Raw genomic sequence first — 65668 nt, forward strand, 5'->3', positions numbered from 1 at the left:
TATCAGAATAATACACCATTCTTTTCGATTTCCCACTTGTCCTTCCGAACAAGTGTGCATACAGTGTATAGCCTATATCCTATGTCGCTTAATGTCTCTTCGTGAACTATAAGGTAAGATTCATCGTCACCTTATTACGTTCAGAAGTGTTTCTCGATCTCCGAGTTCGACTGTCAATAAGCAGATGATTTCTAAAATCCATCTGAGCACGACCATGCATTTTCACAGTCTCGCTCTTTGAGCGGCCTTGTAAACAACAAAGACATGTTCCCTATTGTTAATAGGGGGACATTCCCAGTCTTGTACTGTAAGTTTTTCTTACTAAGAGGACCTAATCTCCCGAGTGTTCCCGTTATGATCCCTAGTTACGGCAGACGTTAGGCAACATCAAAGAGACTAGTACTCAAACAAGAAAACTTCACAATACTCAAGGTCGAGGAAATAAGTTCCGATAGCTATAATGAGAAATGTACTTATGACAATTTTGAATCTCTTAAAGTACTCTCATAGGTCTATCCGGTGCAGTTCCAAACTGGCATCTATGCAAATGATTTTTGACCATCATGTCCTTGCAGCACAAGAAACGGTGTTGTAAATGATACTACACATTAATATCTAGTGGTCATTAATCGTCCATCAGTTAAATGACCTCGATTAGGGATAATTTTCGATTTAAATATTCAATGTTCACTTAACAGGTGTTTCTTTATCCAAGACATGGTCTTGATATCCTGTTTTGAATATATCCATAAATCGAATGGACTCATTATTTGATTCTAAACCACAATTAAATAGCAATGGAGTGAATATAAAATATAAAATTCATTACTCCATAAATGAGTGGTTTTAATACAATGTCTTACATTGAAACGACCAGTTTAATTAAAACACATGTACAGGGAATTACAAAGCCAATCTCCAACGTGCTTGATTCCCATTGCCTCAACGTGCTTGTTGTGTTTCACTTGAGGCAGAGGTTTAGTAAAAGGATCGGCCACATTATCATCCGTTCCGATCTTACAAATTCTGATTTCACCTTCAGATATCCATTCCCTTATCATGTGAAATCGCCTTTGGACATGTTTGACCTTCTAGTGCTCTCTTGGCTCTCTAGCCCGAGCGATAGCTCCATTGTTGTCACAGTAGAGATCTATTGGACCCTTGATGGAGGGTACAACACCAAGTTCACTGATGAACTTGCGAATCCAAACGGCCTCCTTAGCAGCTTCTGAAGCAGCCAACTATTCGGCATTAGTTGTAGAATCTGCAGTAGTGCTTTGCTTGACACTCTTCCAACTAAACGCTCCTCCATTTAGGCAAAATATGTACCCTGACTGTAACTTGAAGTCGTCTCTGTCAGTCTGGAAGCTAGCGTCGGTGTAACCTTCAACAACCAGGTCTTTGTGGCCACCATAAACCAGGAATTTGTTGGATTCCGTAGTGACCCACACTACGCGGAATGAAACCCGCCAAGACCCACCCCCATAATAAAAGCAATTAACAAGCAAAACATAATTTAAAGTATAAGAAAGGATAAAAGATTATACCTTTGATGCGTGCTTCGCTCGCAAATCGAGCTCTTACTTCGAAAGCTCGAGCGTCACAAGTGTGAATGCCTCCAATGGCTCGTACCCACTAACCCGACCCGAACGGTCCAAGTCCCGAAGGTTAGTCGGGACCCGACCAATAAAAACTTGGAGTTTTACGAACTTAGAGGTTTTCTCACCTAATGGGAGATGCCTTATTGAGTTCCACTCAAGTGGATTCCCATATGCCCAACACTTAGGTATTTATAAGGGAATGCTACTTGATTTCCTATTCTCCCACCAATGTGGGAGAATTTGCATTTTCCTACTAATTTAATTTAATCAAAAATAAATTAATAAACAATGCAATAAATGAATTACAAGTGGCAAATGGAGGAAGAGTGATTAGGTGAGGACCATTCCAAGAAGAGGGGGACCATTGCCTTGATGCCCAAGGCAATTCCCACAACTCTTGGTCCCCTCATTCAAACCGAATCCACCATGTGGCTGGGACAGCTGGCTGCCAAGGCAACCTTGCTGGCGCCTGGTGCCTAGGCTGTGCTAGCAAGCCAGCCAGCACAAGCATGCGCACAGCCAGCAAGCTACGCACAGCATGCGAGCTGCTGCTGTGGCATGGCGTGTGCTGGGCGCTGTCTAGCAAGGCTGCTAGCCCACGCCACCACTATCCTCGCAATGAGCCTGGCCCAACTCTCGCATGCATAGCACGTATTGCTAGCAAGGCACAGCCCTGCGATGCTGCGTGCTTGCGAGAGGCTGGCTACTAGGGCGTGCCATAGCCTAGCACCACGCACAGCCTTGCACGCTGAGCACGCTGCTCTACGATGGCTAGGCGCTGCTATTGCCTAGCATGCTAGCAGGGATGCTAGCGCACAGCACCACGCATATCATACATGAGCCTAGCACGCCTAGCATGCTAGGCTTGCGATGGGGTTTGCCTAGCCTAGCACTCACATGGCTAAGCCAATGCAAGGCTACGGCTAGGCACGTACTTGTAACTCAATTGATTTTACGTCTTGTCGAATTCTAAATTTGACTCGACTTGCGACGCTCGATCTCGACGCTCTAAGCTCGATATCCGACGTCTTTGTTCGTAAAACTCCAACGACTCATCAAAATCCTCCGGATTGATTCGTCATCTCGGATCGGTTGTTCGATTGGGTTCGACCCGAAGGGTTCAGTCAAGATTAAGCTGTAATATTAATTGTACATTAATATTACTGATCGGAAGTGGCCTCCACCTAGACATTCTGATCACTTGACCTTACTGAAGAATTAGCTTTCCGATAATTCTGAACCCTCTATCGGAATAATAAACTTGTTGGAAGGACACCATTCCTTTCAATCTCCCACTTGTCCTTCCGGACAAGTGTGCATATAGTGTATAGCCCATTTCCTATGTCGCTTAATGTCTCTTTGTGAACTATAAGGTAAGATTCGTTGTCATCCTTATTACGTTCAGAAGTGTTTCTCGATCTCCGAGTTCCACTGTGAATAAGCAGATGATTTCTAAAATCCATCTGAGCACGGCTATGCATTTTCACAGTCTCGCTCTTCGAGCGGCCTTGTAAACAACAAAGATATATTCCCTATCGTTAATAGGAGGACATTCCCAGTCTTGCATTGTAAGTTTCTCTTACTAAGAGGATCTAATCTCCTTAGTGTTCCCATTATGATCCCCAGTTACGGCAGACGTTAGGCAACATCAAAGAGACTAGTACTCAAACAAGAAAACTTCACAATACTCTTGGTCGAGGAAACGAGTTCCGATAGCTATAGTGAGAAATGTACTTATGACAATTTTGAATCTCTTAAAGTACTCTCATAGGTCGATCCAGTGCAATTCCAAACTGGCACCTGTGCAAATGATCCGTGACCATCATGTCCTTGAAGCACAAGAAACGGTGTTGTAAATCATACTAAGAGGATCTAATCTCCTTAGTGTTCCCGTTATGATCCCCAGTTACGGCAGACGTTAGGCAACATCAAAGAGACTAGTACTCAAACAAGAAAACTTCACAATACTCATGGTCGAGGAAACGAGTTCCGATAGCTATAATGAGAAATGTACTTATGACAAGTTTGAATCTCTTAAAGTACTCTCATAGGTCGATCCAGTGCAGTTCCAAACTGGCACCTGTGCAAATGATCCGTGACCATCATGTCCTTGCAGCACAAGAAATGGTGTTGTAAATCATACTAAGAGGATCTAATCTCCTTAGTGGTTCCGTTATGATCCCCAGTTACGGTAGACGTTAGGCAACATCAAAGAGACTAGTACTCAAACAAGAAAACTTCACAATACTCATGGTCGAGGAAACGAGTTTTGATAGCTATAATGAGAAATGTACTTATGACAAGTTTGAATCTCTTAAAGTACTCTCATAGGTCGATCCAGTGCAGTTCCAAACTGGCACCTGTGCAAATGATCCGTGACCATCATGTCCTTGCAGCACAAGAAATGGTGTTGTAAATCATACTAAGAGGATCTAATCTCCTTAGTGGTCCCGTTATGATCCCCAGTTACGGCAGACGTTAGGCAACATCAAAGAGACTAGTACTCAAACAAGAAAACTTCACAATACTCATGGTCGAGGAAACGAGTTCCGATAGCTATAATGAGAAATGTACTTATGACAATTTTGAATCTCTTAAAGTACTCTCATAGGTCGATCCAGTGCAGTTCCAAACTGGCACCTGTGCAAATGATCCGTGACCATCATGTCCTTGCAGCACAAGAAACGGTGTTGTAAATCATACTACACACTAATCTTTGGTGGTCATCAATCGTCCATCAGTTAGATGACCTCGATTAGGGACAATTTTCGATTTAAATATTCAATGTTCACTTAACAGGTGTTTCTTTATCCAAGACATGGTCTTGATACCCTGTTTTGAATATTTCCATAAATCGAATGGACTCATTATTTTTAAATAGTTCGTGGAATTTTATTAGAAAAATTTTATTCCACTATGAAACTTCCAAATGTTTCATCTTATGATAAATGGCTTTCTTCAAATGTTTTAAGAGTAAAACTCTTCATTAAACATTTATAGAAATCACACCCATATCTAATATGCTTGATTTCTTTCATGCAATTGCAAATGTTGTCGTTCACTTATTGCATAGGTTTAGCCACTATTACTTTGCAAATCTTAGCATCTTCATTATCAAACAATTTCATAATAAGATAACAAGATTTTGAGAGTGTTATGGATCATATGTGATTTAGGATTTATTGTCCAAGTGATGGCTCCCACTCATTTTCATGACTTGAGATCTTTCAACTTGACAACCTACAATCAGCGTTCGACAACGAACTTTCCATTGAACACTTTCCTTTCATTGCCTTCCAGGCAACAATATTCTCAACGTATATTTCAGTAGACATTCTGACGTTGCTTTGCTCGGATTTTATTCCGAACGACTCACAAAGATTTGGGAGGCCCTAATCACTTGTGATTATGGAAATTTACCTTAAATTTCCGCACATTATACATGGATCTGTGTCCATGTTACCATTCTAAAGCCACAACGCATTCTAGCTCGTGCTTATAAACGGCTTCCTTATTAAGGATCTAATCCTTGCTAAGGATGTTCTTGCAACATCAATTCTCAAATTGCAATTGTTTCTATGCGTCAAGAACTTATCCCCTTTTACTCATCAAAGTACTTTGGATTTTCTTGACCATAATCTAACGATACATTACTTAGATTTAGATCGATTGGTATTTTATACTTCTCATGCTCTAAGCATGTAAATTGAGTGACGACTCCATATCATAGCATACATGATGGTTTCAATCGCAGAATTATTCCCAATATGTTCCATTCATGTGACCTTTTAGCTCATCAAGTTTCACTAAGTCTTGCTAAACTGTTTGCTATGTGATACGGTTGAAAGTCTCTACTAGAGTCTTTCTTGTTCGACTTAGTATTTTCCAATCTTATACTTAGTTCAAGCATTTACTTAGTTTTATACATATGGATCGAAAGCCTTTTCAAGTCCTTCATGTTTAACACGGTAAATTCCTCTACTCGTTTAAACATTTCATTAAGTCTATCCAATAGATCTTAATTCCCATATGTACTAAGTGTTGCCTTTTGCTTGGTCCATTGTCGAAAATCATTTCAAATCTAAGCATTTAAATTAGCATTTGATAGTCATTTCACAATAGAGTTCACAAACTTCTTGTTGGACCATACAAGATTGACTCTTGCTCTCACTAAACTTCTTATTTATAAGAATTTCTATGATTCTCCTTTAGCCAAACCTTTTATTGACTTTATGAGAATACATGTTCCAATTCCTTCATGCAATGCTTCATTTAATCCCACAATGGATTTCCTAATCTTGCTTTCAAATCTAGCATTACTTAGAATTACAAAACCCTTAGACTATTTCTATAGTCTCTTCCAAAATCCAATTTTAGGAAGGCGGTTTCGAATTTTGCTAGAACAATCACGAAAAGACTTTAGCGTTCCGATTGGTGAAATAGGTTTTTATTAAAATCAATGTCGTGAATTAATTGTATCCTTTTCAACCAATATAGCTTTGTATGCTTGTGCATTTCCACATTTGTCAGTTTTCTCCTTGAAAACTTATTTGCGATTGATGGGTCTGCCACCCTTCATGCAAATGAATCAAGTTCCAAACATGATTTGCAAACATGGAGTCTATTTTGGATTTTATGACCTCTAACCATTATTCGGAATTTGGATTTGTCGTAGCTAATTTACAAGACACTATTCCCTCACCATCCAATGGTGAATAATATGCTTGTAAGTCTTAGGTTTATAGGATTCAATCAAAGCCTTTGGTGAATTCTATACCTATACGGGGTAATAGGTTGAGCATTTACATTGTCTGTTTGATTCTAATCAATCTTATCAACTGCTTCTAAAGCATTTTGATTGTCAATTTTATCAGGTTGACACTGTTGCTCGTCCTCTCGAACTTCATCGAGTTTGATTTTCCTCCCACTTGTCATTTTGGAAAGGTGTTACTTTCCAGAAAGACACCATTTAGAGCAACAAATACTATGTTCTCAATTAGGTTGTGGAGGTAATGCACGTAGTCTCACTTAAATACTTACAAAGAGACATGTATATTGTCTTTGGGTAAAAGTTCGTTGTGAAACAAACAGTTAGCTCTTTCTTGAGATATCTTAGCCCTTATTGAGCCACTTAGCTCCCACTGAGTCAATGAACTCCCACTGAGCTAAGAGCCCTAGACATATACTTGAAAAGACGCTAGAAACTATTTCTATCCATAACTGAATATGGTGTCCTTTCTTAGCTTCGACACTTTTGTTTAGTGTAACATTTAGTCATTTGTGCAAATCTTAAGAATTTTATAGGAAGGGATGTGATTCATCATCATTTGAGTCATTTCCAAAATGGCATCGAGGTCTCCGTCAAGACACACTATGTTCTTTGTGGAGCTAATTATGAAATTTCAATTCCATAAGTTTGATGTGATCACACTTGGCTCAAGCAAACATCGCTCGATCTAATCTAGCTAGACGTTGTGATATCTTGCCAAGTCGATTCTATACTTCACTGAACATTTGAGCTACTCAAGGTCCAGTTTGCTCACATTTGATGAATGTAGCCACATTCTTTCAAATTCTTGTGAGAAGTTGAAGTAATGGAATCCTCTTTAGCTTTTGGAGTCAATTGTCTATGCCAAGTACAATAGCTCCTTTGTTTGTCGATTTCAACAAGTAAGACTTGCTTGTCTTAGAACGATTCTGAATCGATCATCTATCAAGAGTCTATCTAATAGAGCCTTGAGAATGTTCTTGTCGGTGTGACATTGCTAAAGATGTTTGGAACACAAATCATGTTCATGACTTGAACCTTGTGAGTTTTCATGTTAGGGAAATGTTTGTTTATAATCAAGCATTCTTGACTCATGGGTTAGACAACCATGCTATTCAAATAAAATCCGCAACTATTGCTCTTTTATTGAATGTAAGTCTTTCCGTGTGTAAACGGATCGTTTGCTGATTATGGAACACAATAACCATTATTTGTTCCAGCCTTAGTTTTAAAAGGACTTTAAACAAAACAAATGACCTTACAACTGATGTAGCACTACTTGCGTCATTCTAAGCTTGTAAGTCAATAACTTAGCTTGTCTTCAACGGTTTGAGGTCACTTTCAAAGTGGAACACTCAAGCAGTATCCAATACTTGTGAAGATAAAGAGTTGCTAAGTTAATCATAATAACATGAGCTCAAGGGTAGAAAAAGAACCTTATTCCTTTCTTTTGTTCCTTGTTTCCTATATTTCTTATCATACGCCATCTCATAACTTTAAGAATCATTTCTTTAAGTGTCTTGACTTTTACACTTTGTTAGGCATGATTAAGCATCTAATGCGCCGTGAAACAAAGTTCCATCTTTTCTTTCAATTCGTACTTGAATTGCTACATCAATGAGTCCTACTCATTTGTGTATGAAGCGAAAAAATATGTTGGTTGTCAATTATTACAATTTTGAGTTTTTCAACTCAATATTTCATGTTTATCAAAACTACCTCGTATTTTGAAAACATGATATCCAACCGTCCTTTTGGACTTTAGTCATAAAATTCAATTATGAGAGGTTGTATTTTGAGATGCCTTTCCATTTTGAGAACCATTCTCAAAATATTTTCTTTAACCAATCAATGGAAACCATATAATTTGATTAAGAATTCTACTAATATATAAGTGCAAAGTTTAACCATTTATCAAGATCATAATAAGTTTGAAATTCAAAGCATACATGTAAACTTTCAATCTTATTATGCGTTTTATCCACGCATTAAAAAAAATGTCCCTTTTAGGCGAGAATTAAACGATTCCAAGATCCCAAAAATCAGAAAGTGATTAAGCATGCTTTGGCTTGTCTTAACACTTAATATCTTAGGGTAAGCAATCCAATTGCTAATAGCTCCAAGCTACTCTTGGTTTGATAAAACGTCACATCTAATGCTTCCGTGACATTTTATCTCCATTGCCACGATATCTAAGGACTCCTTACTGATATCGTTGAGCTTAACCAAGACAACTTGTATACCTAGTATACCTTACGTCCCTAGGGAAGTAGTGATGCCTCGCTTTGGCGTAGCCCATCACATACGTGCATTAGTTCGGTAAGTGTTGTTCTTGGAATGGCATATTTTAGCTCAATATTATTAAGGGACCTAGGGTTTCTATGTTGGTTGATTTAAGTGAACTTAACTAATCGTCGCAACATATGAAAACCTAGACATGCATCTAACATTCATATATAACAATAATATATATAAAAGGCATAAAATGATGCATTCGGCAACTAGCATGACCCCTTGAAATCTTCAAGGGCCTTCATCTTGGCTCGTCTTCATCGAAACGCCGTCTTGAGACATCTTTGCCAAAATAAATTAACTAGCTACTACGACTAAGATTAATCTAAAGTACAAAAACACTTAACGGTTCGCAGACCGTATTTAGATTTACAAGAATACATAACGGAACGCAATCCGTATTTTCTATCCTAGTCGGGCCCTACTAGTTGCCTTTTCAATAACCTATTTTGAAAACAATCTTTCATTCACCCATTCACTATTTGTGAATGGCCCATGCATATTACGAAATACACAATTAAACACGCTAAACTAGTAACTAACTTAGGTGGTTAATCCGATTAACGCGCCTAATTAAAACTTGTCAAAGTTGTTTAATCCATTATTTCTAAAAAACAAATTGCTCACGCGATCAATTAAGCTCCCACTAAATTCCGCATCCATACTTTATTAATCCGATTAATTAATTCGGCATAACCCTTAATTTGTCAAAATCAAAATTTTGCAAAAGCCGAAAAAATCGAGGTCTAACCTCGTTAAAATAATCACATAAATTATTTAAAACGGCAAAATTTCGCGAAATACATAGCCCATGCATCGAAAAACAGCCCACACAAAACGGAGTGCCTAGCATCATGGTTGTATCTGTGTTGTGCTTGGGCGCAGGCAACCTGCCTAGCAAGGCATCGCTGCGCCTGCTAGCACCAGCACGCATCATGCTCGCATGCTAGCATGCGTGCATGTGTGCTGGCAGGTGTGGCTGGCCTACTGTGGCTTGCTGCCTCGCTGCCTAGCAGCACTTGCGAGCAGTGCCCAGTAGCCACACACCACACACAGAAGCACGCTTGGTGCATTATGCTTGCTCCCCACACAGCAGCAACACAGCGAGGTGGGAGCACCACCATGCGCACCAAGGCAGCCACATGTGGGCTGCAAGAGCAGCCCGACTAGCCTTGGTGGTGCTTGGGTGTCTTTTGCCTCGATTTGTGCGCTTTTGACTCGGGATTTTAATCCCAATATTCGTGTGAGATAAAATTAATTATAAATTTATTTTAGAATCAATTTAGAGCAAAGTGAAAATATAACAAGTATAACTTAAATAAATTCAATTTTAATAGTGCACAAGCCTAAATTATTCAAGAACCATTCTTTGAATCAATTTTAGGTCTAACTTGATGCAACAAAATTGAAGGGCTACATCCATAATTAATTTAACCAAAATGCAAATTAATAATGAATTTGACAAATAAGGAGTTGGAAAAAAAAATCATCTAATGATAAAAAAAATTTCCAACTTTCATACTTGTGTAAAATACCAAGATTACATCTTCCAATATGAAGATTAATCAAAGTTTTACTCACAAGTATTTGAACTTCATGGATTTTAATCAACCAAAATGAAAAATCCAAACTTTGTTCAATATGGAATTTAGGGTTAGAGTTCCAATCATTTAAACCTTTAAAGATTAGAACTTTAACATACTTGGGAACTTAAAATTACACATTCACGTCAAACATTCACACATTAATGCAATTTATTTGCATAATTGTGAAAAATCAAGTTGTGTGACAAATAGCATATCAACTTAGCAATAGATTAGGGATGCAATAATGCATTTAATCTAACCTTATATTAAACAAAGTTTGATTAATTTTTCATTTAATTCCTACAATTAGGATTAAAGAAAAATAAAACAAAAAAAATAAATTTGCACAAGAACTACGTAAGACTTGATTTCGTGATACGAATACATAGGCAATCTTTGATTCGGTCAAATAAAATAACAAATTAAATAAAAGAGCTCCTTTTATTCTAAAACATAAAAGTATTCAAAAGTACATCATAGAACTTAGATAGTAATAATAATAATAATAATAATAATAATAATAATAATAATAATAATAATAATAATAATAATAATAATAGTAATAATAATTAAAAAAAACTAGTAGTGATTACACTTTATTCAAACCACTAATAATATTGTGTAACACCCTAAGGTTTTACTATATCCTCAATCGTAATAGTCGAAGGAGGAGTAGCATCCATCGCAGTATTCTCAGCAACCTTAGAACTTTCGCCTTCTCCTTTCATCTTGACCCACACATTATTCTTCAACTTGGGAATAGGAGCCCTTTCTACCTATTTCCCATTCTCTTTGGAGTTTGAAGGAGCCTTTTTTCGAGGATTTGAGGATGGCTCCTTAATTTTCCTTGTTGTGCAGGTTTGGAAGCAACCTTCCTCTTAGGTTCTCTTAGACGAGCCTTAGGAGATGCGGAAAAATCCAATTTTCTCCTCACTCCTTTGTTTTGGCCATTAGTAAGAGTAGCGGTGGCTGATTACACTAAAGGCTTAGGTGGATTGCGAGCCAAAGTGGCTTGATTTTGTTGACGAGTTTTATTCAATTCTCCCTTATCAGCCGCATTCATCCAAACCTTGTAAAAGGAAGATAAAACTATGCTTGTCGTGGGATTTTGCACTACCCACTTAGGAAGGGTAGTCCAATACTCAATCTAACGGGGAATTCTTTTGACCTTAAAGTTCACATCCTTGGGAGCATCACAATCTTGTGGAGGGATAATTTGTTTCATCCCATATTGTCTCATAACCCTGCAAGGAAATATGTAAGTGTTCTAGAAAGGCCTAAAAGGCGAATGTAGGGACAATTAGAACTATTCCCATCCATACTACTTATGTTCCACCAAGGAATCACAAAGCGTATGTTAGGAACCCCATGACAGAGAAAGGTCGTCCATTCTTCTTCATTCTTATGCTTGTAAAGAATACGATGACCAAGGAACAATCTCACTCCATTAGCCTTAAGATTTTAATGCTGATCAACGATTCGCAAGTGCTCCATGAGCCAAATCTAAAACAAAAAAAGTGAGTTAGATTGCGAACATTACATAAGCAAATGGTGCGCGCAAAAGAAAGGGTCATGTGCGCCATCCATGCGCAACTTTGGCGATTGCGCTGGACATACCAGCGCAACTTCCAAGTTGCACGCACTGACGAGTACGTTAAATAAAACTTCCAGAGTTGCGCGCGCTGACGAGTGCGTCAAAAATAAAAATAACAAATAACAAATAAAAAAAACGTACGTGTAAAAGGAGTGGACTTTCAGTGAAGCCGTTCTCGTTTGGATCTCCTCTAAGCCGATTCAAGCAAAGCACAGTTTCCGCCAAGGCCAGTGGAGCGGGTGAATGACACCCCTCTATTTGCTCTACTCTGGACACCATTAAATAATCTCCATATTCTTTGCTTGTCCTAAGTAAACAATTGACAACAAGACAAAAACATAAAGCATGAGTTTTAAACTGTTGTTTAGTCAAATTGTTTCGAGGAGTTACAAAGTGTTCGATGAATTGAATTAAATTCACGCCATGCTCCGTATCAATTTTGGCCATATCATTATCATTCAAGCCAAAAAACCGCTGAAAAGCAGGTTTGGAATCTGACAAGTTAGGGGCATAAGTCACAGAGAGAGTATTTGTAGCGAAGCCTAGTAGAGCCTCAAACTCGTCGGGTATGGGATTATTTCATCCCCTTTGAAAAGGAAAAGATGATGGTTAGAATCCCAATGGTTAACAGCGCCATGAAGAAAATCAAAGTTAATGTTAAGTTGCATATAACTTAATAGGGCATCTAGATGGTATATTTTAAAAGCTAGCTTATCCTCACTAGAAAGGGAGGTGACCCATTGTTTCAATCGCTGCTTAAAAGTTTTCACCATTGTAATAATTTAGAAGAAGAGAGACAACTAAAGATCCTTTTGAGTAATACTAATTCTTGGTGTCGAATGATTGTGAGATGATTAAAATCCTAGACGTAACTGTGTTTAAGTAGACCAAAACGGTCCAATTCGCTCGAAGGAAAGTTCACCAGCAGGTGACTGAGTTGCGCGCGCCAGCCACGAACGACACACGCGCGCAACCCATTGAATTGCACGCGCTTAGTCTATCGCAGCTTATTTTTGGTTATTTATGTGTTTCGCTTAATGAATAATGGAAATATTAATACGGTTTTTATGATTAATTCATAAGCTTGCCTTTTTCTATTTACTTCTGTTTTTCCTTTCTCTTGTTTCCCTTTTCTTTCTTTTTATTTTTATTTTTTCTTTTTTATAATTTTTTCCTCCTCCTGCTTTCCTTTCTTTTTCTTTTCCTTTTATTTTTTACTCTAATTTTTACCTTTTCCTTTTCTTCTTTCGTTCGTTTTTTGAGGGGGGTAAGTCAGGAACCCTTTCCCTCCTTGGGAATTTTTTTGCAAATTTTTTGCGCACATATTAATGGAAAATAAAATACGATAAAAGACAAATAGCGATATATACAAAATACTTCATATGTATAGAGAAAATATATAATAAAAAAATATATATATACATAATGGAATCAAGGTGTTCGGCGGTTCTCGGAAGGCTGCTACACATCCTGCAAAATCTAAATCAAAGATTAATTCACATTCATGTAATAACTTTGATGAAATAAAAAAAGAAAAAAATAAATTTACCGCTACCATCCGATGATCACGGCATGACAAAGCCACGAGGGCCCTTTGATAAGCAGCTCGAAGGGTCCTCACTTTGTCGTTCACAATCTCCCGCGGAACCTGATCCTAAAAAACGGAAAGTTATAAAAACGTGTAGGTAGGAAATTTTTCAATTTCAACTTTGAGCCCCATTGTGATCATGAATTTAAGCATTGTGGCGTCCAAAGGGAAGGAAGCTAGAGATAAAAGAGTCGCCAACAAGGTTTGGGAACTAGTAAACCGTTCACGAGTGTGAAGGTCACACCCCTTTCACGATCACGGAGATCGCTAACTCCATCTTGGTCCGGAACCATGACTGGATATTCGGGGATGATGGTACGAGTCCAGCCTAAAAGAGATTGAACTCGCCCTAAATCGGCCTCTACTTAATTCTTTTGATATTCATGTGCGCTTTTCGATCAACATACATACATCAAGTTAATCCTAAGCATATTCAACCTATGTTGGTTGATTATTAATGCACAATCAAATCTATTATTGGTGATCACTTGAATTAAAATCATATTAAGTCTCAATCAAATTATTAATTATCTTATTAGGCGTGATTTCAAGTACAAATTCCCTTTAAACTTGCAGAAAGGGGTGTGATCAAGTAATAATAATAATAAATCATGAATAATCAAGCAACATATAATTATTGACACAACAATCATCATCATAATAAAAAATATCATTAAAACATGATTAGCAAGATCCTAGGCATGATACTAAACGGATTAGTAACAAATCCTAGCATGTCACTAATAATAAAGATCAAAGCTTTAGCCTAAACATGATACTAACATGATAAAAGACATCCTAACACAATAATAGGAATCATAAAAGCATCCTAACATGATACTACAAATCATAAAAGCATCCTAACATGATACTAGGAATTAAAATAAGATTCTAAGCATGATTCCTATATCAAAAGAATAGTTAAGTAATCGAATTACTTACTTTGATGCCTCATACCTCTTTCTATCAAAACAATACACACGTTAGTAAATTTCAAGAAATATTAAATCAAATAAGAATTGAAATATGGATTTGGGACCAAACCCTCAGAACTATCAACCTTTCACATCGAGGTCAAAGGCAACTTCGAGAAAGGCTTGAAGTGTTCAAGGCTCGTGAAGGACGTATGGTGTTTGTTTGGGGAAAGTATTGAGGGATGTGTGTTTAGGCTAAGGCTAGATTAAGGCTAGGCTAGAAATCAAGAAAAGAGATAGAAGAAGCGTTTAGCTTAGAGAGAGGGCTTAGATGATGATTGTTGGTGATTGAACACGGGGTGATATAACCTCTATTTATAAGAAAAAACAAGAGTTGAAGATCAGAAAAAGATTCAGAATTTGACTCGGAGTAAAACAGAGTCCATCGCGGCACGACAAGTTTATCGCGACGAGATGGTATTGTCGCTTAGCGATGGTTTTTGGAATATTGAATCCGTACGGAATCCGACTTCCAATCAAATTGGGTTAATCGAATTTCTGTACGTATTCTAATTTTATCAGAATTAAAATCATTGAAAAACAAGTGTTTTATCCAATATAAAATTCTTATGTCTTTTTCTTTCCAAAAACAGGAAAATTAGAACCTTCTAGAAGATTCTAGAAGCTAATAATAAATCCGAATTAGGATCGAAAACAACCTTCTAGAAGATCCTAGAAGTTTGTAATAAATCTTAATTGGTTTAGGAATGCGGTTAAGGTTAATCGACCTCCACATGGTCATTGGGTCGTAGGTAAGGCTCGGTTTGGGCTCAGTTTAGTATTTTAGCCTTAATTCTTATTCGTTATAAGCCGGATTTAGGCTTATAATATATCGTTGGAAAGCTCTTTTCAAGACCCATCCAACTAAACAATAATTGGACCCAGATTTTGGACCAAAATAGACTGTTTTGGATGTTTTTATGAAGATGACACGAAATAAACGATTTTAAGGACACGAAATAAATGATTTTGAATAAAAACATTTTAGGTAAGATTGGCTAAAGGAAATTTTACGAGACTCTTCAACTCTTCACCTAATTCGATAATCAAAGATGTGAAAGGTACTCATCAATGGGTTTGGTTTTTGGGGAGACACAATCAGGTGTCTATAGTGTATGATAGATAAAAACAAATTATGTACATATGCGAAACAAAACATACCGACTCAACCGTCTCTAGAACGAACGGTATATCCTCATCCTCCGCTGCCGGAAGAGTCTCTTGAATCACCGATCCAAAGGCGTCAGTATACGAGATCTCTGCCATGGGAGGCACCCAACCACCCAGCTCGACCCTCTGAAAAAGATAATAATAATAATAATAATAATAATAATAATAATAATAATAATAATAATAATAATAATAATAATAATAATAATAATAATAATAATAATAATAATAATAATAATAATAATAATAATAATAATAATAATAATAATAATAATAATAATAATAATAATAATAATAATAATAATAATAATAATAATAATAATAATAATAATAATAATAATAATAACAAGCAAAGGGTCAATATCTAAACGTAAAAAAACAAAAAAATAAATAAATCTGGAGAAAGAAAGACTAACCGGAACGAAAGCTGGAAAAGGAGTAAGCCAGGATGCAACAAACGTCTGGTAAGAAGCTCCAGGCAGCACCATTTGCTCCGCAGGGTAACCAAGGATTGCCTGAGCTTGATCCTCGGTAGACAGCAAATCTGGACGCAGCATCTGGATCGGAGGGTCCGCAGGTACCAATGGCTCCTCGGACGAAAACTGCCAGACGACGTGCTCGCCTAAAAATCACACGTCCGTCCAGTAAAACAAAGAGAACCCCTAATAAAGCCCGAAAATGACAGCAAACAGCGCCTGCCCGAGCAGCCTCAGGGAACCCACGACCAAGCCCCAAGGGCGGAGGTCGGCCTACGAAACAACTTCATGTCAAAACGATGATGACTAAAACAAAAAGCGGACATATGTTGTTAAAATTATACTCACCGATGCACGAGTCACCGAAAGAATCCTCTGGCAAAAGTCATCGGCTGTAGTAGCTCGTTTCTTCCTTATTATGACCAAACGATGGCCAATAGGGAAATGAGTTGGCCCAAGTGTCTTGGGGGCTAAAAAAGGCAGGTACGAGTACCCCCAGGCCTAAAAAGAAAATAAAACGTGATCAGCTTAAGAGAACAATAAAAGAAAGACATGAAAAATATATAAAATAAATGAACACGTAACTCAAGAATACGGTCGTGCCATGAAATGGAGATCTGGGGCACCTCAGTAGCTGCCGCAGAATCCATCACCCGAGTCGCTTTTCCCATAGTAGTAAGCATACATGCATATGACACCTCCGCCAAGCTAAGGTTACCCACTTGCCCCAGATCACTGAGGCAAATAAGTAACCTAATGGCGAAACGTTCTCCCCGATCCCTCAGAACAGTGACGGAAAGAACATGAGCAATGTATATCCGAGCCAGCTGCTCCGGAGTACACTGTCGGTCGACCTCATCAGCCGATAAATCATCGGCAAGAACTGAGTACGGACAAGACTGCGCATACACACGGAGGGTCACCGCGAGACGATCCCCCACGAGGTCACGCAGTCTCTCGTCTGACCCCTGTACATTCTCCAAAACCACGGGCTCGCCACCAAAAGGAAAACCCGTGATCGTGGAGAAGTCGTAAGGGGTAACCGTCATCTCTCCCCACGGGAAGTGAAAAGTGTTGGTGGAATCCCACCAAAACTTCAACAACCCGCGAAGGAAAGCCAATGACGCAGGCTGACTCGATAAATCCCAAAGAGCTGCCAACTGGGGACCGACCCCTGAAAACTCTATCACCTCCTTCACTACATTGGCTAAGCTCTCAAATCGACCTCTGAGGTCACCCGAGCCATACAAGTGCATGCTAGGCTCACTCTAAAAAAAAAGGAGACTCGATTATGACGGGTTTGAAAAGAAACAAAAAAGAAAAGAGAAAATTAGAAAATAAAACGCGAAGACACTCACTATGTTGGGCCAACCTCGAATCGAAACATGGTGATCCAAGTCCCATTTAAGGACCTGCGGATCCTAGTTGGGAGGAGTCTCCCAAACCACCTCCTCGTGACGACGTCGCTCAGCACCGACGCACCGCTCCCGGCCTTCCTCGCAAGCTCGGGTCACCCTCTTTTGAGGGCAAACCGCCTCATCCGGAACTGGTCCTCCTAAGACCTCCTCGGCATCAACTATCGATGGAATGTTGAAAACTTACACGATTATATGTTTTCTAAGTCCTAAAAGAAACGCGAGGACAAATTCTAGACCCATATTGGCAGCATAACGGCTGCAAAAAGGGCGAAACGCTAAGTCAAAAGCCACCCAATACTTGGGGGCTACGACACCTGCAATTGAACTCTGTAAATGGGGGCTCAAACGCCTACAAAGCCAACCTATACCAGTTCAACTAACTATTCTAAAGATTATTTCTATAAATCTTGGAAATTAACAATTCGTAGATGAATAACAATCATTCAAATATAGTTATCGTCTACCAAACAATTATTTTAAAGCTTGAAAATGGCATAAAATAGGAAAAAAAAACATGCATTTCGCGTCATTTCTTGAAATCAAAATTTTCAAAACATGATTCATGAGCATAATTGTATACATTATAATGTAATTCATCTCATAAACAACAAGTACAACCAAATGAGCAAGAAAAAACAACTAATTCGAACTAAGAATCGAAGGAAAGTGCAAAACACGAACTTACACAAGAACCTGCTCATACAACGTTTAATACTTAACCATTTTTCATGAAATTTGTTGCAAAACACTCCTTAAACATAACATAACAACATGGAACAAAATATTTCAAGAATTATGATCCGAATCGAAAACCCCCAAATTCAAAATTAAGGGTTCTTCGTTTCGAAATTCCCCAAATTCGGCCAAAACAAGCAAAAATGACAAGAAAACTTACATTGGATTTTGTCAAATATGAAGGAGATACAAGATCTAATTCCTTTGGCTTCAAAAAGCAACAAAAATCAAGCTTTTTAGAGAGAGAAAGAAGCGAAAATGGCGAAGGAAGGAGAAGAAAGAGCGAAAAGAAAATCGCACTCAGCAATTTCTTTTTGCTGACTTAAATGTCGCGCGCAACTCAATAAGTTTGCGCGTGACAATCCAGCACAACCCAACTACTTGCACGCGCTTGGCTAGTGTGACCTACTGAGTTGCACGCGGATACTGGTCATTTAAAACACCAGTATCCGGATTATGATTCGTTTTGAATTTTTTTTCTAACAGTTTTGTGCGTTATTAGACGTAATAACGCGCGAATCATCAAAATCCTTTTAATTGCTTTGCATTTTTTAGTTTAAATTCTTCTTTGACAGTTTTTTGCATCATCCTACATGCACATCGTGCTTTCTTCCTGCCCTAAGCATACGTTTTGGATGTTTTTCGTGAAGCGTCTTAATATATCCCGTAGTGGTGCTTTACGTAAAAGCTCACATAGAAAGTTTGGCATTTTCCTATACTGCCCTTTAAGTTTCACGTTTTTCGTATTTTTGGCGTCCATAACAAAAATACCGCGTTATCATACAGCATAAAATTGTATGGCGTATGTGCTGCATAAAATTGCACTAGCAACGTAATCTGCCTCCCGTAAAAAACGGTAAACTTCTGTTTTTGTCATTAGGCGTTAGCTTAAATGAGTCGACGAGCGCGTCGAACCATCGGGGTCAGACGCCCCCCGTTGGAAGCAAATACGGTTAGCTAGGAAGCAATCTAGCTTTACCGAATAGTTAGGGTGTTTGTCTACCCCATGTATAAAGAGCGGCCCCTGCTGAAGCCGCACCGATTTAGACACGTGCCCCCAGTCCTAAGACGCATGTTTTCATCTTATGGACAAAACTGCTGAGAGAGTTGTCGATTTTCTTCTCTCTCACTAGATTTGGATATGTGCCTCTAGCCCTGAGACATGTATTTCTATCTTGTGGACATCGAGTATCTGTTTTAGCAGCGTATGTCAATCTTTTATTCAAGTGATAGGATACAAATGCCGAAACACACCCCATTTTATCATCTTTTTACTTTGTTAAAATCATGGACTAAAGTTTCAATGACGGAGCGAGGGACTTTAGACCATCGATGACATATTGAGAGGGTATCATCCTTTTTTACTCTCTTTAAACCCGGTATCTTCTCATAACATGACATCACCCAGGACAGCCTTTACATGTAAAAATGTTCTACATTGGCAAAGGGTCAATCTAGATCCTTTAGCGCACTAAAACCAGAAAAATACTTTTCTGGTCTTAGCAGATACTTGTCTTAAACACTTAGCGAATAGAGAATAATTTCGACATTCTCAACATTACTGAAAGATTCCTCATCCTTAAGGAACTTTGCAGAATGAGTCTCGGATTTATTTCTTTGGCTACTTTTATCATCGTCTATTCTAAACTCGATCAAAGTGGGGGCTAACTGTAGACATCTGATTTTGGTCCCCTGTCCCGACCGAAAGTGCTATGACGATAAATAATTCCATCTTTGTGCTATATTGGAGTAAGGAATGCTTATGGACTACCGATTAAAGCCTAAACACGTAAACTAACTAGCTTGACCTAAACGAAATGAATTAAAGCTCCTTAATACTAAGCCTGATCAGTAATTAGGCTTAATCTCGAGATTAAACCTAATTTGACAGATTTTTAGGAGCGCCTAGGTTAAAATCTAGGGCTGCCGCAAGAAAAAATGCACGCAACTCAAAGAGTCGCGCTGGCCTGGGCGCGCAACTCACAAGGTTGAGCGTGACACCCAGCGCAACCTCCAGAGATGCACTTGCGGAAGATTCAGAATTTTATAAGTATACTGAATCGAATCTTACCATAAAGCCACGCGCAAGACCAAAGGTTGCGCTACCTCGCGCAGCGCGACTTAATCACTTGCGCGCAGCAGCCGCGCGCGGCCGTTTGAGTTGCGCGTGCCACCTGCTGCGGCAAAATATCCGAAACCCTAAACTCACCCATTCCCTATAAATAAAGGTTCAATACGAGCTTTGAACACATAAAAATTAGCCTAAAAAGTCAGTAGTAACTTTATGAACTTATGCACTAATCATCCCTCTTGTCCCAAACACTCACTCTGTAATTGTTTTGTTCTTACGGTGGAGGTTTCCGAACAAGAAGGAGTCCATAAGTGTTCTAAACGAAGATCTAGCAAAGAAAAGTGGTAAATTCCCAAGCACTTAGATAAATCACCTTTCTTTTCCTGCTTAACCAACTTTTAATTTATTAATTAGTGTTGATTGATCACCTTAAAATAAACTTTAATTAGTTAATTTCACATAGTATTCTTGTGTTAATCAAGACTAGAATTGGAATAATTAATTGTTGTGTTATCACCTAAGTTTAAGGCGAATCATGTTTATTTTGTTCTTTTTAGGAATTTAAATTAAATACGAATAACGACATTCGTTGTTATGTAATCTTTATGTGATTAACTTGTGTAAATAAAATCAACTAACTTTGTTTTAGGTATCGCGTTGCATATATTACTTGGTGATGAAATTGTGAAAAAGGAAGAGCTAGTAGAGGCCGCACTTGTGCTAGAATAGCGATTCCTCCCTTAAAGGAATGATATTTTAGTACCCTTGCTCCCGAACTCATTTCTGGTACAAGTAGACTAATTTGGGCATGAGTATACTCATGATTCATGCTAAATATCCCTTGAACCCCACTTAGGAGAAAAGCATGAACGAGGTTTATGAGTTTTCCTAAAACTCGTTGGCAACTTCTTATTAGTTTCTTACAAAAAAGCGTAATAGTAGAATAAATTCTAATTCAAGCTCCCCCAAACAATCAGGAATTCAAATCCTAACACACCTTAAAAAAGTGAAAAATCCTAAGCTTTAAAGGGTCATGGGCATAGAGGAAGAGGATCCCCTACGACGAGCACAACCTCCTCACAAACATGATTTGCACTTGAATCCTTATAAGTACTCTCGACTCATTTTTTTCGTGCCTACAGGTGATCATTAGTATTTAAAATTTGTGTATCTATGGGATATAAAACATAATGTAACTGATTAGGAATTTGCTAACAAGACGTCAAAACTGCAGATGTATGCAACAGGAAAAAATGACATTCTTTTTAGGAAGTACGTGGTGTGGAAATTGCTAATGTCAGGTAGCAATCAAGAAAGGACTAGTTTAGATTCCAATTTACTAGTGTGATTCACTAGAAAAATATTTAGCCTATGTGTGTTACTTATGTACCTTACTAATGTAGTTTACTTATTCAACAGTTGCATCGAAAACATCTTATGTAGGTTTATTTATTAATGGAATCATGATAACATTTATGCAATCAGAACAATCTTCATGTAATTAAGCTATTTATGGCATCAGATTGAGATTTAAAAAAAACATTTTATTATAGAAAGAGTACCCTGCACTAGTCCTTATTACCATGGCAAATAAAAAAAACCACTTACACCCTCAATAATATAACAATAACTAGGACAATACTTAAAACAATTGTAGTTGTCAACCCCATTTGAGAAAATTTAATGCTAGACTCTTCACACTTGGATAACTTTATAAGTAAAAATTCACTATCAACCTTCAATTCTGATATTTTTTCTCGGAGGAGCTTATTTTCAACTTTTAAATGGACTGCCTCGCAGTTTAACGTCATGCACTGCTCCTTCAATTGTGCCACTAGATACCTTAGACTTTGGGATTCATGTTGGTTTGCTTTATCTTCCCAGCAAAAACAATCCACAATTATCATCCTATCAAGACATATATACATTGGCTAGGGGTAATTTACTCGACCACACTTCTTAAACCCAATAAAAAAAGAATTAAGTATACCAGAACTTACCTTCCGATTCGAACATGAATAAAACCTTCGCCCTGCATTTTCAGTTTTTTTGCACACTTGTACCTTGGCTTGTAGATTGTGATTGCATACAGCAACACGTTCACCAATGCTAAAATTCCAAGTAGAGGAAGAACATGATTCAGTTTTTAATTTGCTTGTTCTACGACGGTCATCTTCACTCAAAATATGAATTTGTTGGCATTTGCGCTCTCTAATATATAATTTATAGGCAAAGACCATGGACGGTTTGGATTTTGAAATGAAATCAATTAATACAGTTACCGTTGGATGTTTTATGAAATATACAATTTCAAAAACTAAAATTAATCCTGTGTGTAACATAATTTATTTAATTGCATTATTATATATTTTATAGAATCAAAATTGTTTACTATGAATCAAAAAATTAAACATATTAGGTCCACCATTGATCTATTAATTAGGGCATTAAATACGGTTACCGTTGGTAAATGTAGAGTGGATATTTCATAATATAGTTACCGTTTGAGGCGTAACACTTATTTATATTATCAAATCCTTAATTATGATAGCTATACAAATTTATAATACTCTTACAAATTTTACAAATGATCATCATAAAATAGTGTTGATTAAATAAAGCTACTACATGACAGTTATGGTACACATAACACCTAAACCGAGACATTAACTTTGACGGTGAGGCGTTTACTTGGATGAATTCACCGGGTATGCAGTCTCATAAACAACACCATCAACAACCTGTTAAACCACATATGTACGTAGGGGTATTAAAGACATGAAAAATATAAATACTATTATAATTATAGAGAATTAGGATTAAACCTTTGCTTTGCAATAAACTCCGTTGCATTGAAGGTCAGATTGTATTGCTAAAGCAACATTGTCCTGTCTCCATGAACAAATCCTGCAACCTTTAATATTCCACTTCACCTTGCATGCATGATTAATCCTATCTAAGTATATAAGCTGCACAAAATAGATTTTTATTTTTATCATCTATTTTGTGATTGTCAGCAATAAACAAGAGAAACACGTCAAATTAACAAACCATGATTAGAAGTATTATGCAACCTTGCTTATCCCAACTGTCACTGTACTTGGTAAGCCAATCCAACATATACTTTCCCCAGTTATACATATATGCCATGTTTGCATAGTGCAATACATAAACATGAGCAAAACTTATCCAGGTGTCTTTCAAAGTTGGACATAGCAATACACCTAATGTGTAGAGTAGAAAGTGTCGCTTGAACATAGCCTTATTATATTTCTCAGCACATATGTCAGCATACACTTTAGAGTCTTTGATAGCACCGCGAAAGGAATGACCCTTGTACATTTTTTTTTCACATCTTTAAATGTTTCAGCAGAAGCTTTTTGCGGATAAAACAAAAAATTACAACTAGGAACTCCAAGGACCCACCCAACCATCTCAAAAACAACAACATATAAGTTGTCCCTAATTTTTAGGGTGCGTGAAACAGGATCAAACCTGGCCTTGAGAAAATGCAACTTTTAAAGGATGGGTCTATACTTGTAATGGGCAAATGGAGTAGATTGACAAATCCCATTTCCTCAACCCAACCTCTTTGAGTGAGATTCAGCTTTCCAACGAGTTCAATAAACCAAATTAGATTCTTTGTGCAAGTTGAGAATTGTAGCACAAGTTTTAGAAAAAAAAAAAATTGATCAACATACACCCATCATAATAACAAATACTTTATTTCTTTTACATTATCATGAGTTACTTACTAAAATCATAAGTTAGTTATTATAAACAACATACAATTTATTTCCTTAACATCATCATAATTTACTTACAATAAACAAAAAAATCTTAATTTATTTTACAAAATCATAAGTTCCTAACTTTAAACAATAAATAATTTCTTTTACAATATCATAAATTACTTAATGTAAACAACTTATCTTAATTTGCAGTCATAAATAAACTGCAATATTTCAATATAACTAAAGTCTTACAAAAACATTAAAATATTCCTAAACGATCTGACAATTTTGGATTAACATGCAAATTTGAATACGAATTTGAAAGTGGATTTCAAATTTATAATTAAAATGCATCAATTTCAAATGGGTACCTGCCTGCTTTGTGAGGAGGTATGGTTTTGGAATTGGTTGATTTACGGCCACGCCCTTGTTCGGTTTCTGGACCGCCAAATTCTTTTTTGATCTTCGTACCCTATCCCTCTTCAATTGCTGGTTATGTTTGATTAATATGTGCATAGATCTATTTGACAATGCAACCCTTTTCAAGTTGTTGAAAGCATCCTCATCCACTAGATCAAATAATTCACTCATGGGACAACCGAACGAAGGAATATAACTTACAATACATTCTTCATACCCAAGCCCTTCAATTATGGAGGCCAATCTCTGGTTCGAATCATTGTCAAAGATGTTAACAACAAGGTGTTCTCCATCTTTGTACTTCAACTCGGGATAATATACAAGCCTCCCACCATACCAAATTGTACAACTTATTAAATTTGGCTCTGTCATTCTGAACTTTAAAATGCATGTACTAAAACCAGGTCTAATAATTAGGGAAAAAAAAAGTAGAATGGATTAATTGGGGATGGTGAATTTGAAGTAGGGCCACATGTTCCACAATATATACCATTATTTTTAATACTTTTTTTATAAAACCATAGTGTAGACTTGAGTATAAAATAAAATAATACAATACTATGTTTTTGTTACCAAAACATAAAAGATACGATAAAATACTGAAAATAATATACTTCATAGTTATTAAACAAGAAAGAGGTATGCAGATCTGAAAGTATTATTTTTATTCATTTGGATTTTATAAAAACAAGAATGATTCTTTAAAATGAAAAATGTTTGAAACAAAAACTAAAAGAAATGGCTTTTTAAAGTCGCAAGGTTCGAACACTGAATGACTTTGTATAATACACAATTTCAACAATTGCTAGACCATTGGACTAAGGGGGTATCAGCACATTCATTAGTTCTAAAAATTATTATTTAATATTAAATCTGGTGGTATTAAATGAAGTAGTTCTCTTTTTTTTTTTTTTTTTTAAATTTAAAAAATTGTTACTTAAGAAAATACTTAGTTAAGAGCACGGTGTAGAACTGAATTACTAAAACATAGTTATTAAAGATTATTTATAGTTACTTTTTTATTAAATATAAAATAAGTACACATCTAAAAGTATAACTTTGTTCCCTTCAAAAAAAAAAATTATAACTTTGTTATTTTGATATTTCAAAATAAATATGATTCTGAAAAATTGAGAAGTTATTAAGCCAAAAAAAAACAAAAAAATTTATGCACTGTCGCATGGTTCGAACTCAGGTAAACTATGAACATTACACACGTAACTTGTATACTAGACCATTGGACTAAGGGGTATCAGCACGTTGATTAGGTGAAAAGAATATTTATTAAAATGGATTAGTGTTTATTATAATTCCGGCGAAACTTTGGTGTCCATTACAATTCCGGCAAAATTTTGTGTGTCCAATTACAATTCCGGCAGCAGCATTAAACCAATTTTCAACTACAAATTCAACGAAAACTTTACAACATTAATCTGTATCAACCAAATTTGTATCAAAATAGTTTTAATCTTCAAAATGATTAACATAAAAATTAATCTAATTACTGATAAACCATCGACGAACGACTAGTCACCATGCCGAGCAAAAAATATTAAAGGCGAAGTCATCCGCAACAATCTTACCGACAAACTATCGCAGGATGCAATTAAGAATTCCAGAAACCTTAAATGTTCTTCATTTGTTATTGCTCTCTATGAGGACTGGAGAGAGAAAAAATATTAGAGAGAGAAAAAATTGAGGGGAAAAAAATCAGAGGCAATTTATTTTTGGATTATATACTAAATTAAATTATGTATTTGAAAGGTTAGGGTTAATTTGAAAGGAAAAATTCATGGGAATAATCCCACCTTTGGGCCATTCGTTTTTAATAATCCCACCTTTGAGTTATTTTTTAATAATCCGACCTTTACCCCCCATTCTTTTTTAATGGTCCTATAACAGGTTACATGACACGTGGCGGCCTGTCATTGGTAAAAAAAAAAGAAAAAAAAAATGGAGTAGTGAAAGCATGAAAGTCGCTCGAAGGCAGCTTTAATGGAGAATTCACAGGCTCCTTGAAATGGATGAGAGAGAAAATGGTTGAGGAGAGAGAAAGTCTGCTTGATTTTTGGGAAATAAATTGAATATGTGTGAAACAATTTGGGCCGCTCATCATGCGCGCATCCAGCTTAGATCTAACGGTCGTAGTTAGTTCCTAGTTCCTATTGTTATACACCACCACCGAAATCCCCAAAAAAAATCGAAAAAATCATACAGTAAAATAAATTTAACACAATTGAGCAAAAAACTGATAAATTTAAGCTGAAATAATCGAAATCAAACTAATAAAACTTAGCACAAAAAATCTAACACAACTGAACAAATTAAGGCGTAAAATCGAACAAAAAGTGAAAACTAAAGCCGAAAATCGAACCATAATTGAAGAAATTAAACCGAAAAAAATAAAATAAATTGAACATATACATTTAACAATCAAATAAATTGATGATGAAATTGATAAACTTAACAATTTGATGATAGAATTTCCATCAAAAACATGAAGAGAGAGAGAGAGAATTGCTTGAAATTTTAGAGAGAGAAGATGCATGAAGGAGAAACTGAGAAAGAAGCAAGGGAGCGTATATCTAATACACGAAATTAATCTACTCCGTCAGATTAGAATTAATGATCTAGATTGCTTGTTTTTAGTTTTCAACCTTAGACTAGTTTTCACATGATCCATTCCCTATATATATATATATATATATATATATATATATATATATATATATATATATATATATATATATATATAATAGTATTTTTTGGTTCCACACTTCAATTAATACCAAACTCATACACAATTACCTATAATACACTTTTCTTATATAATTTCTAAATTTTATTTGTCAAAATTCCACCAAAAAAAAACCCTCTTTAAGTAAATGGATTAGTGATTTAGGAGTATAATTTTTTTATTTTCTTAATTTTTTTTTGAGAAACCTTTAGGAGTATGTTTTATGACAAAATAGAAGGCAAATGTTAAATCTAGTGCCATACAAAAATGATAAATGAACATATAAATGTCCAAAAAAAATATCAGCCATCCGATTTCTGACCGTTAATCACGTGAGCCTCACATCACATATGATCTAATTCTCCCATCCCGCCGTCAAACTATTCAAAAAATAAAAAAAGAAAAAAAAACTCTAAAAAGCCATAAAGAAAAAAAAATAAATAAATAAAAGGTCCATGTCTCCCCAACGGCTACTCCAATTGACCTTGTATAACCCCCCAAAAATCCTTCATTCTTTTACTCCCACAAAATAAAATCTCATCATAATTCTTCCAATTTTCACAAACATTCAAATCTCTTGTCATTCAATGGAATCAATCACACCTCCTCAATATCACAAATCAGAGCCAATTCACAAAATCAAATCAGCTTCAAGATTAGCTTTAATGGCTAATAACCCAGATTATGGGAGTGATACAGATAATCAAATCCCCCATTTTTCAGTAGAATATGCTCCTTCTCCGTCACTGCCGAAGCATCAAAAGACGCCATCATCTACACCTTCAAAATCATCAATTAATAAGCCGAAAAACTTCCTTCCCCTTCATGAACACCTGCTTCTTTCTCCCTCCCCTGTGCGGAAGTCCCGAACCCGGCTTTCGGACCGACTCGAAACAGCGGATGATTCTACTGAACATAGGAGGCGCTGTAAGACAAGGACTAGCTCTAATGGGTTAACTGCTTGTTATTCGCCTCGAAATCTTAGGAGATCAAGAAGAAAGATGATTGACGCTGAGGAAAGAGATATTGTTGGTGTTGATGAAGTTGTGAAACCAAGAAGAAGAAGAGTTAGTGGAAAGTCTAAGAAAGAGAAGATTACTTCACTTCCTTCTCTTACTCCTTCAAGTAATTAATTTCCCCTTTTCTTTAATTTATGTGTTTTTACTCTTTTGTAATTTCTATAGTTATTAAATTTACAAATTGGGTTTTGTGAATTAGAAGGCAATGCTGGAGAAGAATGTGCATTGGATCATCTTGGACAGATAATATGGGAATTGATTATGTGGAGAGATGTTGCTAAATCAACCCTTTGGTTTGGTTTTGGGTGTCTTTGTATCTTATCTTCTTGCTTTACTAAAGGACTAAACATTAGGTAAGAAAATCATTATTTTTTTTAAATTGATTGTAGTTATATCTTCCTAATGGCTTAGAATTTTGTTGTTAATTGGGTATATACTATATGTCATCATTTGCTTCGCAATTTGAAGTATAAGGTACAGATTTAGAATGATTAAACTCGCTAAGCATTCAGCAAACTAACACACTATAATTGTGTTTTTTTAGCCTTTTCTCAGTAATCTCCCAACTTGGTCTTCTACTTTTGGCAGCATCATTCATTACAAATTCTTTGCATCAAAGGTAAAATTATGCAATTCAATTTAGAAAATTACACAAAAACTTACTAGTACTACGTTTACTTATCTAAAATGTTGTCATTTATGTAGGGAAAGCACGCCGAGAAATGTGGAAGTAAGCTTGAAAGAGGATGACATATTGAGAGCAATTAGAGTGCTGCTGCCAGCTCTTAACCTCGTAATTTCGAAAACAAGAGAGCTTTTCTCTGGAGAGCCATCAATGACCCTTAAAGTAAATTATAGTTACAAATACTTTTCAGTTTTTACTCAACTATCCAATTATTTGGAAATTTTCATTGCTTTCAGCTATTTCTTAAAGCATTCACATTTGCAATGATGATACAGGTAGCTTTGTTTCTCTTGGTTGGCTCGGCTTATGGTCACCTTTTAACACTTTGGAGACTTTGTGCACTTGGTACAAAACATTTAAAGTTGTATACTTTTCCTTGAATGCATTTTTATTAGATACCTTAGTTGAGTTTTTATCCTAAATTGCAGGATTTTTAACTAGCTTTACGGCCCCGAAGCTATACTTCTCATATGCTGCTCAGATAGATAGCAAAGGTACAACCAAAATAGTAAAATAAAAAAATAAAATAAAAAAACTGCCCTCTAATTAACAAGACAACTGTTGTTATTTAGGCAGTGACAGAATTTTACTTTATTTTTTATTCACTAGCTGAGCAATGCAAGTTAAGGGTACTTGAAGCATGGCGAGCGTGTTACCACAAGAAGATTGTAGCTGCATCAGCGGTTTCAGCCTTCTGGAGTCTGTCAAGTGTCAAAACCCGAATCATTGCAGGTGATGCCTCTTATCTTGTATTAGGCACAATATTCGTAACAAGAGTAAACTCACAAGTGCTATGTTGAGTAATCATTTGAGTTTGTTCCCTGTAAATGACCTTTATGCTCACTGGTCTTGAATAATCAGTAACATCTATGCAAAGAAGCGATGTCACATGTGCTGTCCTAAAGTAATGTTTGGAGTTTGTTCTCCAAAAGCAACCTGCACCCTATTGAAATCTTTTGCTTATTAATGGTCACTTGTTGGTTTCACATAATATAAACCACATAAATTAGGAGTAGAGCCAATTTTCCTTTCATTGCTTTACCCGGCAGAATGTTTAACTGAACAGATATTCCTGTCGAGGTCCTGTCAGATTTTGATAACGAGCTGAGACAGGTTACTAAGCTTTGTGGCATTGACTACATATTTGAACTTTGCGATTTTATCTGGAAAAAAGGTTTTGAAACAGGGAAATGCACTGAATTGAAAAGCTGTCAAGTGCGAGATAAGAGTCATAAAAATCAACCATGTGGCTAATGGAAATATAATCAATGCAAAAATTTTAGAATCGCCAGTTTTTAGCAAGGCTTGGGTTTTTGGAAATACTCTGTGATAGTATAGATTAGTAGTTCAGTCAAGGAGTATTCCATCTGAGTGCTTGTTCTGCTACCGTTGCCACTTATAATAGATAGGAGGAAGACAAAAATAAGGCGAAATATGAGGATGATTAAGTAGCAGGAGGTTCCTCAGATTTTTCCATGGCTGCGTGACCCAATCCTATTGCACTTGCCCCTATTCTGGTATCTGGCAACCACATTTTGGGCTGCCTAACAGTTTAAGAGATTGCTTCTCAAGTACAATCAGCATTCAGTTGGGTGGTGGTCACAGGGACCTCAAATTATGCTTGTGAACATTAGAACAATTCAATTCCTATAAGTTTCAAGATTTGATTTCTTAAAAATAAACTCATAGTGTAAATTTCAAGATTTGATTTCTTAAAAATAAACTCATAGTGTAAATTTCAAGATTTGATTTCTTAAAAATAAACTCATAGTGTAAATTTCAAGATTTGATTTCTTAAAACTTGATGGTATAGTGTAGCATATGCTGCTGTTTGTTATCTATCTCATTAACATGTGTTAACAATTATGGTTACATTGTTCAGCTGCTAGGGCATCTACTGAACTCAATCTGTTTTTTTTTTTTTTTTTTTTTATTTCTCTCTCTCTCTCTCTCTCTCTCTCGCAGCTTTCATTGCCTTAGTGATACTGCGATACTATAGGCAAGTCTCAGAAACCAAATTAGAAGAACCTTCACCAACAGAAGAGGAAGTGCAGCCAGGAAAACGAGCTGTAATAGATGAAGAAGAAAAGGAGCCAGAAAAGGCACTGGTTGTGGCTGATGGAAAATCTAACAAATAAGTGATACTTTCAGATACCGAGTAAGCTGGCATCCCAATTAATGTGAGAAAAGTGGGAAAAGTGACTGCTAAATCCTACGAGTTAGAAGTTTACAAGAAAAGTGGGAAAAGTGACTGCTAAATCCTACGAGTAAGCAGGCATCCCAATTAATGTGAGAAAATTGGAAGAACCTCTTCCACATTCATGTACAAATGTAACTTTCATATTATTATTTTTGCTTGTAATAAAGAGAATGTTGATCCAAATTTTTATAAATTCACTTCTTCAGTCAACTTTTCATCATAATGGTGAGTATATAGAAGGTTCATTAGATCTTGAACTTCAGGGTTTGACATTCTACCAGAAGCGAACTCTTGAACTTCCCCATTGGTTTCAATGGAACTACATCCCTTTTCTTTTAGAACTTGCTTCTCTTTCATCTCAACTCGCTGTTTGATGGCACTTTTAAACTGACCTGAGGCTGCATAGACATTAGACACAAGTATATATGCCGAACTATCATTAGGGTCAATCTCACGGATATGAATTCCAGCCCGTTCTGCCATCTCAATATTTCCATGCTTCCTACAAGAAGAGAGCAACGATCCCCATATGATAGCATCCGGTTCTATTGGCATCTCTCTTATTAGCTGTTCTGCTTCATTGAGAAAGCCTTCTTGACCTAACATTTCAACCATGCAGTTGTAATGCTTAATTGATGGCTTAAGTTTGTATTTTTCAGACATTAACAAGAAAAGTTCTCTGGCTTGTTTGACATCACCCTTGTTTATACAAGCTGTCAGAACTCCAAGGAAAGTGACATCATTAGGCTCTATGTTTAAGGAGGTAAGCTGTGAGAATAACTGGAGCGCTTCCTCTTCACACCCATTATTTGCTAAGCCTAAAATCATAGAATTCCAACTTGATAGCCCTTTGATGGTAGCCTTCTCAAAGACTCGACGTGCCTTGTTGATGGCACCACATTTGCAATACATGTCCACAATTGCAGTAGTCACAAGGACATTAAACTCAAACCTGTTCTTACTTATATATTGGTATATCCATTCTCCTTGTTCAAGGGATCCCAAATTTGCACAAGCGTTTAATAAGCTAACCATTGTGAATTTACTTGCCTTGATCCCCTCCTCTTGCATCCTCTCGAAAAGCTCCATAGCTTCCGTAAATTTATCATTCCTTACATACCCACTTATCATAATATTCCACGAGATGGCATTTCTCTTCGACCCCATCTTATAAAATAATCTCCTTGCTTCATCAATCTCCCTCTTCTTTGCTAGGCCCATGATCAGTGAGTTCCAAGCCACCACATCGAAATCCTCCTCCCTTTCAAAGAGCTTATAGGCTTCACTCAAACTTCCGGAGTTTGCATACATATGAATGATAGTATTCCTTATGAAAGGATCAAACTCAAGGCCTAATTTTATTATTCTTCCATGAAGCTGAGCTCCATAGTCAGTAAGTCCTAGTTGAGCATATGCTTTAAAGAGAGAAGGGTAGGTGAGGCTTTGAGGTTCAATTGTTGAGTTGTTTAACATGTCCACGAAGAGTAAAATCGCGTTATGAGGTACCGAGCTTTGGGAGAAACCCCGAATAATGGTATTCCACATAAAGAGGTTTGGATTATGGATACGGGAGAATATGGAATAAGCATAGTAAATGTCAGCTGCAGGGGATGTAGCAGTAAAAGCTAATACACGACTGATGGCTATTGGATGCTTAGATAAGCCGGTTTTTACGAGGTGGGCATGGATTTTCTTAAGGTCATGCATTGTGTTGCAGTGATGTTCAAGCATTGTGAGGTGATAATCATTGGACATGAACTTTGAAATGTTGTTTTGTGATGGAGTGAGCATGCAATGGCTCATTGTTCCCATGTTTTTTTGCTTATATTCTTATTTGTGTTGTGAAGGGTGTGTTTGATTTGTAGGAGAGAAAGAAACTACCTTGGGAGCGTTCTGAAGCGGCTGCAGCATCTGTTGTCACTTTTACCAACTGTATAAAGATTTGCTTCTTAAGCTGCTAGCTCGATCTTATGGTCTGGCTTTCGAACCGGAAGGGCTTAGATTGATTTGCAGGAATGTGTGGTCATCACAACAGCGGAGAGGATAGTACTGATAAATATTCTGTAAATTTTAATCCCTCCCAAAACCCACTGGATATTTGTTGAAGCGCAGCCACAACTTAACAACAAATATACGGAGTATACATGTTCTTTCTTTTCATTTTTTTTTCTTTTTCCAATTACGATTGGAGAAAACCTTCCGCATGTCAACCTAAGTCTGAATCAGTAATTTAAGGCATTGTTCACTTCACCTTATATTTGTTGAACTAAAACAATTTTTATTAAATTGAAATTATTTTTACTAAAATAAAATTATGTTTTACTGAGTTTAAATTATTTTTATTGATTTCTATTATATTTTTTGTTTATTGTTACTTATTTTTACTAAATTAGAATTACTTTCATTGAAGTGAACAAGACCTTTATCATTTAGGAGTGGAGAGAAGGGGAGGTGGGGGGAAGGAAATTAATAAGTTAATATCCTAATTATCTTTTTGATTTACTTATACAATTCTACACGAGTGCAAAACTAAAGTAAAACATTCTCTTCCGCTAACGAGAGGTAAGTTCTACTATGAACTGTGAAAAAGTGTGAACAACTCATAAGCTATTACTTACATAGTCGATTTCAACTTTGCATTTTCTTTCAAACAACATACATGTACCTACCGGGTTTGCGATGATTTTTTTTTTTTATTATTATTATCCAATCATTATCGAGGCTTTTGCTTATGTTCATTTTATAATGACTTAAGCCAGTAAAGGTGGGCACGGGCCGGGTTGGCCCGCGGGCGGCACGGGCACGGCACGGTGGCCCAGCCGTGGGCCGTGGGCCGTGGGCCGTGCCACGGACAGCGTTTTGATTTTTCTGGTACGGCCCAGCACGAGCCCGCTGGTAGCCTGTCGTGCAAACGGTCAAAAACAGCCATAAACGACTATTTTGCCAATTTTTCTGTTGGAGCAACGGCCATAAACGACTCTATTTCCCCTATTTCTTTCCCAAATTCCCTATAAATACCCAATTCCATTCACTTCCCAAATCACAAATTCACAATCTTCCTCTCTTAATCTCTTATATTCTCTAATAATTCTCTTAAATTCTCTAAATATTATTTCTTAATATCGGAAAAAATTAAAAGTTCGTAATCGTAATTAGTAGAAAGCGTTGAAGCACGGTGTAAGATCTAAACTAATCTTCAATTTATTATTGTTGTTACTATTATTATTACAATTATTGTTAGTAATTATTATTGTTGTTATTGTTATTGTTATATTTGTTGTTATTAATTATTATTATTGTTATTATTATTGTTAAAATTGTTGTTATTAATTATTATTGTTGTTATTTTTATTATTACAATTATTGTTATTAATTATTATTGTTGTTATTGTTAATGTTATAATTGTTGTTATTAATTATTATTATTGTTATTATTATTGTTAAAATTGTTGTTATTAATTATTATTATTATTATTATTAATTAGTTATTAATAAAATTATTATTGTTAATTATGGCATCAAACAACCCATCATCATCTAGGGGGAAGGGGAAACCCCGACTTATCCGTGGTAGTAGTTCTAGGGAATCACCTAATCCAACGAGCCCCCAAATTCCGAGTCCAGCCATTCCAACCAATGACCCCGGTAACGTCCCCCTAGGCTTTGAACAATTTAGGCACGATGGTACTTCCGGTTTTTAACCCTACAATATGCCCGGATTTCCACCACCAAACCAATTTCCACAATTCGGTCAATTCCCACCAAATTACTTTGACCCACAAAATTTTTATTCTAGCCAAGGTAGCCAACAAACCCTAAATGCCTCCGATTCTACTACTAACCCACAAAACCCCGATTCTACAAACACCCAATTTCCAAACACACATGAGGAATGGTTAACCGAGAGTGAGATGGTACTTGTCAAAAGTTGCAAAAGTGAGGTATGGCGTTATTTCCTCCTAAGTAGAGACCACCTAAGAGCAAAATGTAAAACATGTGGTCATTCATTCTCGGCAAAATCCACATCGGGGACGGGACACTTAACTAGACACATGAGAAGTTGTGCTAAACCAGCTAGTGATCCAACCCAGCCAAAAATTTCCCAATTCCATCCACACGGCTTTACCTACAACTATGAGAGGGATAGGGATGAACTAGGGAAAATGATAGTACACACCGAACAACCTTTTCTTTTCTCCGAAAGTGACCCATTTAACACTTACATTAACAAAGCATTACAACCCCAACATAAAAGAATCTCTAGGAAAACCGTTCATTCCACCGCCATGAAAAACTTCCTAGAGTACAAAATGCGGTTACAAGCCGAATTGAGTAACCTTAACTGTAGAGTGTCTTTGACTGCCGATTCTTGGGATAGTGGTTATAAATATCACTATTTATGTGTGACTTGCCATTGGGTAGATGGTCAATGGTTGTTACAAAAACGAAGAATCCATTTCAAAATGCTGGAATACCCCCACACCGGTATTAACATTGCTCACCATTAAATGGAAGCAATAAATGAATACAACCTTCGAGATAAAATGATGTCTATTACATTTGACAATGCAACCGTAATGACATATACTGCTAATTATGTCAAACAAAACTTGACCGATGTAATATTAGATGGTGATGCACTTCATACTAGATGTGTTTGTCATGTTCTTAAATTGTGTGTATAGGATGGACTTAGAGCAATGGGTCCATACTATAACAAAATTAGAGAAGCTATTATGTCTATTAATAGCTCAAACATGAGATACCAAGAATGGAAGAGTTTTCTAAGACAACAAAAGATAAGGGCAATAAAAATCAAAACCGATTGCCCAACTAGGTGGAATTCCACCTATGACATGTTAACCAACGTAATTGAGTACAAGAATCCGTTGAAAATTTCTTACAACCAAAAATTTCCAAACAATGCTCTATATGAGGATGATTGGGCTAAATGTGAACGATATATGCAATTTTTACAGTTATTATATAACATGACGTATTGTTTTTCTTCTGTTTATAATCCTTATGCTCAAAACTTTCTTTCAAATGCATGTTTACTCGCCCAACTTTTCGCTGATCATCGCAACCAAAGTGATTATGATCAGTATCTTCCAGCAATGGAAACAAAGTGGCGTAAATATTATAGTGAAATTCCTTTGATTTATATTTTTTCTTCCATATTAGATCCTAGGCAAAAGTATGAAAATACATTTATGTTAGTTGACATTTACTTTCAATGCATGCTTCTTGACGATGATGTAGATGCCTATAAGACTAATGTGAAGGATCAGTTTTTTGCTTTATATAGAGTCTATGAAGCCAAATATGGCACCGTTCCTCGCTCAGGGCCTTCCCAACCATCCAAAAACGTAAGTAAGAAGCCAAACATTTATTTTCACAAGCTACTAACTTGATTTCAAGGTTTTCAGGTGATTCATCAATAAGGAGAACGCAAAGCGATGTCTCGGAGTTGCAAATTTACCTGAGTTACGACTTCACCAAGGGCATGGACGACGATGAGATAAATAGCCTCAACCTCCTTGCATGGTAGAAACAACAAAGCACGAAGCATCCAACTTTGGCGACAATGGCACGAAACATTCTTGGTATCCAAGTCTCCTCCGTTGCCTCCGAACGAACTTTCAGCGCATCCGGGAGGGTTTTAGACGATAGAAGAACAAGTCTAAAACCCGAAACACTTAAAATGTGCGTGTGTTTCAAAGATTGGTTGGATGCGGAAAATCGGTCACAAGACCGTTCTTACGACGACAACGACAACGATGAAGGAACCTCCACTTCCGACCGTTCGGGTTCGGCTAGTTCCCAATCTATGCAACTAGCCGATGACCTTGAAGCCGAAGACGAAGACGAAGACGAAGACGCACAAGAAGAAGAAGAAGAAGAAGAATAGATAATTTTTGTATATTGTACGATTTTTATCATTATCAATATTATCAATTTATCATTTTACGATTTTTATCATTATCCAATTTTTGTTTAATATCCTTGTACGATTTTTGTCATTATTATCATTGTACAATTTTTTCAAGTAATAATAATATGAAGTATGCATTATTCACATCCAAAGTCCAATTTGCCTTTTTTTCGTTAAATTATAATTCGTAAATTAATATAACAAAAATAAAATTATAATAATTAATAATTAATAATACAAAAATAAATGTAATAAATTATAAACATTAAACTATAAAGTAATAGTATAAACTAAATATATAAATTTAAATATAAAAAAAACATAAATATTAAACTTAATTATTTTAGAAAAATAATAATATAAGATTATAAGTTATAAACTATTAATAAATAAATAAATTAAAAAAAAAGGGAGGAAGGCAGCAGGCCAGGGCAGCACGGCACGAGTCCAAATGGCACGTGGGCCGTGCCGTGCCGTGGGCTGGCCTGTGACTTTGGGCGGCACGGCACGGCACGTCTACTCAGGCACGGTGGCCCGCCAGGCACGGCCCGTTGGAGCACGCGGCCCGCCAGGCACGGCTCGGCACGGTGCCCACCTTTATAAGCCAGTTTTGTAAATACAACCCCTGTTCATTCGTGGTCTAATTTGTGTGTCATTTCCTAATCCCTGTTTATTCGTGGTTCGTTTGGTGTGTCACTTCCTAACGATACAACTTAAGAGAAACGGAGGTATGCAAACTGAACGAGTACATGCGAAATGAAATGCCTAGAGACGACCAAGAATGATTAATCGGTTGAAATTACCCTCATAAGTAAAGACACTTCTCGCCAGCATCTTGTCAGATCATGGACTAAATTTTCTCATTGATTATCTTGAAGCAGATGGAAACAATGGAGTCACCTATACGACCCCCCCACCCCCAAAACAAAAAAAAAAAAAAAACACTTGTCTAAGCATGAATATTAGTCGTTGGATGTATCAAATTGTAAGGCTATATTGATGTGAATCAAGAGCCTAATTCTTTTGAAGGGTCTAATGCACTTTTAGAAGGTCTAAACAACTCCATTATAGGCTGCCCAAACAAAGAAATAAATAAGGAAAGGTTCAATAGCTTAAATTGGAAAGAAAGAAGCATGATTTCCAAGAAAGAAGAAATGGAGCAGTTTACTTCCGACGAGGATATCGGCCACCACGCGCAGACTCCGACCCCACGCGCCGACTCCATAGCTCAAGCTTGGACCCACCTTGACGGTGGTTAGGCGCGTGCACCTCCTTGGTGGCACGTGCATCGAGTTTTGGCTCCGACTTGAAATGGAAGATTTTCCATACTTAGGTTTTTTTCTAGAGTTTTGGTTGCAAGGTTTTACCTTTCACTTGAAAGGGTTTTTCTTGGTTTAAGCACTTAGGATTCCTTCTAATTTATGTTATTTTAGCTTAATAAGTTTCCTTAGTTGATTGGGATTTGTTTTAGGAATTATAGACTAAGTTAAACTAGTCTTACTACTAGTTTCCTAATTTAAGTAGAACTAGTTTTCCTATTCTACTACCTCCGTTAATGATTATTTGCAACAATTGTACTTTTCACGGAGGTCAAGGCAAAACTTTTAAGGCATGATTATTGAAAAATAAGGGCACTTGGTTAAGTATTAATCCTATCTAAAAAATAAAAAAATAAAAAATAAAAAAAACAATTAAACAAAAGCATATCACCACTGAAACCCAATACCAGAACCACCACCAAAACCACTGACAACCACCAGAACCACCAAACCAATCGACACTGAACCCAAAACACCACCAAAACCAAACCACGAACCCAACAAACCACCCACGAACCCAGCAAACCCAAAACCCAGAATCACCATAACAACCGACACCCACAACTAACCACCACCAAAACCCAGGAACCACCAAAGCCACCGAAACCCACAACCCAAAACCACCACCAAAACCACCGGAATCCAACGACGAACCCAGAAAAACCACCAATGAACCCTTCAAACCCACCCACAAACCACCAAATCCTTCGAGTACCACCAAAACCAACCCTTCAAACCAACCCACAAACCACCAAATCCAACCACGAACCACCGACAAACCCTTCAAACCCACCCACAAACCACCAAATCCAACCACGAACCACCGAAACCTTTCAACTACCACCAAAACCAACCCCCACGAACCCAGCAAACCCAACCATGAACCCAGCAAACTCACCCACGATGCACCCTCACAAACCTGCTAACCCACCCACAAACCACCAATAAATTCAACCACAAATACAAGCAAACCACCGACAAACAACCAGATCTGGAACCTCCTTTAACAAAGGTTTGGAATTTGATGAGAGATGAAGAAAAGGAAATGAGAGATGAAGGAGGAGAGAGAAAGATTATTGGGGAGATCAATTGAGATTCATTTGATTATTAGGGTGGTAAGACATACATAATTAATTTAGATTAGAGTTATAATGATTTGTAATTATGTGTAGTATTATGTGTTAAAAAAATTTAAATGAGGGTATTTTTGTCATTTTAATAGAAAAAAGTTACTAAAATAGGAAAGAAATAAGTTTGTAGTTAGCACCCACTTTTAATATATGTTGCAAATAATTGTTAACGGAGGTAGTATTTAGGTCACATGGAGCTAAAGGCTAGGGGCTTGTCCTAGTTCTATTATTAGACTTAGAATTAGTTAGTTTTAGTCTATAAATAGGGGATTTTCGTGGCTTTGTAAGACACATAACAAATACACAAAAATTCATTGTTTAGCTTTTTGCTTAAACGTTTTTGTTACTTTTCAATTCAAGGAGTTAGTTGAAGATTAGAACATTAAACACCTAGTGTTTAAGAGTAGGCGAAGAGTTTAATCTCAAAATAATTAGCGTCCAGGAGTGGGTTAATTAATTTGGGGATTCAAATCATAAGTTTCAGGAGTGATCTTGTGAGGAGAAATATCGGTTCGTTTATATTCAATCTTAAAGAAATCCTTCAAGATTGGATTTTTATTTCAAGATTGTGGGTTTTCTAAAAACTTGACTAAACAAGGGGTTAGAATCCACATCATATATGGTTAACATCTTTAACACTATTGGCAACGAGAAAAAACATTAACGAGGTAAATTTAAACCACATAAAAAAAATTAAAAAAAAAAAAAAAAAAAAAAAAGGCATTATTTATGAATACAGAGGCAATGCTTCTTCAATGATGATTTTGTGAAACTCATGAAAGTTGCAAAGCAATAACAATAATAATTCACAAACCAAAAAAGATAGTAAGAAATCCACTTCAAGCTATCGACCTAACAACTTCTAATTTTCTTCAGCAATATTCACCAACTCATATTCCACGTTGGAGAGATTGTTAGCTTCCTTGACCTGGAAGCTAGCAGGATCAGTGACCTCAACACGACCCCATTTGTCAACTGCAAGCCGCATAGAACCCTTGAACATATCAATCTTTGCATTACGCAAGATTACTGTAGCATCAGGCTGCATGAGGTCAACTACAAGAGCAAAAGGTCGATCAGATCAAGTCTGATGGAGATACAACAGACGAAACAGAATCCAATTGCAAAAAACAAAAAAAAGAATTCTCATTGTTCTAAACAGAGAATGAGAAGATGCATTACATAGCATCCGATATGATAAGATAGTGGAGATCATAATCTAGCCAAAACTGTATTAGACACTTCATAGTAAGCTTAAAGATAACCATGAAAATCTAGTGGTTGAAAATGGACCCAAATTACAAAGATATGAGGTCACGACCATTATCAACCACTAGAATCTCACAGGCATCACTAAGATGACCATAGAAGTGTTTTTATTCTTTAACTCATACCCATTTGGGTCAATGCTGCTTCATACTATCAAATTATTACTTTATTAATTACCTAAAATATAACCTATTATGACCCTAAACACTTCATTACAGCAGCTAGCAATCATTTCAACAATTGTTATATCTATTATAAAACTAGTATATCAACACATCTCCTTATATCACCATGTTACTGTAGGGTGATCAAAGCTTCATTAATACTATCTTTAAGGAAAATTACAGGTTTCAATCTGAAGAATTAAACACTGACCACACATGTTTCTAGAGCTACGGTACATAGATGGGAAATAAATAGCATGAATTGGATTTGACTTGAGATAATTTGATTCAAATGATATTTGAACTTTGCTAGACCTACTTATCTCCTAGGTGCATCTGCCCTCTCTCGCAGCAAAGCCTACTGAGTTGTACAACAAGAATTATAAATAAAGGATGCAACCATAACCAAAATATGAATGACTTCTTAAGATGCAAATTCTATGACTAATACTAAAACAAAAGCCGTTGACATTATCATTGTTCACACGTCAGCTTTTTCATCAATTCATCATTTTCCATTTAAATAAATTTTTACTCTATTTTAATATTCATAATATACTAATGATTCTACACTTTTCCACACACATTTATTACAAAACTTTTAATTTCCAAATACTATCAATTGATTTTGCTTATTTGATTGATAGGAGTACTTCATTTATATATTCGGTATATTTTCGTTCCATAAACCTTCATCTATATCTAATTTGTCAAAAATTTGTGAAAACTGTGCATGGGAGACCAGGAGTACTAATCTAGTAAGATCTTGCACTCGTGTTGCCAGATCACTATATCCATCTAGAAAAAAGAAAATGATATGCTAATATCTCCTACAAATCAACCAATGACAAGCAAAAGACTGAAAAAAAGGTAGGGCTTATAGAATAACAAACACTTAGGGGTCATTTGGTTGGATCATTTGGAATGGGTTGGAATGGAGTTAAAATCCATTCCATCTAGTTTTTTGTTTGGTTGAGGTTTTTAGTAATGAAATCTCATACCCAAGGGGTTCTAACTCCTCCCATACCCATGAAATCTCATACCCACCCCTTCCCTAAGACTCACAATCCATTCTATTCATGAAGGATAGAATCCATTCCAACAATAACACCAAACAACTTTGGACTAGTATGGGTTTTAGAATCCATACTTCTCTAATATGAAATTCCATACCAATCCATTCGAACTTGTTGAATCAAACACCTCCTTATTAATTATGTTTTACTTGTAAATTGTTATTAACAAATTTGCCAATAATTGTTACCAATAAGTGATTTCTCGAATCTTTCATAGCTGGTAAAGATAACAAACCATTGCATACAAACAAAAATGGCAGCCCCAGATGCTAGAAACACCAGCAAAGACAAATTATTGACCCCTCTCAGGAATTGAATTACTTCACTTTAACCACCCCTTCACTTTCATCCCTTCAGTTTTCATTGTTCAACACCAATAAAGAAAAAGAAGAGAAAGGAAGGGAGGGGAAAAAGGAAGGAGATTTTACTTTTTAATGTTTGGTTGATGAAAGGAAATGAAAGGAAGAGAAAGGGAATATAAATTCTAACATTTATTTTTCTCTTTCTAGTCAAATTCCTTCAATTTTGGGAGTAAAAGAAAGCTAAAATTTTGTAAAGGGTCGTTCCTCCCACTGCCCTTCCTTTCTTTTGAAGTCTCATGCCATATATCAAACCAAATATGGGAATACTATTAAATCCTTTTCCTTTCTTTTCTTTTCCACCCAAATCCCTTCAACCAAAACAGTCCTAAAAAATTGATAAAGACCCAACCGGTACGAGGTAAGAAACCAAAATGTCAATAACTAGACAGCTTCAGACAGTAACCATAAATCAAGTTACAAATTTAACACAAATCAACCAATGACAAAAATTAAATGATACCCATGAAATACATATAGCTAAAAACCACAACACATTGACCTATTGTTAAACATCGAATCAAATACCGCCGCCAAAGCCCTTAATTTTGTTTGACACACAAAAGGAATCTATTGGGTCCAAATTGGCTAATTACAAGAACAGAGCATCAATTCAAAACCATAAAATCAACCAATAAAACTAATGTAATTCCCAATTTCATACCATTGAAGATTTCATAAACAAAACAACAAAATTAAATCAACAAATTAAATGCAAACTTAGAAATGAAAGGGAGAAAGAAATGTATACTTTGTTCGTTACGAGCGGTGAAGATGATAACGCCGGTTTCATCACCAACAACGCATTCAGCGATGCGAGTAGGACGAGGATTAAGAGAAGCAGAAGGAGCCGATCTTCCTTTGTTTAACACAGTTTTGGAGCTCACAACTTTGACAGTCAATGTATGGCCAGTAGTACCGGGCTTTAGCTGGTCAACTTTGATGAACACTGGCTTTCTCTTTGGAGTTGCAGTTGTAGGAGTTGTCGCCATTGATGGAATTCAAGAAATGAGATAGAAAGAGAAAGGGGAAATGAAAAAATATAAAAGCTTAAACCCTAACCCTAAAATAAATTGGAAAATAGTGAATACTGGAAAGTGTGAAGGTGAAATGAAACCCTAGTAAAGATGGAGGAGGTAGGGTTGGATGTGGGTAAGGTCGTGTTTACTCTTTAATTTTTGTTGAAATGAAATTATTTTGAAAAAAATTGTCCGAAATAATTTTACTTTTAGTGCGTCAATTAAAAATAAATTCACCTTTGGGTTATTTTTAAATAATCCGACCTTTATACTTAATCCACTTAAAATGGTTCCGAGTGACCTGTAACCGATTGAGTAAGTAATTATATTTATTAAATTTAATTTACACGTGTCACAACTTGATTTGTCCAAAATTAAAAAAACAATTAATAGATAAAGAAGAAAAGTAAAATCAAATAAAAGAAAAAGAAAAAAAAAAGGAAAATTGTAAACTAATAATCCCACCTTTAGGTGGTCTTCCACAAACAATCCCACCTTTCTAAAATCTAGAAACAATCCCACCTATTCCCCCTATCTTCCATTAACGATCCTTTTTACAGGTTACCCCTTAAACCGGTGAACCTATTCTATTTCCCTCCCTAAAGTCTTTCTTCTCCAACGGTTTTCCCCCAAAAAAAACATAAGTTTCGCCATTTTTATGAAACAAAGTAACAATTAAAAAAAAAATTAACTTTCAGAAACTTATCTTCATCGAAAGGACTGCAATTGTTCATTGATTGGAGGAAATTAAGGTCCTTAGCACAGCAATTCAAGGTGGGCTAATTAGAGGTAAATTTTCGACAAACCCTAGCTTTCTTAAATTTGCAAATTAAAGCAATTAAACGAAGATAGCTTCGATTAACATAGTGAAGAGTAATTTAAGTAGTTATTGAGACTGTTTGCGTATTGTAATGGGTCTTGCATGTTTGAAAATATATCATGGTGGGAAGTTTAAATTTGACAGTAATGGTTACTGGGTTTATTTGGGAGGGAAGTTCAGAACTTTTGATGTTGATGTTGATGAGTTGTGTTGGTTTTATATGAAGGAATTAGTTGCTAAATGTGGTAATTATTCTGGAAATTTCAAACTTTATTACTTAAATCCTGCACTTGACTTAAGGGGTGGGTTAAAGTCTGCATTTACTGATGATGAATTCAGAGAATTGGGTTGGGTAATGGTGGAGAACAGAACAGTAGACTTGTATGTAGTTGTTGATGATGTCCAGCCTGAATTTGTTAAACAATCCCAGACTGGATCCAATACCACAACCCAGCCCACTTCAGCCATTGTTGCCACAGAACATGAACCCAATAGGCCCAAAAAATTGATATCTAAGAGAGCTGGCATTTTGAGTCAGGCATCTAGTGCAGTTTCAGAGAAGCTGCATGTGTTGGAAAAGTCTAAAGGAAAAGCAGTAGAAGTGGTCCCCACTCTAACAACAAACAATTAACTTCAACCATTTCCTAGATCTAGTACCTCCATTTCATTACCAGAAAACCCTAAACAACAGCAACCCCAACTCAAACAGAAAACACATTAGAGCCTCATTCTGAATTCATTAGATGTGAAGTGTCAGGGGACTATGATTGGGAGGAAGACAGACCTAATAGCCCCATTGCCATAGATGAGTTACTGTATGGTTTAGGAAGTGATGAAGATAAAGATTATGTGTTAGAAGATGATTTGGAGGGTGAGTCTGATGCAGATGAGTATGAGGATGAGGTTAATCTCAGAAATGAGTATGAGGAAGAGGATTGGCTAGGTGATTATGAGATTTATCAAGCTAACTTTGATTTAGATGGGGAAGATGATGATGTTAGTGACATTGAAGAGTTGAAGGAGCCAGAGGATTTTGATGCTGATAGTAGTGATGATGAGCAAAGGGAGGCAAGGGAAAGAGTGAAAGGTTTCAATTGTAGTGTAGTAGAATTGGCACAATCACTACAAGTTCAAGCTGCTAAGGGTAATTTAGCTGCACAACAGGAGGGGAACAAAGGGGGTGAGAGTAGTATACAGGTTGGGGAGACTAGTAAACAAGCTGGGGATGGTGGAAAACAGGCTGGTTACAACTCTGAATATGAAGAATCTGATGAAGAAATTCACACACCTAGGGGAAGTGATGAAGAGGAGACAATTGGGGAAAGAAAGAGCAGGAGAGGTCTGCTTGTAGGGCTTGAGACTGACTTTACTCAGTTTCAGTGGAAAGTTGGGCATAGATTTGCAACTAGGGAGGACTTCAAGCAAGCTGTTGCTAAGTTTGCAATTTTTCAAGGTAGAAATATAACTATTGTGACAGCAAATAAAAGTAGGCAACAAAGAATTGGTGTGAGGTGCAGTGAAGGGTGTCCTTTTAGGTTGTATGCCTCTTGGGACTCCTGGAGAGGTTCCTTTGTAGTTAAAACAGTAGTGTCAAACCATAGTTGCATCAGAACTATGGAGAAAAACAAGCAGCTGAAAGGGTCATGGTTGGCAGAACAACTACTTGATGTGTTTAAGGCTAGGCCTCATTGGCCAGCTAAAGAGATCATTGAAACAGTCAGGAGAGCTTACAGGGTTATCATTAGGAAAGAGTTTGCTTACAAGGTAAAGTGGCATGCTCACAAAAAGCTTCATGGCTCCATGAGAGAGCATTATGGGAAGGTTGGCAGGTATCTTGAAGCCTTGAAAAGGTTCAGTCCAAACACACAGTTGGACTTAGTCACATACATGGACAAGAATAAGCCACCACAGATTTTTCAGAGGTTGTATGTCTGTTTTGAGGGATTGCAAAAAGGTTGGATGGAGGGTTGCAGAAAAATTATATGTGTTGATGCTTGCTTTTTGAAGACATTCCTAGGGGGACAGTTGATGTCTGCTGTAGGCAGAGATGGGAATGATCAGATGTACCCAATTGCTTGGGCAGTGGTGGAGGGTGAAAATAATACTTCCTGGGAGTGGTTTCTGAATAACCTCAGCAAAAGCCTTCAGCTTGGTGATGGTTCTGGAACTGTGATTGTGTCAGATGAGCATCAGGTATAAACTTTAACTGTTTTTGGTTTTTTTTTCCTGAATTCATTAATACATATATTTGGTTATGTTGGTTTTTTTTGCTGAATTCATTAATACATATTGCTTTACTAGGCCATTCTAAGAGGGGTTAGTGTGACACTCCCTCAAGCTGAGCACAGACATTGTGCAAGACATATTTTTTCAAATTGGCACAAGAATTTCAGAGGTGATGAAATGAAATTGATGTTTTGGAGCTGTGCAAAGTCATATAGTGAAGCTGACTATAGAGATGCACTTAATAAGTTGGAGACAACTAATGCTGCAGCTGCTGCAGGCTTCAAAAGTTACAACCCAAATGTCTTCTGCAGGGCATTTTTGAAAACTGATGTGAAGGCAGATGCCATCACATCTAACATGGCTAAGACATTTAATGGGTATATCATTAATGCTAGGGCAAAACATTTGCTTTATATGTTGGAGGATATAAGGGCAGCTTTAATGAGGAGGTTGGTGATTAAGAGGCAGGAAATGGAAAAATGGAAGAGTGTTTTATGTCCAAGGATTCAGAAGAAGCTAGAATCAGAGAAAGAGGAAGCTGCTAATTGTGAGGTCATTCCTTCTTCACAGAGTGTGTTTCAAGTGAGCCGTATCTTGGACACTATGTCTGTGGACCTAGAAAAAAGAACTTGCACATGCAGAAAATGGGACATGTGTGGGATCCCATGTTGCCATGCAGTGGCTGCAATTTTTTTCTGTCATAAGAAGGCAGAAGATTATGTTGATGAGTGTTATAAGAAGGAGATGTACTTGAAAGCATATGAGAATTCAATCCCTCCAATTGAAGGTGAAAGGCATTGGCCTCAATCAGAGTTGAGTATGGATCCACCCCCCATCAAAGTAGGACCAGGAAGGCCAAGGAAGAATAGAAGAAAGGGTCCATTTGAGGACCCTAAAAAGCCAGGAAAGTTGACCAAACATGGCATGGAAATGACATGCTCTGTGTGTCAACAAAAGGGCCATAATAAGAGAAGGTGCCCCAACAGAGGAACTACTCTGCCACAAGCCCCACAAACCCCAGATGAGCCTCCAGCAAAGAGATCAAGGGGTAGGCCAAGGAAAGAGGCTGCAGCTTCCCAACCTATGCACCCATGCTCTTCTACTCATCTAACAGCAACAGCTGAACCTTCAAGAATAGGAAGGGGAGGTAGAGTGATCAGCAGGGGAGGCAACTCAGCTGGAAGGGGAACTGGAAGAGCTAGGGGAAGGGATGCTCCAACTAGTAAGGGTGGGAGAACTGGTAGGGGAGGGGAAGCTTCAGGCAGTATGGGAAGAGGTGTTACCACAACAACAGGAGGTAACAGAGGTGGTAGAGGAACAAGGGGTGGTAGAGGATCAAGGGGTGGAAGAGGCAGAGGAAGAAATCAGGTCCCCCAAGGTTTTGGTGTTTATTTGACATCAGATGGCTCTACATTCACTAATGTATGACAGTAACTTATTGACTATTTTATTACAAAGCCTAATTATGTGGAAACAAAACTAACTCCTTTTTTTTTTCAATGCAGCCGCCAGGAAGTGCAGGACCTCAAGATGTTTCAGCATACACCACTACTTTCTCCTACAACTTCAGTCAGGGTTCCTTAAATTAGAACAACATGTAATAAGGATGTATTAGTTAGTTAAGATCAATGACATTCCTAAGTTTATGCAATTCAAACCTATGTTTATGTATCTTCATTTGAACAGAGTTTGTCTTGTATTTTGAAGAATTTCATGTTATGTTATATATGCTCTCTGTTTGTGCAATTTTTTCATATTATATATGTTGTATTAAAGTGTTTAAAACAGTGGCTGCAACAACAATTAAATTGCAAGAATTTCAGCAACAACAATTTAACCAAGCAACATAAGTCATATATTCATTGAAATTGCCATGGTTACAAAAGTCAGTGAAGGTCAGCACCTACACTACAGTCAAGCCCTACTTCCTTCTTTAAGTCAAGCCTAGCATACTGAATACCATCCTAGCATGCCAATTAAGCAAAAAAACCAAACACTTTCACGTCTGAAAACTACCCAAAATACAGATGTCCCAACCAACCCACAACCCACTTATACTACACCTTCACAGCAACCCCAAAAAACTACCTTCACCCCATCATCAACACACCCTATTTCATCAACAGCACAAGGGTGAAAAATGCCCAAGAGAAGACCAGAGTAAGCATTAGCCTTTTGTCAGTGTTGTTTTCCTTGAGTTCAAACATTGTTTCAGTCGTTGCAATGCCCATTTCCTCCACCTCTTCAACCAGCTTCTCTTTCTTTGCCTTGAGCCTCTTCACTTTATCCTTCATCATGTCCATTTCATACTCAAGCTCACAAATTCTGGTCTCCTTCTCCATAACCAAATGCTGCAGATCACGAACATCATCCACCTCATCAGCCCACTTGAAAAATCCACAAGTCCTCTGCTCCTACAAATCACCCAAATTAGGCTATTACAGCAATAACAAAGCAAATTAAAAAAAAAAAAAACAACAATTTGGTGCGCAAATACTTACAGGCCAGTATGAGCACCCAAAAAACCGCTTCCCCTTTGTTGGACCATCGTAGCGCACTGTCCTCAGTGGTGCAATTTCATTGTGGTAGCAAACCACCTGAGAAGACGAGGTTTGCTTCGACCTCGACCTTGAAGAGGAGCCAATTGAATTATGACTTGCCATTGATAGCGAAATGGAAAAAAAAAAAGAAAGCTTTGAGTACAAGAGAAGAGATGAGATGAAGAAAGATGAAAAAATTAATTGATGGGGGGGGGCAATTTATAAAATTCTCAGAGAAGAACAGGGGAGAAGGCATTAATGGTGTATAAGCTTTTTAACGGTTGGAAATTAAATTAGAAGAAACCGGTTGTTCTAAGCAATCTAATTTTTTAACCGGTTTCAACAGGTGAAGGATCGTTAATGGAAGATAGGGGGAATAGGTGGGATTGTTTCTGGATTTTAGAAAGGTGGGATTGTTTGTGGAAGACCACCTAAAGGTGGGATTATTAGTTTACAATTTTCCAAAAAAAAACCACCACCACCTAAGCCACAACACTTCAGCCACCACCATCCCCACCACCACCCAAACCCAAACCCCAGAACCACCACCCCACCCAGACCCAAAACCACCGCCACCGCGCCGATCGGGATCCCACCCCAGCCAACCCAACCCCAAAACCCCCTTCAAATAATAAAAAAACCCCACCAAACCAGACCCTAAAGTCCAAGTGGTCGGGGTCTTTCACAATTTCGAGGACCACTCCTTACGGGTCCTTTGAGTTGGAGGCGGAAGGGAACAAGTTCATGGTCAACGACCATCGTTTGAAGCTCAACAATTGCAATGATGAAGTTGGCATAATTGAGTGCATGAGGCTTGATCCATCGGATCCTAAGCCACCCTTTTGATGATGATGTATTATGGTCAAGCTAATAACCTCATAAAGAAGCACTTCTCGGGAGGCAACCCGAGTTCTCAACACTTTTGGTTTTGTGTTTCTTTTGTTTAACCAATCTTGGATGATTTTTATTTAGAATCTTATTGTGTGTGTTTTGCTCTTCTAATAGGTACTTGAATAATCTTTGGGGATTTGGTCTACTAAGTTGAGTTTGGAGAAGTTAAGGAGAAAGGAAGAAATGAAAGTGGAAATGCCCAAGAGATGGCCTGGAGAGGGCGCTCCATCAAGGCCCACGGGCTCGGCCCTAAACCCCGCGGGCGCGGACAAGGCCATCTCAGAATCCAAAGGGAAACAGGAGATGCCCTGGAGAGGGCGCGACCCTGGTACCCGCAAGCGCAACACTTAAAGCCGCGGGCGCGGACAGACGCAGTCGCGGGCGCGTCCTTCCATCCCGCGGGCGCGGCAGGCAGGGTTTCAGAATTGCCCAGAAGTAGGAGATGCCTGGGAGATGCCTACCCGCGGGCGCGGCACTGCGGGTTCGAGATTCCTGCGTTATTTCTTCAGCAAATACCCGAAAATCTTTTATCTCCCAAATCAGAATTTTCCCCTCTTTTTCTCTCTGAACTTCACTCCCTTTCAAAACCTAACTCAAATTACATCAAATCTTCACCCCAAATCGTCAAAGTCCATCAAATTCCCTCACTTTCCTTCAAATTTTCTCACCAAATTCTGAAATTCCACCCTTAAAACCCCCAATTTTGGTTTCCTCTTTGAACGAGATTTGCTTCCGCCATTGAAGGGTTCTTGAAGGTGTGCTTGATTTCTCCTTCAAAGGCTAGTTGGATTAATTGTTGGTATTCGTTGTTGGTACATATTTCTCTCTTACTCTAATTTTCCTTTGAATTTGAAGTAGTTCCTTGGTTGAGAAAATTTTATGCTTGTGATTTTCATGTGGGAATTTTGATAGTTGCATGCCTATATTGTATTCATTCATCATATTAAGAATTACTAATTGTTGAGTTGTTGTTGTTTGTGTTAGTTGTTTGTTGACATAGATTGCTTGGTTGTGGGTTGTGTTTGATGATTCTTGGAGGTGTGCTCTTTGTGGTGGTTGTTTGATTTTGGAGAATTGTTGTGGTGCATTGTTGTTGTGAATTGTTGAGGAGTGTATCTTGGTGATTGTATCTTAGTGTTGGTAATCATGGTTTTCGGTTCAAAAAAGAGGAAGAGCGGGAAGGAACCTCAAGGTTCATCATCCGCAACCCCCCAACCAAATGAACAACCCACTCCACCACCTCTACCACCCCTCAAACTCCTCAATAAAACCCACAGACCCATCTATGACAACCTCCAAAATAGAAAATTGAGACCCACAAAGCACTACCATCAACCCTCCACCACGAAGCTCGGCATTGACGACGATTGTTGGTTCTTATTCAACAATCTTCGGTTAGGCTCATTTGTGACAAGTGCCTACCGAACCTACAAGGAGCCCACTCTTGAGTTCCTTGCCTCTTTTGAGTGTCATGCCGCGGGAGATAAGGACCTCACCATCTCCTTCCAACTCTTTAACAAAAAAGAAACCCTCACCCTTCGCCAATTTAACCAATTTTTGGACCTAAACCCGACGCTGATATGTTCTTTCCCGAGCATGAGGGCCTTCATGCTTATGAACCCCTTCATTGGTGGAAGGTCATCACAAGGATGGACGCCTTCAACTCCAAATATTCCTTGGCCAGCCAAATCATGCACCCAGCCATCAGACTTCTACATCGAATTCTTGGGTACATGGTCTTTAATAAGCAGGACTTGGGAAAGATTACAACTGAGGAAATCCGAATATTATGGGTAGCTCACAGCCGGAGTTTGGGGCATAGAATGAACTTTGGGTATATTTTTACTAAGTGCATTGAAGGTGTCCTCTCGGGTACAAAGAAAGGGGAGATCCATTTTGGTGGGATGATCAATCGGATAGCCGAGAAATTGGGCCATATGGATAAGCTGGAGTCTTGCACCCCCGTGAGGAAGAGTGACGGAAGTGATATCTGGATCGATCTCGAGAAGCTGAAAACAATGAAATTCATAGCAGATACGGAGGATCGAGGGAGGACTTGGAGTCTGCTAGTCTCCCTCGAGAACCATTGCTTCCTCCCCAAGCCGGAGTTCACTTCTTTCACAAGGGAGGGGGTTAATTACCCTTGGTGGGTAAAGAAGGATTCGATTATCCTCCCTAGTGCAAGAATGGAGATGGGTGAAGGGTCCGAAGAAGGTCTTGGTCATGAGGAGGATGAGAACGAGGAGAGGTTCGTCCCTCTAAGTCAACAACAACAACAACAATAACAGCAGAAATTTTAACAAAGGCAAGGAAGACATCGACAACAACAACAACAAAATCAACAACAATTTGACTACCAACAAGAAATGGCGGCGATGCGGGCTCAAATGGAAAGCATGCAACTCGGCATTCAAGGTATGTTTGCCTCCCAACAACACCATTCTTTCCAAACTAACTCTTTATACGATGCTAGTGTACGTAGAGGGGATATCACTCCCCCAGTTAACTACCCTTATGTGCCGGCCCAACAAGGGCCCGTGCCATCTTGGGGGGGTGATAACCAACCTACGTACCCCTATTAGCAAGGTCCTTCGGACCCTAATGTGCCAAGACGTGATTTCCCTGACGAGTCCGGTCATTTTGACTACCGGGTTTTGGGTGGGAGTGATTATCGGGGTGACCCTAACTACCCCTACGTTCATCCCTCTCACCCTTCGCCCCTAGTCCAACCCGAGCCATATGACTAGTTGTCCGCACCCCAACTTGACATCTTCAAGGGTCATTATGGGTGGCCTCCCAGCTACACCGGAGATTGGGACCCCTATAGCCCCCCCTTGGGTTTCTCCTACTGTAGTTGGAGTGCGGATGACAGTGGTGCCGGCTCTAGTGGCCAATAGTCCCCCCTCGGTCTGTTTGTTCCCTCCCTGTGTGGTCCCTCCCTTTTATTTCATGTGCATGTGAAGCATCGGGGACGATGCTTTAATCTAGTGTGGGGGGGTGTTTGGGTCAAAAGGGAGTGTTAGGGAATGCTTTAGGTAAGTGTGGGGGAAGGCACCTACGACTCAGGGGAATGTCTAGGGGTTTGGGTTTGGGTGTTGTTGGTAAGCTTTTGGTAGCATTGTTGTTAGTTGTTGATGATGTCTATCTTTATGATGATGATGATTTGATGATGATAATGATGTGTTTGGTAGTAGGTTATACCCAAATATTAAGTTCATAGATTTTTCTCTCTCTCTTACTAACATTTTTCTCTCTCTAGTGTTTGTTTTGTTTTATTTTCCCTCACCTGTAGCTTAGAAGAAATTTAGAAGCAACATATGGAGAAATGGTAAATTGCAAGGTTTCTCTATTCTTTTCTTCAAGAGACATGGGTGAGATCTCTCCTTTATTTTCTCTTTTCTTTCTTGTGTTGTATTTAGTTTAGGATTTAGTTTAGGAAGGAGTTGAATGGTTCGAGGATGTTTGCATGCGGTTCCAAGGAACCTGGGATCGTTGGTATTCATACCGAACGATCACTTGTATGTCGATTGGGATTTATCTGAATTTATATGCCTCATGTTTGAACCTCTTTGATTTCTTCCTTCTTTTGTTTTGTTTTCACTTTCTTTCGTGTGGCAAACATGACCATGGCATGATGATATAGTTGTTTTTTTTTTGGAATTTGCTTGACACATTTGGACCCTATTTCCGTGATGATGCGCCCTAGAATTCTTGTCTTTTCTTAACTTTGTGATGAGATGCACGTTTTGAGATTGCTTTTGATTGAATTAGACGAGCCTTAGCTAAGGTAGCAAGGGTAAGAACTTGTGTGGGCGTTTGAACCCTTAGTTCATGGGATGTGGTAAGATGGAGTTGCTCCCTATAGTGGATTTGAAGCCCTCTAGTTGGTATTTGCTTACCTTTCTCGTCCCTTGTGAGGTTCAATTTATTCAAGCCTACATCAATTTTTTGAGCGGCGTTTTAGGATCCTCAACTATGCATGTTTAAATCCTTGTGTTGATTACTAGCTCCCGAGATCGTGACCAAGCACTTTTAGGGGAGGAAAAGGGCACCATTTCTCATTTTTGTTATGTTTTCTTTTATTTAGTTACAAATTTGATTTTTCATTTTGCATCAACCTTCTTGCCAACCACTTTGAGCCTAATGTTTCCCATTCTTGTCTCAACCGCATTACAAGCCTAATGACCTATGTTTTACCAACCCTGTTAGTTAGTGAAGCATTTGGCATGTGAGGGTAATGTAATGAGCGTTGTGATCATGAGCGTGAATTAAATGGAGAGTTGGTTTGGAATAAAGATTTGAAATGTAAGCTTGAATATGAGTATGCGAGAAAAGCTTAAGAAGAGTGATGCAAAAAAAAGAAAAAGAAAATATATATATATATATATATATATATATATATATATATATATATATATATATATATATATATATATTTGAAATTGGTATATATTTTAATAAGGTTGGTAATGTGTCGAAATCGAAATGACGGATGTTCGTTTGAGTTGTGGTTGTTTCTTGAGCTTTGTCTAAGATAGTTGGCCATTCTCTTGCTTCACTTAGGACTTGCCACCACTTTTTCAAATGCTCTCCCTACCTCTACCTTGAGCCGTGTCATTACAACCCTAATAAAGACCCTTAGACTCTATGAGTGCGTGGTCAATAACCAGTGGAGGGAGATGGTTTTCAACCCTATGGAGAGAGCGTGCATGGTTGAGATGTCGGGATGATCTTTTACCTCCTCAAAATGAATCTTTTTCCAGTTCCTTCGTGGAATCATGAGGAGCCATCTAGGGGGACGATTTGAAACTAGTGGGGAGAACGCGGACCGTTTTAGAGGGGACTAGTGCGGAGAATGACTCACTAGTTTTCTATGCTTAGCTTAGGCTTGACTCTTGCAACCATTGGCATCTTGAAGCGTGCTTGCATCATGTAATTGAGAAGGCCTAGTATTCTTTGATGTTTGTTTATCATGGTTGAGTCCTAATAAAGCATTTGTCCACCCTAAAATTTGATATTGCTTTTCTATGCCTTGCCACGTTATGTTTGTCTTTGTATTGTTTGTTTCGTTTTTCTTTTCTTGGTTTTGCTTGAGGACAAGCAAGAGGCAAGTGTGGGGGACTTTTATGAGTGGCATTTATGCCACCATTTCAACCTCTTTCACTAGCGAATTCCCCCGATTTGTCACTTGTTTGCACCTTTTCTTACCGTTTTTACTCCTATTTCAGTCACTTTAGCTCCCTCTCGTGTTTTCCGTTTCCTTTTATCTTTTCTTCTACTTTTTACCTTCTATTTGTGTGTTTTGATAGCTCCTAGCACTCGTGGGCGAATTTTGGATTGCTAGACGGAGTGGAGTTGCTAAGAAGGCTCGTCAAGGGAAGAGGAGATGCTGCAAAGGAGAGGGCGCGCTGCTCCAGCTAGCCGCGGGTGTGGGCGCGGACAGGGGGTTGCTGAGCTATAAAGCAGATTCTGGAGATGGCTGGGAGATGGCCAGCCGCGGGCGCGGTAGAGAAGACTCGTGGGCGCGGCTATCTGGACCGCGGGCGCGGCGCTCTAGGTCTGGCGAACTTCTTACCCAGCTTGGAGAGGGCGCGGCAGCCTGTTCGGAGAGCCCTCTCCCTTGCCCATTTTCCTCATTATAATAGAAGACTATAAATAGTCTTGGGCTTGAGTTTTCAATCATCAACCATTTCATTGCCTTCAAAACACTTTGTAGAGAGAGAAAATGCATGTATTTTAGAGAGAGAAAACACTTAGTCTTCAAGATTCAATCTTTGTAATCAAATATTCAAGCTTTCTTCTAGATTGTTGCAACTTCTTTGATGATTAGGTAATCCTTCAACATTTATAATAGTAATCTTTTCTCTTATTTCTCTAGTACTTAGTTTTATTGTTCTTATTCATATTTTATTCATAAATTTTATGTTTTATTAGTTTTATTGATTTCTTTTTTACTTAGAATCATGCTAGGTTGTGTTAGTATTGAATATATGTTTAGCTTATTTGTCATGGCTATTTTCCTTTCTCTAGCTTAGATTTTTAGCTAGGGAAGGGGGTGAAAATCATGTCTATTTGAGTCCCTATTGATTATTGATTGGATTTTACCTTGAGTTGATGATTTGTGCTTAAATATGCTTGGAGTTATTGTGTGCACCTATAACCCCAATGTTTTAGTCCTAGATTAGATGCATGAGAATGATCTAGTTTAGGGTTGATTGATTTCATCAACTTGCTTCGAGTAGTTGCATGAGAATGAATTGCTTTTAGTAGAGTTTGAACTCCTTGGTATATTTCCTTATTGATTTTCATTAGTATCTAGTTCGTCATGATTGGAACCCCCTCTCCCTAGTGTTTTTTTGCCAATTTTACCTCTATAATCTTGCTCTTCATCTTCATTTTAAAGTGTCTAGTTTAGTCTTCTTAATGTTGGTTTAATTTAGTCTCTTTTAATAGATAGTTTGATCATAGAACTCTTCAAAAACCTAATCATAAAACCCCTTTTTGTTACTTGCGATTTATCCTAGATTTTGTATTGATTGTACAATACCCCCGTTTCCTTGGGATTCGACCCTAACTTTCCACTATCTAATTTAAAATTGATAGAGCTAGGTTAGGAGATAAAAATTGTAAATTTGATCTAGGTAGTAGTAACGGCCTATTACTCATCGATCATGTCCAAATCATTTGGACATTATAGAAACTTTTAAGACAGGATTTTGGACGACTGCTCTGACTCTCTAGACTGTTGCCGCTTGTTTTTTGACAGACCGCCTGCTTCTTCAGCTGTTTTTCAAGGGTTCCAAGACTTCTCCACTTCTTAAGGTAACCGCCTGTTTCCTTGTTCACTTTCTCTTTGTTTTTTTTTGTTTTCAAAAATGGTAGCCCAAAAGCACCCGGCACGGCCTAGGTTAGTGATCAACCGGTCACTGGGGACGGCTGAATCTAGAACTAGGAGTGTCGCCTGCCCCATGCTGGACCATCCTTTGCGAACTTCCCAGAGTCCGACTGTCTATGTGTCTGTGCAAGACACCATGGCCAGAACAAAGAGAACGGCCAGGATTACAAATTCAGACGGCTCTTCATTTTATGCGCCCATAAGTGAGATCTCGGACGTGCCGCCTGGCGTCCCTAGCACCCCTAGTGATTCCATTTTAGAGGAATTAGGGGAGAAGGTTCAGAATGAACCTCTCGTCAATGAACCTCTCCTCATTGACCTGTCCGGGCAGGCGACTGCCTTGTCCGAGAGCTCGGAGGACGACTCTGAGCCGAGCACCTCTAGTCGGCACTCTGATGACTCAGAGGAAAAACACTCTCAGCTACACACAGCGAAAGAGAGCCATGAGGTGGAGAAAGGGGAGAGATGGGCAGAGCCGGCTGCCATCCAAAGGGAAACGTACACTCCCTACTTCTGTCATGTTCCCAAAGGCAGGCGCAAGGCCATGTCTGAAAAAATAGGGAGCTTTAGGGCTGACCATGTGATGGGACATGGTTACATTCTAACTGTGCCGGATGCCGAGGATACGGTAGTCTGGCCAGAGTCGTCCAGCTACAGGGACGAGTGTTTTGGCTACTACGAGGCGGCCATCAAAGCTGACTTAAGATTTCCTCTACATCCGGCTGTAGAGAGGATTTTGGATGGGTACCAGCTGGGTCTCTGGCAACTGGCCCCAAACTCATGGTTCAACATCTTGGGCTATGTTACCGGCTGCGTGATATATGGGGTAGAGCCAAGCTTTGAAGCTTTTGCTCAGATGAATTACCTCAGCCGGACCCCCAAAACAAGCGTTACCGGCTGGTATCAGATTTCTAGCCACAAAGGCTATATGATGACAATGGGGAAGGAGAACAAGTAGAAGGATTGGAGGAACACCTTCTACATAGTCTCCAACCCTAACAGGGTCAAGAACAGAAAATACAATAGGTGGAACAAGGATCCACCTTTCCTAACAGGCGGATCGGACCTGCCGCCTGTTCCTCGACAAGAAAAGGTAGAGATCTTGGATAGAGGGCTCTTCAAAGTGTACATACAGGCGAACCCCGAAACTGGGGTGAGGGAGTTCGTCCCTCAAAATTACATCCCAAAGTATAAATGGTTATACGATGGGAAGTACCTGACCGCCTGTTTAATGTGTCTTGATAGACTTGATTAATTTTTGTGTCTAACCATCTGATTAATCTTTTACTGATAAAGTAATGGAAAAGATCTCGGCCTCCAAAACGATAGCCGCCCAACTCCGCGCAGCCGTTCTTGGCAAACGGTCTACAGAGGAGTCGCCTGCCAAACAAGCGCCTAGGGTGAGCTTCTTTACTTGACACAATTTCCCTTCTTTTTAATTTGGCAATCATTTTTGTCGCTTGTTTTTGATTCATTGTCTTGTTGTAGAGCGACGCTGTCAGACCCTCCTCCTCAACTCAGGACCCCAAACGTCAAAGACATATAGCTAGGGAAGTGCCGACTGCTGGCGGTGCCAGGAGACAGACGGCTGGAAGGCAAGGTAGGACTCCCTAAAGTGGGGCGAGGACTCCAGCCACCCCCGGGAACAGCCGGCCCCCAAGGGAAAAGGAGGCGGCCACAGGTATAACTTGCTCAAATTTCCAAAGTTTGATCAAACAACCGACTTCTCTGATTCCATGCAGCTTGCTTTCTGTTTTTATGCCTCGCACTTAATCAGTTCTCTTTGCAGACGCCCCTCAAGAGCCGAACCTGGTCCAGATGGCCAAGGCCATGCTGAAGGCCATCCCTGCTGAGGACAGGAACTCTGTTAAGGGAGTCGGCACCCTTAACCTTGAAGCCATCCTGGCTCTCCTCGCCGAGGTAAATTTAAGTAAAAAGTTCTCCATTTTTATGTTAAACATTCACCTGGTCTCCTGTAACTGACGACTGTTTTTTGGCCGGCTGCAGTCTATGCTGCGAGTATATGGTCTCCGCAAGCCCATCACCGAGAAAAACAACGAGGTAAAACCTGCGAAGGCCATGGCCTCCTGTGATTCCGATAAAGCTATGTTCCAGATAGCTCAAAACGAGATTCTGACAACTGACATACTGTATTACCAGGCGAACGCCACTTTGCAGGTGAAGAATGATTTAGAGGCGGCCAAGAAAAAGATCCTGGAGTTGGAGAAGTTCGTGAAGGACCTCAAGGCTGAGCTCGGTCCTCTAAAGGAGGCGGACAAAGAGGCCGAGGGACTCCGCAACCGGGTGAACAAACTCAAGGGCCGCCTGCTGAATCAAGACGCTGACCTCACCCAGAAACTTAACCAAAAAGCTGATGAAGAGAGGATGGCCATAGCTCAGGACATGATGGAGGACACAAACACCATCATGAAGATGACTTGGGCGACCCTCTTCCCTGAAACCAGCTATGAAAAGTGGGGGAGCTAGTTCGTCGTCTGTACTGACCAATTCAACAAGAAGATCATGGGGCAGACAATCGGTGATGAGGAGGTGGAGAGTGATGAGGAGGCGTCCGACTCTTTTTCCGGGGAGTCGGAGCAGGAGGAGGAGGAGAAGCAGGAGGCGGACGGTGATGAGGAGTCGCCGCAGAAGGAGGCGAATGCCGTCACAGAACAAGTGCCGATTGATGATCCAAATCAAGCGGCTGCCAACACTGAAGGTCCTTCTCCAGCTGCTTAAATTCAATTTTTAATGTCAACTTTCTTCGTCCTGCGTGCCGTTTGTTTTGTATCATTACCCGACCAATGGGTCGGGGTTCATATACAATTGTTAACTTCAACATTTCCAGTCGGTCATCTGGCCGAATGTTTATTTTAATCATTCGGCTATTTAATTATGTCGTTTTTCAAATGTTGAAGTTCTTAAATTTTGTAAATTTTGCTAAGTGTAGGTAGCTTGCTCCTTGCTTTCATGAATACATTATATACCGACTGTTCTTGCCCCTGGGCGACTTGCACCTGGTTTTTAAAGGTGAGTTGATTGACCTAGAATTTTTGATACTTTGTCGGTATTACTAATTCTAGGTGAATCAATCACTATGGTGATTGCCCCAAACTAGGCGGCAGTCGCCCATCACCTAGGTGAACACCTGGCATATCTCGGCTCTCGGCCTTAACAAAATTCTTAACGAACCTTGGCTTTGTACTTAATTTATTTAATTTATGATAAGTAGTCTGTTTGTTTGGTGCTTGTATAGGACAGGCGCCAATTTGGACGTTTTTTTATCAAGGTAGCTTCATGGTACTTAGCAAAATTTGGAACAATGGTCGAAGGCCGTCTATTTGCCAAAAAGCAGGCGGTCTCGTTCGTACCTTTTAGATTCCAAATTTAGATTTGACTATGAACTTATTAAGATTGATCAATCTTTGCCACTTGTATTGTGTAATCAAAAGAAGCAGTCGGATTTGGCCGGCTGTTATATTTGCAACTTAGAGGGAGGCCGAATGCAGTCTGTTTGCCAAAAAACAGGCAGCTTGGTTCGCACCGTTAGATTCCACCATAATTTTGCCAGCGTGACTACGAGTTAACCCTTAAGGTTAATCAATCTGCCATTTTGATTTAAGTGAGTAGAAGAATCAGGCGGTTTTGGCCCCATGGTTCCTCATATGTACTGCAATGTACAAAGTTAGGTACTTGGTTTATTTTGTTGAATGTTAGCTGGCCGTTTGCTATGGTGGCTGCATAGAAGCAGGCGTCAAACGGGATATCCAGCCGAAGTAGCTCCGCCTGTTGGGTTACAGGCGTTAGCTTTAGTATAGTCAATCTAGTAAGAATAGTGGTCGATTACCCCTGTTAAAAAACAGGCGGACTTCTCATACCTTTTAGATTCCATACTAGATCGAGTGACTGTGAGTTAATCTTGGGGTTACCCAGTCTCCGTCACTTTGGTTTGAGTAGTAGAGGAATCAGGCGGCTTAGGCCGGCTGACCCCCTTTATTCACCAAGTTTTGCTTGGCTATTAACTTAAAGGGTGCCGACTGCATTTATCCCAAGTAATGACAAGCGGTTTCTGACTCAGATTTGAACTGTCTACCGCTTGTTTGGGAAGCGGTACGTTTATCTTTGTCTCTGGTCAAACGGCTTCGAGGTTGTCAAGTGGACACTCGGTTGGGCCGTTTGTTTTAGGTTTATAGAGCAATGTACCACCCCAATGGGAGATGCTCTCTACAACAAATTCACCCGGATGGATGTCGTCGGACGCTTGCTCAAATTTTGGGACAAACGTATTAGTTAAATTTTAAAAAGATCATTCGGCCATTGGCTTTAGGTTGATCATTCGGCCTGTGGCCTCTCTAGTTTGTTCAGGAAAGAACAAATTGCTAAATAAAGAAAAAAGGGTCGATTGTGTTTTACACAGGCGGCTTGCCCCACTGAGGAGAGTTGTACAATAATTGAAATAAATTGTAAACTTTTATTGATATGTTTACAAATAATTTACAAATCTCAGAAGTAGTACTTTTTTAAGTTGTCTACGTTCCAAGTTCTGGCTAGTTGCCTGCCGTATGGTGTTTCTAGTCGGTAGGTGTCGCCTCGTACTTCCTCATAGATTCGGTAGGGACCATCCCAGTTAGGAGTCAGCTTTCCCTGTTTGTTGGCCCTACCGACTGCTTCCATCTTTCGTAACACAAAGTCCCCTACCTTTAGGGGCCGCTTGTGCACTCTTTTATTGTAGGCTCTTGTCATTCTCAGACGATAGATCTCATGGCGCAAGGCTGCATTGCCCCTATGTTCTGGAAGTGAATCTAGTGCTAGCCGCATGGGTTCCCAGTTGTCCTCTTCGTCATAAAGCATGACTCGAAGAGTCGGCTCATAATGCTTAATATGAAGAACAGCCTCTGCCCCATAAACCATGAGAAATGGCATTTCACCAGTCGCCCCTTTTTCGGTCGTCTTGATGGCCCACAGAACATGTTGTAGCTCTTCAGCCCATAGGCCGCCGGCTCTTTTAATTTTCTTTTTGATGCCATCAGAGATTAACTTGTTGAATGCTTCAACCTGGCCGTTTGCTTGGGGTGGCCGACTGATGCAAAACAATGAGAGATCCCTTGGTCTCCCAACCAGTTCTTCAGAGCAGGCGTCTCGAATTGAGGTCCATTGTCAAAAACCAAAGACATGGGTACCCCATACCGAGTGATGACATTCTCCAAATGAAGAAGATGACATCTTTGGTTTTGATGCCTTTGATTGCCTCTGCTTCTACCCACTTGGTGAAGTAGTCGACTGCTACCAAAATATATCTCCGTCCGCCTATAGCAGGCGTATAGGGACCCAGAATGTCCATGCCCCATTTGGCGAATGGTACTGGGCTATGGATAGCCGTCAAGTCAGTGGCCGGACGATGGATGAGCTTGTCAAACCTTTGACACTTGTCACATTTTTTAACCATCTCCATGGTGTCTGCTTCAAGAGTAGGCCAGAAGTAGCCTTGTCGCCTGGCTCTCTTTGCTAGTGTCCTGCCGCCTATATGAGAGGCACAGAACCTTGAATGCAAATCTTTGAGGACCTCTCGACCCTTTTCTGGGGTAACACACTTCAAAAAAGGTTGTAGATAACCCTTCTTGAAAATTTCCCCTTTGTGAATCTCAAAGTTAGACGCACGCTTTTTGTCACATTCATCTCTGGGTAAGTGTTCGATAGGGTGCCGTCTGTTAAGTATGCCCGGATGCCATCCATCCAAGTTGAGCTTCGATCAAGGACTCCAATAGGTTCCTCCTCAATGCTCCCTTTTTTCATCACTTCCCAGAAAACAGATCTTGGTGTGTCATAGGAGGCGGATAATGCCAATTTAGAGAGGGCATCTGCCTGGTTATTCTCGGACCTGGGCACTTGACTTAGGTGAAATTCTTCAAGTGTCCCGGCCTCTTCTTTGACCGCTTGTAGATACTTGATCATAGCCAGATGTGTGGCTTCATAGTCACCTTGATATTGGCTAACAATCAGTTGTGAATCAGAACAGGCGTCCACTTTCTTTGACCCGACCGCCTTGCACATACGGATACCGGCTAGTAGGGCTTCATATTCTGCCTCATTGTTTGAGGCTTCAAACTTAAAACGTAGTGCATACTCATACTTTTCTCCCTTAGGAGACTGACAAATGACGCCTGCACCGCATCCATTCATTGTGGAGCTCCCGTCCACATATACCTTCCAGACTTGGTCTGGATTTTCCGGATCAGCCGGCCTGGTCATTTCAACAATGAAGTCGACAAGTGTCTGCCCCTTCACTACTTTCCTTGGCTCAAAAGTAATTTCTAGGCTTTGCATTTCAATTTCCCTCTTAATCATTCGCCAGATGATTCCATAGTTGTCAGTGGCCGCTTAATTGGCTGATCAGTGTAGACCACAACCGGATGTGCCAAGAAGTAAGGCTTCAACTTCTTAACTGCCATGTAGAGGGCCAAGCCAAATTTTTCAACCATGGGGTACCGTAACTCATCATTCTTCAGAACATGGCTGATGAAATAAACGGGGAGCTAGCACCATCTCTTTTAGCAAGGAGAACGACACTAAGAGCATGATCAGAGACGGCCAAGTACATGTACAACACTTCCTTTGACTGAGGGCTGACGAGCCTTGGCAAAGATTGCAAGTGCTCCTTCAACTTTTGGAAGGTCGCCTCTGCATCCGTCCCCCATTCAAACATAGTCTTCTTTTTAATTGCTTGGAAGAAATAGAGGCACTTGTCGCCTGACTGACTGAGGAATCTCCCCAATGCCGCCAGACAACCTGTTAGTTTTTGAACTTCCTTCACAGTGCGGGGCAACTGCATGTCTATGACCGCCTGTATTTTTTCCGGATTTGCCTCTATCCCCCTTTGATCAATCAGAAATCCGAGGAACTTCCCAGACTCAACACCAAAAACACATTTCTTGGGATTTAGCATGACCTGGTGCCGCCTGAGTGTGGCGAATGTTTCTCGGAGATCTGTAAGATGGTCTGTCTGGTGTTTGGATTTAACAATCATATTATCAATATATGCCTCCATATTCCTTCCTATTTGATTAACGAAGACTGTATTAATCATTCTTAGGAAGGTGGCAGGCGCATTCTTCAACCCAAACGGCATCACAGTATAGCAGAACAGCCCCTGATCTGTGACGAATGCCGTCTTTTCTTGATCTTTCTTCCATAGGGGTATCTGGTGAAAGCCTGAATAGGCGTCCATGAAGCTCATCAAGGCATGGCCGGCTGTAAGGTCGACCAGACTATCGATCTTTGGGATAGGATAACTATCTTTCGGACATGCCTTGTTCAAGTCCGTGTAGTCTACACACATGCGCCAGGTTCCATTCGGCTTCTTTACTAGGACAACATTGGCAACCCAATCAGGGAAGTAGCATTGCCGAATGAAACCAGCATCTAGCAACTTTTTCACCTCGGCGGCTGCCGCCTAGCTTCTTTTTTTACCATGGTTCCTCTTCTTTTGCCTTACCGGCTTCTTTTTGTGATCCACAGCATGTTTATGGATGGCTAGATCCGGGCTGATGCCTGGCATCTCGTCCACTTCAAAGGCAAAGATGTCTTTAAATTCTTTCAGCAAGTGATGCAAGTTCGCACCAAGTTCAGCAAAAGCAGTCGTCCCGACCTTAACAGTCCGGTCGAGACGGAAGTCATCTAGGACGATGTCCATGTGTTCACCAGTCGGCTGGGGACAGAGTTCATCCGGCCTTTGACTGGTCAGTGATTGCTATTGCTTGTCTTTTTTCTCGGCCATCATTTGGCTGACCTTTCTCTTCTTGCCAGCTGCTGTTGTAGCAGGTGCGGCTTCCTTGACTTGGTCAAGGTCGGTTGTTTCTCCAATGGGGTCGGTTGCGACCACAGTGGGCTTGACATTAGAGAGGTAGCACTCTCTGGCCATCTTCTGGTCTCCCCGTAGGGAGCCGACTATTCCATCATCCCTCTCAAATTTGAGAATCATAAGGGAAGGGATAACAGCTTTGGATTCATTAAGGGTAGGGTGCCCCAAAATCATGTTGTAGGCCGTCAGTTCTTCAACAACTAAGAACCGGACCACCATGTGGCGTCCTTCTCCCTTCTCGCCCAGACGAATGGGTAGGTCTATGAAACCTACCAGATGTACCACACCACCCCCAAATCCTACTAAGGGATGAGAGACCTGGTGCATACTCTCGGGCTTATACTTGAGCTTGGTCAGGCACTTGTGACCGATGAGATCAGACGAACTCCCAGTATCAATGAGGATCCGGCCAACTCTTTGGTTGGCCACTTTTCATTCGATGACAATAGGATCATCATGCGGCCTTTTGATTTTGTCCTTATCCTCCTCAGTGATAACTACTTTGGGGAAGTAGTCCTTAGACGCCTGTCCCTCGTCTACTAAGTTAACATCTAGGCGCCTGACATAGTTTTTATTACCCCGGATGGTAGGGCCGCCTCCAGCGAAGCAGCCTGCTATTGTATAGATCAGAGTCTCATCCATATCCGAGCTATTAGCAGAGTGAGGCTTCTTTTTGGACAACTGTCCAGGGTTGGTCTGCAAGGTAACCTTGGACCTCAAGATGTAAGACTTGAGGACCCTTTTATCAGCCAGACGGTTCAACAACCGTTTGAGGCTATAGCAGTCGTTGGTGTCGTGGCCAATATCCTCATGGTAATGGTAGTATTTGTTTTTGTTCCGATTCTTGGCAGAACCCTTCATAGGAGTCAGCTTGTCAATAGAGACCCAGTCCTTTATCTCCATGAGGATGGAGTAGCAGTCCTTATTGAATTCGTACTTTGGGGAGTACGGCTTCACTTCTCTCTTTTTCTTCTAGGACAGCTGTAGGATTCAGCCACCCAGACTTGTTTTCTTTTCTTTTCTTCTTTCTTAGCCGGCCTTGATGGCCGACTCTTTTTTGTCGGACCTTTTTGTGTCTGACTGCTTACTGATGTTGCAT

General features: G+C 38.8%; 3 protein-coding genes across 4 annotated transcripts; 1 reads left to right on the forward strand and 2 right to left on the reverse strand.

Moving 5' to 3' along the window:
- Nucleotides 1–27573: 27573 nt before the first annotated feature.
- Nucleotides 27574–31257, forward strand: LOC110700150 (reticulon-like protein B17). Of its 2 annotated transcripts, none has more exons than XM_021877648.1 (8): nucleotides 27574–28289; nucleotides 28386–28536; nucleotides 28728–28802; nucleotides 28889–29030; nucleotides 29144–29213; nucleotides 29297–29362; nucleotides 29478–29600; nucleotides 30834–31257. In XM_021877648.1, exons 1-8 carry the CDS (start codon nucleotides 27752–27754, stop codon nucleotides 31004–31006), a joined length of 1338 nt encoding a protein of 445 aa, XP_021733340.1. In that variant the 5' UTR covers nucleotides 27574–27751; the 3' UTR covers nucleotides 31007–31257. The 2 variants fall into 2 exon arrangements, with proteins under 2 accessions (XP_021733340.1, XP_021733339.1); XM_021877647.1 differs by having other exon boundaries at nucleotides 28383–28536; nucleotides 30834–31256.
- LOC110700149 (pentatricopeptide repeat-containing protein At2g42920, chloroplastic-like) lies at nucleotides 31233–33335 on the reverse strand. The gene has a single exon (XM_021877646.1). The coding sequence runs from the start codon at nucleotides 32878–32880 to the stop codon at nucleotides 31255–31257; it is 1626 nt and encodes a 541-aa protein (XP_021733338.1). The 5' UTR covers nucleotides 32881–33335; the 3' UTR covers nucleotides 31233–31254.
- A 6735-nt stretch (nucleotides 33336–40070) lies between these two features.
- LOC110700151 (uncharacterized protein At4g28440-like) lies at nucleotides 40071–43423 on the reverse strand. The gene is made up of 2 exons (XM_021877649.1): nucleotides 43072–43423; nucleotides 40071–40508 (listed from the first exon to the last, which is right to left on the reverse strand). Exons 1-2 carry the CDS (start codon nucleotides 43310–43312, stop codon nucleotides 40315–40317), a joined length of 435 nt encoding a protein of 144 aa, XP_021733341.1. The 5' UTR covers nucleotides 43313–43423; the 3' UTR covers nucleotides 40071–40314.
- Between the last annotated feature and the right edge of the window lie 22245 nt (nucleotides 43424–65668).

This window comes from Chenopodium quinoa, unplaced genomic scaffold, assembly GCF_001683475.1.
Source record: "Chenopodium quinoa cultivar QQ74 unplaced genomic scaffold, ASM168347v1, whole genome shotgun sequence".
Taxonomy (NCBI): Eukaryota; Viridiplantae; Streptophyta; class Magnoliopsida; order Caryophyllales; family Amaranthaceae; genus Chenopodium; species Chenopodium quinoa.

What these genes read in the sequence shown, in the direction of transcription:
- LOC110700149 (XM_021877646.1), bottom strand. Translation starts at nt 32,880, where the DNA reads ATGGGAACAATGAGCCATTGCATGCTCACTCCATCACAAAACAACATT.
- LOC110700151 (XM_021877649.1), bottom strand. Translation starts at nt 43,312, where the DNA reads ATGGCGACAACTCCTACAACTGCAACTCCAAAGAGAAAGCCAGTGTTC. An exon ending in CACCGCTCGTAACGAACAAA is followed by an intron (nt 40,509 to 43,071) that starts GTATACATTTCT and finishes TTGCTCTTGTAG; the next exon opens with TTGACCTCATGCAGCCTGAT.
- LOC110700150 (XM_021877647.1), top strand. Translation starts at nt 27,752, where the DNA reads ATGGAATCAATCACACCTCCTCAATATCACAAATCAGAGCCAATTCAC. An exon ending in ACAAATTCTTTGCATCAAAG is followed by an intron (nt 28,803 to 28,888) that starts GTAAAATTATGC and finishes TCATTTATGTAG; the next exon opens with GGAAAGCACGCCGAGAAATG. An exon ending in TGCTCAGATAGATAGCAAAG is followed by an intron (nt 29,363 to 29,477) that starts GTACAACCAAAA and finishes TTTATTCACTAG; the next exon opens with CTGAGCAATGCAAGTTAAGG.